General features: G+C 31.7%; 3 protein-coding genes and 1 long non-coding RNA gene across 5 annotated transcripts in view; 1 reads left to right on the top strand and 3 right to left on the bottom strand.

Moving 5' to 3' along the window:
• LOC134279141 (microfibril-associated glycoprotein 4-like) overlaps positions 1-5,029 on the top strand; it is a 13,209-nt gene extending 8,180 nt beyond the window's left edge. Inside the window, exons 4-6 of the mRNA XM_062761508.1 lie at positions 87-183; positions 522-689; positions 4,827-5,029. Of these exons, the coding sequence (XP_062617492.1) occupies positions 87-183; positions 522-689; positions 4,827-5,029 (468 nt within the window). The remainder of the gene's footprint in view (positions 1-86; positions 184-521; positions 690-4,826) is intronic.
• A 31,138-nt stretch (positions 5,030-36,167) lies between these two features.
• Positions 36,168-42,367, bottom strand: LOC134279162 (uncharacterized). 2 transcript variants are annotated; one of them, XR_009994586.1, is made up of 3 exons: positions 42,264-42,367; positions 36,453-36,712; positions 36,168-36,300 (listed from the first exon to the last, which is right to left on the bottom strand). It is a non-coding gene; the product is annotated as an uncharacterized LOC134279162 (long non-coding RNA). The 2 variants fall into 2 exon arrangements; XR_009994583.1 differs by lacking the exon at positions 42,264-42,367 and adding an exon at positions 36,916-37,035.
• An 8-nt stretch (positions 42,368-42,375) lies between these two features.
• LOC134279135 (microfibril-associated glycoprotein 4-like) lies at positions 42,376-44,231 on the bottom strand (the record flags this gene model as incomplete). Its single annotated transcript, XM_062761495.1, has 4 exons — positions 44,036-44,231; positions 43,145-43,281; positions 42,794-42,890; positions 42,376-42,431 (listed from the first exon to the last, which is right to left on the bottom strand). Coding segments are annotated over exons 1-4 (486 nt in total), but the record flags the coding sequence as incomplete, so codon positions are not given.
• A 15,089-nt stretch (positions 44,232-59,320) lies between these two features.
• LOC134279128 (ficolin-1-like) lies at positions 59,321-66,835 on the bottom strand. The gene is made up of 2 exons (XM_062761482.1): positions 66,757-66,835; positions 59,321-59,580 (listed from the first exon to the last, which is right to left on the bottom strand). Exons 1-2 carry the CDS (start codon positions 66,833-66,835, stop codon positions 59,321-59,323), a joined length of 339 nt encoding a protein of 112 aa, XP_062617466.1.
• Positions 66,836-72,089: the final 5,254 nt, after the last annotated feature.

Below are 72,089 nucleotides of genomic sequence, written 5' to 3'. Positions count from 1 at the left end.
AGTATTGTAGTTTATATCATATCATAAGGATCCTATGATGGTGCAAAGCAATAGATTGAATTGTTAGGGCATGTTTATTTTGAAAGGCCATTCAGAAACGGGTATACGGATCTGTAAGCTTTGACAGGAACTGGACGGAATATAAAAATGGTTTTGGTTCACCGGAACAGAATGTCTGGGTTGGTAAGTGTAAATCACTTTCAAATGGTAACTTTGTATGCCATCAATGTTTAAAAAAAGCAAATTCTTGAGGCAGGTAAACAATGATATCGTAATAAAGATTTTCATATACCGTGTTTAATTGGTATCTCAAAAAAGTAGAAAAAAAAGAAGAGAAAAAAATCATTTAGCCGCATATTTTTATGAGACATCATTTAGCCGCATATTTTTATGAGACAAAATAAGCATTATTGTCCACAAAGAAATTGATTTGATATTTCTTTACGGTAGGTTCATAATTTTGATAGAATTATTTGTATTGCAATGGATTTTGTAGGTGATTTTAAATATATTAATTACAGGAAATGACGTTATCCATATGTTAACAAAGGGAAAAGATTCATCCCTTTTTGTTTCCATCACTCTCCAGGATCAAACAACGTTTTATGAAATGTACGACGGATTCTCTATCTCGGACGAAACAGAGAAATATCAACTCTTTCTTGCGGGACCTGCTGGGGGGACCTTAGGTAAGTGTATTCACCTTAAGTTCTTAAAATAGGCTTTATATTACATATATTATAAAAAATTTACTTTTTTGCATTGAAAGATTATCAAGTTACCGGTATTTACAGAAAATAAAGATGTATTTTTTCTGATATTCTGTATACATGTACGTTATTTTGATTCCAAACTAATTAAAGAAGGTTTAAACGATAAGTTACAGTAACAAATATCAAAGTCCATGAAACAATACAACATAGGAGCAAAAAAGGAACAGAGCAAACATAGACCTCTTTAATATCAGAAGTTGGATCATGTGCCATAGAGCAGTGAGTATCCCCTGCTAGCCGGCCACACCCGTCGTGTGCTACTGAACATGATCAATACGGAAAAAATCTGTTGTTAACCAGTTTTATAAAAATAATGAACTAAAAACTAGTATGAAAAACGTCAGTCAGCATTCAATGATAAATTGTATTTGCTGACAAGGTCATTGTTTCGACTAACGAAATGATGTCTTTACATGAGACTGCTGATATTTTTAGTTGATCAGCTTGCTTGTTAAAAATTTACCTTGTTTCAGAAATTGTTCATACATAGAATACGCTCCTCCGTAAAGTTCGTGGACAACATTGATTATTACTGACAAACATTGATATAATATATGAAACTGTTATTTTCATTAAATTCATGTTTCATGTTATAAATCTGCAAGTTTTCAGCAGATACAAGGCACAAATATTTATATTTTTAACAGGTTAAAAAAAGACATACACATACCCGGAGCACTACAATAAAATTCTTGACGTTACCCGGCGTCAAGAGCATTATAGGAGTACATGTAAATTTTCTTAATATAGTCACCGTTTAACTGAATAAATTTATTATATGTCGCTTAACCAGTCATAAATATGTGCACAAAATGTTCCGGTGTCACACGTAAAATAATATTTAACAATGCCTGTCTCATATCCTGCAATCGTCCAACCTCTGCTAGCCTAAAAACGGAAATACGGTAAAGTCACTTTACGAAGTTCTTTTTACAGCACTGCAATCTCGGAATGATGATCTTCCTTCACGCATGTCATTTTGTAAACAGTTCCTTCCGTTCGAAAATATTATATACCACTTAAATACTAATGTACAGCTTCTTTTACTATATTTTCCCGATTGTTTACATAATGTATTTGTCTCTGTAGGTGTTTATCCGATGTCTTATCACTGCTCACTGCTCCACCTATTCCGAAAACGTCCCTTTTTTTAAAAATTCCGATCCGTCTTAATATGTTCTAACTTTGATTGCTCAGCCATTTTACAATTTTGAATATTCAAATTTTGCAGGGTTTAAGTGATAACTTCTGTCAACCTCATTATGTAAAAGTTATCCAGATTTCTGCAGAATTTTACTAAATACAAATTTTATAAAGTGATAAATAATTTTTTAATTAAAATTTTGCGGTGCTCCGGGTCTCCATTCCACGTCTAATTATAAAGTCATTATTGTAAATAAACATTTGAAATTGAATCAAATTTTACATTTCTCAGTTCACAATTAGTGAAGGATTAGAAATATGCTAATAATAAATATCAATGACGCAACTTTTATTTAATTCTTAGCTTGTCCACGAACTTTACAGACAACCCTCGTATATTGCTGCATAAGTAATGGAAGTTGACGATAGAAAAGTTAATGAGGTTAGGGAGTCAACAGATTATTTTTTTCATTAACCATCAGATATTTTTAGATATGATACATTGAGCTGTCAACTATCACTTGGCAAAGAAAATTTTCCTGAAATTTATTTTTGAAATTTGATTATTTTATTACTTCTTTATATGGAGCTTGGAGCTCTTCTTCTAAAGGAGATCAAAATAGTCTAAAAATGGCCACGACCACCCAGCCTCTTTGAAGTCATCACGTTTATCATATAGCTTGGTTGTTAGATTACAATAAACGTCTTTTTCAAGTAAAATATCAAAGTATAAAACCGATTTGTCAGACTTTTAAATATGTTTAATGTTTCAGAATATCATTTCCAGGTACAATTCACGAAATTCGCAAACATTGAATTTCTAATTGTCAAGTAGATAAATTTTTAAATTATAAATTTAAAATACAAAGACAATTATGTAATTTTTTTCAACAAAAATCTAGTAATTACATTTGCTCCACCACCCTTATTCAACTAGCTTTTTAATGTTAATTTTTGATAATTCACAATTCAACTATTACGAACAGGAAGTTTACGGGGAATACATATATGTTATTGATCTATAATATCGACATCTTCGCAAAAATGGTATGTTTGAAAAAAAATTATATGATCAGAAACACGTGTTTTACATCCACTATATTTTCAATGAAATGAGGAAAAATCTAATTTTCAAAAATTCATATTTCTAACTCCAACGGAATAGAAAGTTTACAGGTTGTCATTAATCTTAAATGTCAAAATGTTTACGAAAAGAATTTGGGGGGATTTGGCAATCTTATGCCTACGCAAAGGCAGGTAAAATATCAATTGAAAATTCTTACAAATTTGATTTTTTCTTAAATTTGGAAATTATTTATGACCATATACATACAGTTAAGATAAAACCTAAATCAGATGACTTAAAAGTTGATTGTAATTAACCCTTCAAAATGGTAACACGCTTAAGTAATCGTAACTGATAGAAATAGACTTTGTGTTTTTTATTTAGAGTGGGTCTTTATATCATATTTTGTAAACAAATAATGAAATGTAAACAGTCATGGGTAGACCAGCATTATTTGACTGTTCTGTATGGAACAACAGTTTAAAGGAAAGGTAAACCATACCATCTCCCAACCCCTGTAAACATATTTGATAGAACAATAAACACACAGTCTGAAAAGCTATGCTAAAAAAAAAATCTTTAATGACAACTACAAGGTTTAAAACTATAGATGTTGTCATTTGGATTGTGCTGTACAAAATTTAAATGTCTAGGTAGATCGTACGACTACAAAATTTCCGCTATGGTTATAGAGCGACAAAATTCGTCTTGGCATATGACTCACCTACCCCCACCCCCCACCCCGATTTTTTAATGATAAAAAATCATTTGATAAATATATTTCTAAAAAAAAAAAAAACAGTTACAGCAAAAATCCATATTTAAATAAAAAAAATCAACGCATTTCATAATTACATTTTCTTTGCCTTATTTAATGAAAATCTACGGAAGCCTAATTAGGACCTCACAAATGTTTCTGAATTCGTTATAACAGATTTATTGAATTCTTAATAACGAATTTAATTTTGTTATTACAGATTTATTGAATTCGTTAAAACGAACTTAATTTGTTACAACAGATTTGTTGAATTCATTATAACGAATTTAATCTGTTATAACAGATTTGTTGAATTCGTTATAACAAATTTAATCTGTTATTACAGATTTGTTAAATCTGTTATAACAAATTTAATCTGTTATTACAGATTTGTTGAATTCGTTTTAACCTAATTCTTGAATTGGTTATAACGAATTCAACAATTCTGTAATAACAAATAAGCTTCCGTTAAAATCTTATATTGAAAACATATATATGTAATTCATCAAACAATGTCTTGTAGTCTTTCAAGGAAGTAAAAATTAATAAAGCTGCAGGACCAAATGGGAACTGGTTTTCACGCATTCTTTACAATACAGGCATTTGTCTAGCATAAGATAAATGGAAGGCATAAACATATATATGTACATGCTAACTTATCTCGTTATAATTCTGAATGACTTACTTCGTATTGCATTTTATATATTTTTAAAGGCACGGTCTCTAACAGATGATAATTTTCATTTTTCTCATGTTTTGAAAATATTTTGTAATGTTTTGTTTTCTTGTATTTGTTTTAGTTACCTCTCTTTACAGGAAGAACATGTTAAACTGTGTATGTGAGATGTACTTCAGTATTAAGATTAATGTGATGTAGATTAATGATTATTATCTCTGTTAATTTATTGTCTTTAATTCTGCAGGTGCAAGTGACGCCAATATTTTAGGACTGAACTGAATTAATATTATCATTCTTTCCAGCACCTTTTAAAAGTCGTCTATCTTAGAAGTACCCCAGTATTTTTAGTGACATTTAAATTGATGATATATAACTCCATTATCTCATATATTTTGTTTAATTTTACAGGAGACAGTATGTTAGATACTGGTTATCCTGACTACAGTCTGTCTGGGATGTACTTCTCCACCCCGGACAGAGACCACGACAGGTGGACTGGTAACTGTGCTGCTGTTAATGGAGGAGGTTGGTGGTTTAACGCCTGTAACCACGCCTTCCTTAACGGCGCTGGTCCCCGGGAGACTGGTCCGTACCATGGCGTCCTACAGTAGAGTATGGATCGTCGGTAAGGGGGACCACAATGATGATAAGACGGCGCTAGGTATAACCTCATTAAATCTTAATAACACTGTTTTTGGATTTTATATTTCCGTGAAAGTTCTTATGTTTGTTTGTTTGTTTGTTTTTTTGTTTTTTTTTTTTCTTTTGTTTTTTGTTTTGCAAAATATGCTTTTTCTGTGAAGCATTAATTTAATTCTTTTTTTTTTTTTTATTCAACAGATGGCAGATCATCAATCAGATAAATCAAAGAAAGAATTTATGATAAAGGACACAATTTTGAATCTATTTTAATTAATGTTTGAAACAAAGTGACATAATTCATGAACACATTTGATTTTGGCAAAGATGGGGAATTTATTTTTTTAAACAATAATTTTTTTTTTTCTACAAGATGAATTTAGTTAAAAATGTACATCATATGTGTTGTAATAAATTTGAAAGGAGAAATGTTTCGTGTTTATTTACAAACACTGAGAAATAAAGATGTCTGGACCAAGAATAAGAATGACGATTGCTTTATTGTTAAACCTATTACAGTGGATCTCTTTAATCCGACACATGGGTAATACGTTTTACTGTGATTTCCATTATTCCGCAAAAAACGTAAAGGCTATGTATAAAGGTTTCTATGTAATGATCTAATTAAAACGCATAAGAGCTGGTTTTATTGCAAAAATAGTTTAAACTTGCTTCCTTATACAAACTTTGTCACTACTACATGCTAGCCAGTGCACATAATGACGTCTATTATTACGCCATAGTCCTGTACTACTCAGGTTTAGAATGAACAACGACAAAACAGCTTCTGTGCAAGGGCATACCCAAATTTGATCTTCAGAAAAAAGTATAAATAGATGCATAACAATACAAGGATCTATGATATTGCTGCACAAATGTCGACAGTGCAATTGTTTTGTTACTATTTCAATATTTTTAAGTTGAAAGAAGTTAAAAAATTAGTGTCCGTTGTAAGTTGCCTGAACTTTTTATTTATTAAAAATAAAATAGGAAATGCCCTTGCGCGAACGTTGTTTTGTAGTTGTGTTTATAACCTTAAATGAAAAAGATGAATTACGTCATAATAAGACATCATAATATGCAGTTGCTTTATCATGCTGTGTGTACCAAGTATGTATTGGCGTCGGAAGCAAATTGAAAGGGGGCCTAAGTATAAAAAAAAATCTTCCTTCAAAAGAACCTGACAAGCCAAAACAAAGAAGGAAATTTCATGGAGGGGAAAGGGGGGGAGGGGGAGTTGATCGTAGTTACGAACTTCAGTACCATTTTTTTCCAAACACCACCATTTTTCCCATTTTTAATCTTTACTGCGACGTGTCTGTCGAAAGCGGGGGGGGGGGGGGGGGGTAAACCTACGGAGCAATGTTCAATGTCTATACTAGGTTTATAATTGACAGAAAAAGTGGAGGGGCTAAGCCCATTCTACCCTCCGTTTCCGACGCCTATGATATGTATGTACGAAAATAAGTCTGAACCTTCGTTGTGTAAAATTTACGCATTTTATGCATTTTTATAGCTCATCTGCATATAAACGCCTATACCTGGCCTCAACTCACTTGCATCAGTTTCATTTTTATGATATTAACTCGTTGCAAATCTATACCTTGTTCATTTCGACACATACATTCGTACTTTGTCTTCCCATGCATATCAGATAAAACAGCTATCATTGTACTTAAGATATTAATTTAAAAAAGTAGGTAAATTTGATCGTCACATATTGCAGTACAAATCATCTAAGATTATGCTTCGCTAAAAAAAACCCCAATATTTTTAATGCATTAGCAAGTATTATCCAGTTAGCTTATTTCACTTTACAAAAACTGCTTTAAGGGGCGACCTATATCCGAAAAGTCTTGTATGAAATTTTAAAAACTTTGACATTTTTTTCTTGGCCAATTGCTCTTAAATTTTAGGAATTATAAACAATGCCTTTATATTCTTATTTTTACACAGGAGCACGTGCAAAAACAGTGTAAAATGCTTAAAATCGATTACTTGCAGACATTATTCTTCCCCAAATATGCGCTAAAAGAACCAAAAATATCAAATCACATTTAAAACCAACAGGTATTTAATTTATTTGGCTTGTATCTTTAAAATAAAAGCAAATTTATTGTAATTCATATCGCATGAAAAACTATAAAGGGGCACGATATAAGTATCAGCTCATATTTCTTGTCAACTTTTTTTTTACAATTTAAATAAAATTGGGACTGAAAGCAGTTGGTACACTGACCTAACCCCCTTGACGTCCCCCTCCCCCCCCCCCCCCCCCAAAAAAATAAGATATTCGAATTTGGACACGGGACTTTTAAATTATGCGTGTCGACATGCATAATAGGTAATATCTTAAAAAGTCTTTGTGTGAAAATGTTGTAATTCATAATTTTCCACTGAAATGAATTATCATTTCATTTTAATAAAGAAAAATATATACCTTTATGATAGAATAAACAAAAAAGATTTTTTTTTCTTTTATTTTCGGGCTCGTGTGTCATAAATATTGACCTTTCTGCACTAAAAATTGATGAATAAGCACTGACAAACATCTGAATATAAATTATTTTGCGGAAAACGAGTATGTTGTTTTGATTAGTAACAATTTAAACATATTAATTCTTTTCTTCTTGATCCCAAACATTCTGCCCCCACCCCCATTTCCACGTCAACAAACAACACCTATAAAAACCTAGGAATTACTTTATACAATTTAGTTGACATGTACTATAAATCAATAAGCAAATAGAGGTAAAAATTTCATCGAGAAAATACAATTAATAGTTAACAGAAAATTAAACATATTTCCCTGATTAAATTAAGCCACTTTCTTGGCTGAATTTTCTTTTTTCTCTTACATATCAGCATATATTATCAAGGTATTTCTTTACAACTGAAATTCCTATAAATTATCAACCAAAGGCAGATAAATCTAATATTTACAAAATCCATAAATCAAATAAAATCTTATTAATGATGAATAACATTTTTTTTTGTAAATTGTGTACATTATTGATTATTAACAATGTCAAGCCTATATCACAGTTGCAAAAATCAGCAGGTAAATACAAACGTTGCTATTGTGACGTCACATAACGCTGCTTTGATGTTGAACGAAATAACTCTCCCTTTAACGGATGTTATTGTTCCTTTTTTTTAATTTCATGGAGAAAATAAGCTTTAGTTAATATTTGACGTCAGACATATTGAATATTTCTTTCGTCAAGTAATGGATACATGTAGCCATAACTGGCCAGAAAGAGTTCCGTAAATTCAAGTTTCTTTTTTTCCATTAATATAAACCCCTGACATCTTAACCGTGTTTTTATATGGTTCCGACCTGGGGGCAATAAAACTAAAACAAGCTCACTTTTGATCAAAATCTCACTTTTACAAAAGGAAATAATAGTGCAAAAGTGAGACTGAGATCAAAAGTGTGCTTGTCTTAGTTTTATGGCCCATACGCCAGATATGAATTTTAAACGCTCTTTTCGAAGTTAAATAAATAAATATTAAAGTCATGGAGCCTGAAGATTTCTTGAATATCAATAGATAATCAGGGTCATGCGTCTTTATCGTATGAATGCACAGTCAGCACAAGTTTGTCAGATGTGCTTTAGAACAACTGCAATTGTATATTAAACTAAATACTGTCATATTGAAAGGAGAAGAGCGTCTGCTCTAGAGTCGCGAAGTAAGGAGTCAAACCTTACGTCGCGGGTCTGAATCCCACTGTGGGACGCGGAGACCGGTCCTTCGGATGAGACCGTATAAACTGAGGTCCCGTGTCGCAGTTGGTGCTGGCACGAAAAAGATCCCCCCCCCTGCTCAATGGCCCTGAGTGCCGAGTATAGGACAATATTTGCAGTTCTCCAACGGCAAGTAGTGGCGTCTCCATATGAGTGAAAAATTCTCGAGAGGGACGTAAACCAATATACAATATTCAATACTTCGATTAACCTGTTAAATATATAAATCCATCACGTCATATCCACTTGCTAGTGTTCTCATGAAAACTGTTATATTGTATTCTTCAACCTGGCCTCCATCTAAAATATGTCTTTGGGTGTGTATGATTGTCGTTTTTAGAATTTAGCGAATTGAATGTTGCGTGTCATCATATTTTCTTTATACATTTTCAAGATAACATCGCTCTAATATCCTAAATATATATTCAAATTTAAGGAGGGAGCGGGGGTAGAGAGAGAGAGAGAGAGAGAGAGAGAGAGAGAGAGAGAGAGATGTAAACAATGACACCGATCGATAACATCGCCTTCTACAAATAATGATTATGTGTCCTAAAGCCAGTTCGGTTGCATTCCAAATTCCGGGAGGGGACACTTATGTTTTGTTGCTTAAATTGTGATTCATGGCAACTGGGAATTGTTTGTTGTACAAATGTTCCAACTAATGTAACCAAGTATACACGTAGCTCTTTCCATTGCATTTCATATATCTTGGATTCACCTCATTACAGCCTGGAAGAGGAGGAGTCAGAATGAGAGCCAAGATAGGTCATGAAGTCTAGCTATTCTTATGGTATACCTCCTATATATCAAAATTAATTAAATTTTACTTGTGGCAAAAAACGCAATGATTCCATGTTCGCAGGCCTGACAGGTGTTACTTTTTATTTCAATGTTATGTTTTAACGTTAAAGTTAAATATCACATATTCTAAAGATAAATCTCTTTTCTTTACTGCATATAATCATTTAAAAGGAACTTAACGAAAAGAGTTTTGTTTTCCAATGTTGAGTGCTAAAAACACCATTATTTATATCTGCACTGTTATTCTGATTTGTATTTTTTTTTTCAAACACCATAACACATATCGGGGTTTAAAGGTTAGACATATTTTTAAAAATAAAATTCGCAAGACGAAAAGGGTTTAAAAAAAGAAAATATAGATAGGAATCAATTAAGTATTTTTAAGGATGTGTTTTCATTCCTGCAACGGTTTGTGGAAACATTATTTTAAACCGCGCTAGCCCGTTAATCAATATGTTTGCAAAAACCGTTGTTATTATGAGAGTACATTTTTCAAAAAAAGAAGAATGAATAAATGTTTTAGTTATGACACACAATTTAATATGTGTGTTAAGACTGGTCATTCTCTATTGTGTGGTGTATGGACTATGATATATATTTCGAAAAAAAATTAGATTGTAGTTTGATACCTCCAGTCCAATCTTGAAACAGAAAATGTTTTTTTGGGGGGAGCTGATGTTAAAAAAAATCTGTTTCTGAAACACGAGTGTCCCAGTATGGCAGCTTGTGACAACGTTTTTATTTTCAAGTAAAACATCAACGTCAAGATATCATAATTGTAAAAATATGATATTGTCGAAAATATAACATAAAAGCAGCAAAAATGCAAGAAAAATAGCCAAAGATATAGATTTTCAAATGTAGGTCAAATTGGTGAATCTCTAAGGGCTAAAATCAAAGGTGCACAAAGGATCCGGAAATTCACAAAAATACATATACGTGAAATATAAAAGTCATAGAGTTAACCATCCAATAGATATGGTCAAATTCTTTTCAAAAGAAGGTCAAAGTTTAGGATAAAAGTAAAAGACAAAACATGTTGGTAGTTAAGGAAAATTTTTACCACAAGAAAAAGCGATTATATAGTAAATTTCTAGCACTAACCATTCAGGACTTACGGCTGAGATAAAGGTTTTTATTAAAAGTAGGTAAAATCATCAATTTAAATTTCATATTTTAATGATGTATTCCATGTTTAAGAACCTTTTCCTTGGGTACGAGTATTTTTGACATTTTGACTTTGATATCGGAGTTTGATTCACTTTTGTTTTTTTTTTTAAATTACTAAATTTTAGTCGTAGCCATAGCTATGCATCAGTTAAGTGATTCCATACTTCTAATCCTTTTTTTTTCTTTTAATACCTCTTTTTGGTTATTTACAGTTTTGATCTGTTGACCTTTAACTCTATACAAACAAACATTATGGTCAAGTTGTAGATTGGGTAAAATGCTTCAAATGTCGGTCAAAATTTAAGATGTATGTCAAATGTAGAAAGAATTTTAAACCCAACGAAAGGTCTATTCGCATAGAATATAATGAAACAGAACACTTTATTACATTTTCAACAGTGAAATACTGTAATTTATCCATTGAATAAAAGTGATATCTTTAAAATATGAAAGCAAAAACTGAATCCAGTCAAAAGCCAAGGTATTCATTTTTCATTGACCAACAGACAAACAAAAAAACTGACAAAATGATCGGACGAATTGTCAGAGCAAAACAATATATGCCCCTGAATCCACGATGTGTATGAAGTGCATAACAGTTAATAAAAGCACTCTGTGCTCAAGATTATTGTCTATATATCTGGGATATCTACTGTTCCCTATCAACAGGGTTAATAGTTAATAGTTAATAGACAGTGTTCTGTAATATTTCATCTGTTATATATTGTAATGAGGCCACCTGATAGGTTGTTAGCCTTTTACTTGTCAATTTCACTACTTGAAATTGCACATTCGTCATTGCTCCAACAATGTTCATCATAATTCTTGCAATTCTATAAAGAAGCTTGTATGTAGCTCGGTACCTGTTTTGATTCTCCTCTCGTCTGTAGAAACTCTCGAAGATCTGTATAAAATGACTTGACTAACTTAAGGTCTTAGAGTGGGACTTCTTACAATCTCCTTACTATACAAATCATGCAACTGGTTAAACAATGATACTTGTAAAGAACCGATGACTTTAGGCCGAAACGTTGTTTTGAGGAATAAAAAAAGTTTGGACATTCTTCTTTTAGGACCCAGTATAAACCCATTAATTCATATCAATCCCAGAAATATGATAATAATTAACTTAGTACCTGGGCATGATGATAGCATCAAGCCTAGCTCAGCGGGTCAGACGCAGCTGGTTACCTCCATTGAAGGAGGTATTAGCAGGATAAAAAAAAAGGTGAAGATGATAAAGAAAGTATCAAACCATTTAAAAGGACAGAAAATTAAATGTTGAACAAAAATATAATGAAACAGAACACTTTATTACATTTTCAACAGTGAAATACTGTAATTTATCCATTGAATAAAAGTGATATCCTGTCACAGTGTGACAGGATATCAAAATGATATCCTGTCACAGTATGAAAGAATATCAACCGGAACTACTTTTCTTCATTTCTATGAAGGAGTTATATCCCTTGATTACTTTCCCCCCAGTTTTATCCTCAAATTTATTATAACACCCTTTAGTTTATATAATAAACAAATTTAAATAATGGAACTACTTTATTTTTTTTTAATTTGAACATTGAATTATGTCCCTTGATCTCTCTCTCCCTTGATCTCTCTCTCTCTCTCTCTCTCTCTCTCTCTCTCTCTCTCTCTGTCAAATTATCTCCCTTGCCTGAGCTTTTTTGTCGTCTGTTTCAATATTATTATATTAAAATGGCAAAAACTAATCCTAATGACAAAAATCTTACCATATTGGATATAAAAGGCATGGAAGAGAATGAAAATGACACAGACAATGACTTGAATGCATTCATTGAAGATTTGGATGAGGAAACATTAGCAGGAATCAGTTATAACCTAATTGGAGATTTTTCTGTTGAGCTCACTCCAGGAGGTGACCAAGTTTCACAAAACAAGCGCTTTGCTGAGGTCTGTTATGACGATATTGATAAATTTCTGACAAGTAATGAGAACAAAAACACTTCCAAAAAAACAAAATGTGATATTAACACATTCAAAGAATTCTTACAGGCAAAGGGAGAGTTCAGGGTCCCTGAAATAATACCCCCCTTTGAGTTAAATTTGCACATAGCGTCATTCCTTCTTTCAGTCAAGAAAAAGGATGGCACAGAATATGAGCCAACCTCTTTGCGGGCCTACATGTCCAGTATCAATAGATACTTGCAGCAAAAGGAGTATGGGTACTCAATCATCAATGACCTGCAGTTCAGCAAGGCACGTGATGTTTTGAAAACAAAACAAAAACAACTGAAGTCACTCGGAAAGGGGAATAAACCCATGGCTGCTGACGAACTCACAGAAAATGAATTTAAAATATTCTATGAAAAGAAGATATTAGGTCCCTACACACCTACCTCCCTTACAAATTCAATGTTTACAATTTGCACCAATCATTTTGGAATGAGGCCCGGCAGAGAAGTTCATGATTTGACTTGGGGAGATATTGAACTGAAATATGATGAGGGGGAAAATTTAGAATATATTGTTTTCAACCAGGAGAGACAAACAAAAACAAGAACAGGCGCTAATCCCAGAGATGTAAGGAAATTGAAACCACGGGCTTATGCCACACCAGCTGAACCCGAGAAAGACCCAGTTTCTCTTTACAAAAAATTCAGTGACATGCGGCCTGAAGAAACCAAACAGGAGAACTCATCGTTTTTTTTAGCAGTAAATGCACGTGCTGATTTAGGTAAAATTTTGGAATTAACTATATAAAATTTATATTAACTTTGTTGTAAATATAATTAACATTTTAACTGAAGAAAAATAAAATCATAATTGTAAAGTAATTCATATTAAAGGAGATCCAACAAGTTACTGGTATAAGAAAAATGCCATGGGTATCAATAAACTGTATGGACTGGTCAAGGAAATGAAGTCCTCTGCTGGGATCGACAGTGACAAAAGATTTACTAATCATAGGTATTTTTAAAAAATGCAGGTCAAATTTAAATTAGTCCGCTTTATGTATTTTTGAATTTTTAAAAGATCTAAAAAAAAAAAGAAGAAAATTAATTTAACATGTTAAAAATAAGAGAAATAAATTAGACATGTTTTATTTTGCTTGTATGAGGAAACATCTTGTACAAAGACTATCTGATGCCGGAGTTCCAGCCAACCAGATCACACAAATATCTGGACACAAAAATGTCAACAGCATTAACAACTACAGCAAAATAAACAACAACCAAAACAGAAATATTTCCTCTATTTTGACATCTGCTGATAAACCGACAAACTTGCCTATAAAGGAACATAATTCCGCGTCTCAGACAATTATCCAGACCCTATCGAGCACCCAGAATCAAACTATATCGTCGTGCCAGTCCCGCATTGATTCGGATGTAAGATCCATGCTGTATGGAAACAGTTTTTCGGGACAAGTTATATTCAACATATCGTACGGGAACAGCGAGCACATGGCTAACACATCGTGCGTCCCAGCCCACCATGACGCAAATGACAACCCTCCAGCTAGAAAGATCCTACTTATGCTGATCCTGATGCTGGTTTATGTAACAAAATTAGTTCCCTGCACTGTACTTAGTATCCACAGTTTATTAATGCAAGTGCACATTATGACGTCATATTATGACGTCATTGTTCTCTCCCATTCAAGGTAATGAATCACATCAACAAAATCACGTCGGTGCAAGCGCATATCCTATCTAACTTAAAATAAACAATGTGTAATATTAAGGAGAATGTTCTTAAAATAAATAAAATTGCTGCACAAATCCTACGCACTTTCTCAATTGAAAAAAAATTAGAAAACTTAAACCGGACTGTGAATTTTTACCCTGTTTAAACCTAAAACTGCTCGAATAGTAACTAAACAATTGCAGTGCCGACAATCGTGCAGCAATATATTACATCCTTTGAATATTCTGCGTCTTTTTATACCTTGTTTCTGTTAAAGAAAGTAAGGTATGCCCTCGCGCCGAAGCGATTTTGTTGATGTTTCTTATAAACTTGTGTAGTAGATGTCGATGACGTCATAATATGACGTCATAATGTGTACTGGATATCGCATGTTGTGGGTACCAAGAATGTATTAGAAAACAAGTCTTAACATTTTCTGCGCGGTAGGTAGAGCAAATATGGAATTTGATTGGATATTTTGCATATAAATCTCCATATGTAGCCTTAACTCACTTGCGAATACGCTGACTCATCAAATTAAGGGCTAAGAAGGGCCAAAAGTCTTTAATTGATAACTCTTTAGCAGTCAGTATTTTGTTATATCTTACTGAAGTAAAAAAATGTTAATCTTAAAAATCTTCAACTATATATTATGATTTGTATGTCATATATTTCATAAATGGAGGTCACTAGGGGCCAGAATAATAAATCTTTGACACTTTATTTCTCGAAAGTCGAGAATATTTTGATAAGTAATATTAAATGAAAGATGTTTAAAGAAATATTCTAAACAACTTGCGAACTTTGATTTATTGCTAAACGTCCCCATTAAAGAGTTGAAGGGTTTGTCCTTAAATATTTCTTTTGCAAAAATCTTGAAAACGAAAGTAGAGTCTCTGAATAGTTGTATAACAAAAAATGTTTTAAATTTTGAGAACTTTGGGCTAAAATCGAGAAAAAAGGGGATGGGCACTCAAATTATGGGCTGATAGGGGCTTAAGATTTTGTAATAGATTACTGAAGCAAAAATGCTTACCTTAACAATCTACAACTATATATTATGATTTGTATGCCATATGTTATATAAATGGGGGTCACAAGGGGTCATAATGCTCAATCTTTGACACTTTATATCTCGAAAGTGGGAAATAATTTGACAAATAATATTTCACAAAAGATGATCTGAACAATATGCAATCTTTCATTTTTCACTAAACGTCCCCGTTAAGTTGAATGTCTGCCCCCTCATTATTTCTTTGCAAATATCTAGAGAACGAAATTGAATCTCTGAATAGTTGTTGAACAAAAAGTGTTTATAATCCTACGAGCTTTAAGGCAAAATCAAGAAAAAGAACTGGACAATCAAATTAGGAGCAGAGAGGGCCCAAAAGTCTTTGATCGATAACTTTTTAACAGTCAATATTTTGTTATGCATTACAAGAGCAAAAATGTTTATCTCAACAATCTACAACTACATATGATAATAATGTGATATGTTCCATAATTTAGGGGCCACAAGGGAACAGATCGTTAAATTTCTGACGCTTCATTTCTCAAACGTCGGAGATATTTTGATTAGTAATATTGAACAAAACATGTTCAAAATAATGTTCTGAACAAAATGCAACCTTTTTTATATTTTGCTTAACGTTCCCATTAAGAAGCTAAAGGGTTTGCCCTGAAATATTTCATTTGTGAATATCTCAAAAACAAAAAGAATCTCTGAATAATTGTTGAACAAAAAAAGGTGTTCCAAATGCTGAGAACTTAAAAGCAAAATAAAGAAAAATGGACTGGGCACTCCAATTAGGGACCGAGAAGGGCTAAAATACTTTAATCGATAACTTTTTAACAGTCAATATTCTGTTATACATTACTGAAGCACAAATGTAAACTCTAACAATCTATAATTATATATTAAAATTTTTATGTCATATGTTACATAAATAAAATATTGCTATTTTAGTCTTCTCGGAAAAATGCGTTTTTGATCCTTCAAACCAGACTGATTGCCTAGATATCTGAATAGCCTCGAGCTCAGACAAACAATTTGGTCTTGGGCCCGATAAAACTCATTTTGCTCTAGAATCCACAAATTCATGTTGTAGTTATTGTATAGTTAACATATTTCTTGGAGAACATCCTTTTGAAAACAGCTCATTTATAAATTATTTTTCCTTTAAAAAAAATAATGCAATTAAAAAAAAATAATATATAAAGTTTAAGAATAAACGCTACTGATTTTTTTCTAAAGATTGAGCACATTTCTTTCCTGGTCGATAAAAATCTTGAACTGTCGGAAATAAGAATGTACCAGGAAGCAGTCACTGAAATAGTTTTGCCAGAAAGGAAAATGGACGTTCTGAATTTGTTATGTTCCTCTGTGTCGTCTATCAGGCTGTCACACATGATGATCCATACATGAGTGGGTGTGGAAAATAATTTGTCTAGGTCTTAATTTTGTTTTTGGTAGTAATTGGAAGAATCTATAACTTATGATGTTATTTTACAGTCGTAGACTTTGCTGCTCGAATTATTTCCTCGAAAACAACATATGTACAGGTAACATTTACTAACGAAATAAGAAATGTTGTAAGAAAAACTTTTTTTTTCTCAATTGCTTACTGTATTCCTGTTGATCATTGCCTTATGTACATGTACATAACAAAATACATATCTAAATAATTTTCAAAAACATTTTCAAATAATTGTCGATTTCTTAGGTTTTGTCATAGGGTAGAAATATTTTCCCTTTCGCGCTATCATTATTACTATTTTCTATACAGGGTTAGTCATGTAAGTTCTACAATTCGGTAAAGTTTAAAATATCTTTATAATTGATGAACATTTGTTAACATTGAAAATCAATAAGTACATCTTTATAAAGCAATTGAACAAATGCCAATCGATAAGCAATGTCAATACAATAATTTAAAACTGACTGTTATGTATTAAATATGTAATATATGCAATAAATATTATATATTTTATAACTATTTATAGAATGTCCTCCTGGAACTTTCGGTTGGAACTGTAGTTTGGTATGTCCTGACGGCCGTTATGGAAGTAATTGTAGGAAGGTATGTCCAACAGAATGTGCAAACAACTGCAGTAAATCAACAGGGAAATGTCAAGGTATTTGAAATGAAACACTGTTTGTTAAACCCTTGTAAATATCCTCCTATATATTTATTACTAATAAAAAGTCCAACGAAAGAAATGTTTATTACATCGGTCTAACATTTTAATCGTTGACCGGTCTTACATAAGAATTGTTAAATCGCAACGTCACTGTTAAGTCACAAGTAATTAATCATCGTTCAATGTCCGTGTCGCGCAAATAGCCGAAGAGTTGTTGCTAACAACAAGGTAAGGAATAAGTATGTTTTATGAAAAATATTTTTTGTTATACACTACATGTGTATATTTAAAATTAATTTTGTTCTTTCTCACCTTGATGTTTTATTTAATGATTAAGTCATAATTTTCCATATACAGTAATTGATAATATAGCGTTTATGGATTAAATTGATCAATCTTTAGTGAGCAGTGAAGGGTATAACAAAAAAAAGTTATAGACTGGGATTTGGGCAATATATAATTTGTTGGACCTGGAGGTAAAAATGTTGCCATTGGCCTGCGGCCTCGGGCAACATTTTCACTTTCAGGTCCAACACAGGCCAAGGGCAACATTTTCACCTTCAGGTCCAACAAATCATATGTTGCCCTCATACCCAGTCAATAACTGTATAATATGACACACAGATTGACAGAAAATATTGACTGTAGTATTTGAAAACATATTATATAAAATACACTATATGATGGTTTAAAATTTTCAGATATTATACTTATGCAATGTATACATTTTAATTAATGCAGAGAGCATAAGTACGGGAATTTGAAGATAGTAAAAGTTAGTCAACTCACACTCACGCTGACACCAGATCTATACAATTTTTTGCAATTATTGGTCGGAAGATTAAAGTATCTTTAAATTTGTAGTTTAAAACACTTTTTTTAATGAGCAGTTTAAAGAAATAGAATTTGTTTACACGTATTCTGTTTTGACTCCCATTGTCAATATAATTTTAGACCCGGTTATATCTAGCATGTTAAGGAAAACTGTATTATATCATGAATTGATATTTTAAAATTTCATGCTTGATCATTGTGCAATGTGAAGAAATGATTTGTCTCTCTTCATTCATGTACTCAGTGAGGTATACAAGATAATTGGTTGTGCAAACTAAATAATGGGTCATCATTAGATAACATTGACAATTAAGCGTTGGACATTAAGAACGGTGCATAATTTTAAGGTTTATTTGATTTATAAATTTAATATCTTTATCGAACTGACGACGAAAATATCTTTGTTGCGCTAATTTTTAAACTGGGGCAAAACTGTGGCGCTTTTTTTTCTCTTTTTTACAGTGGCGAAACAGAACTTAACTGTGTGGAAAACCCTGCATACAAAATTTCCCTTAAATATCGTTAACATAATCCAATATGTCATCTTGTCATTATGACGTATCTGAATGTAGAATTACAGCCACCTTGACACTCTGTACAGAATGAGACAAGCTTGTTTGACATGCAGTTATTCTGTTCTTAAGACGCTGAACAAGCCATTATTGAAGATTGCAAATAAAATGAAAAATATGATAAGCGTGATCTAATTAAAATCGACCGCGAGTCATATTTTCTGATAGATAAATCTTATTTTCAAAAATCAGTACTTTATAGCTAGTTTAAGGTCTTGAAAGACATACGATCCGACGATCAAGGATTATACTTTTTGCACATCCACATATAATGTCACTAAAGAGTTTGACAAACGTGTCTTTACTAACATCAAAAATTAATCTTTCTCCCGAATCCTTTTATAGGCTGATGTATGTAATGCAGCCCTTTACCTAGCTGTATTATACTTATTAGTCTGATGTATGTAAGGGAGCCCTTTACCTAGCTGTATTGTACTTATAAGGCTGATGTATGTAAGGGAGCCCTTTACCTAGCTGTATTGTACTTATAAGGCTGATGTATGTAAGGGAGCCCTTTACCTAGCTGTATTGTATTTATAAGGCTGATGTATGTAAGGGAGCCCTTTACCTAGCTGTATTGTACTTATAAGGCTGATGTATGTAAGGGAGCCCTTTACCTAGCTGTATTGTACTTATAAGGCTGATGTATGTAAGGGAGCCCTTTACCTAGCTGTATTGTACTTATAAGGCTGATGTATGTAATGCAGCCCTTTACCTATCTGTATTATCTTATTAGTCTGATGTAGGTAAGGGAGCCCCTTACCTTGCTGTATTGTACTTATAAGGCTGATGTATGTAAGGGAGCCCTTTAAATAGCTGTATTGCACTTATTAGTCTGATGTAGGTAAGGGAGCCCCTTACCTAGCTGTATTGTACTTATAAGGCTGATGTATGTAAGGGAGCCCTTTACCTAGCTGTAATGTACTTATAAGGCTGATGTATGTGAGGGAGCCCTTTACTTAGCTGTATTGTATTTATAAGGCTGATTTATGTAAGGGAGCCCTTTACCTAGCTGTATTGTACTTATAAGGCTGATGTATGTGAGGGAGCCCTTTACCTAGCTGTATTGTATTTATAAGGCTGATGTATGTAAGGGAGCCCTTTACCTAGCTGTATTGTACTTATAAGGCTGATGTATGTAAGGGAGCCCTTTACCTAGCTGTATTGTACTTATAAGGCTGATGTATGTAAGGGAGCCCTTTACCTAGCTGTATTGTACTTATAAGGCTGATGTATGTAATGCAGCCCTTTACCTAGCTGTATTATACTTATTAGTCTGATGTAGGTAAGGGAGCCCCTTACCTAGCTGTATTGTACTTTTAAGGCTGATGTATGTAAGGGAGCCCTTTACCTAGCTGTATTGTACTTATAAGGCTGATGTATGTAAGGGAGCCCTTTACCTAGCTGTATTGTACTTATAAGGCTGATGTATGTAAGGGAGCCCTTTACCTAGCTGTATTGTACTTATAAGGCTGATGTATGTAAGGGAGCCCTTTACCTAGCTGTATTGTACTTATAAGGCTGATGTATGTAAGGGAGCCCTTTACCTAGCTGTATTGTACTTATAAGGCTGATGCATGTAAGGGAGCCCTTTACCTAGCTGTATTGTACTTATAAGGCTGATGTATGTAAGGGAGCCCTTTACCTAGCTGTATTGTACTCATAATGCTGATGTATGTGAGGGAGCCGTTTACCTAGCTGTATTGTATTTATAAGGCTGATGTATGTAAGGGAGCCCTTTACCTAGCTGTATTGTACTCATTAGCCAAAAACATATCGACTGATGGTTTATACTACTTTAAATCTTTGCTTATAACACTTTAAAAGAGAATAAAAATTTAGCGTACAGACATTTAGATAATGTAGAAATTTATCCAAATAAAAAGTTGTTTACAAGATGTAAATTGGAAGAATGAATCACGTAGAGATAGCAAACAGTATTCAATCTCCAAGTCCATGAAACAATACAACACAAGAGCAAGGCAAACACGTACCTCTAAAACATCAGAGGTGGGATCAGGTGCCATGGAGGAGTGAGCATCCCCTGCCGACCGATCACTGCCGCCGTGTGCTCCTTGTCATGATTTAGAAATATAGGGAAAACCCGTTATTATTTCAGTGTATAAATAATGCACTAACAATAAGTATGTAAAACCTAAGTCGGCTTTTGACACAATGATTAATTGTATTTTCTGACATGGTCATTGTATCGACCATAAAGCATAAAAAATGATTTTAAGCGAGACAGCTGGAATTTATGAAATTCACAATCTTCAATTTCTGAGAATTTGGGCCGATTTTATTTAGTTGCATTCGTTTCAGGGACTTCATTTTTCGATTGCTTTCTTTTAATAAATATTTTGAGCAGAAAGCAAGAAACAGGTGGTTTACAATGGAAATTTAAGACCACCTATTGACAAAACGTGCAATCCATTTTTAAACATTTAATGCTAATTACAGAAAATCTTATTCAAAATGTTGAAAACATTGTGATATTGTATTGCATTCACTTTTTAGATCAATGGGATTTATAAGTAGGTATTTGGAGGGATGCTGTTCATCAACTGTTCTGAGTCTGAGAGACATGATGCGATATCTCTGCATTTACTTGATTGTGAGTATTAACTTTAACTTTTCTTTCAATTCTTATCTATTTCTCTACGCATATCCTTTGAATGTATAGAGGTTTTAATCAGAAAAAAAAGCTCTTTCCATAAGTTATAATTGTCTTAGTCCTAATTAAAGATAGAAGCCTTAAAATGCTTTTACTGGTTTTCTCAAGAATTGCTACTTTTGTGTTTCACAGTTAACACTTGAATTAGCACATTTATAAAGCCATAACAGTGCTGCTTTGCAAAAGTATGCCTTTCAACCCAACTGTTGGTATCTTTTTGTCATCAACTTGTTTGTCAATAGTTTGGCTTTTTAGAAATTATTTAGATGTGAAGGAATGGAGAGACCCGACATACATGTATGCATTTGCAAGTATCAGAAATCCAATTTATCAAAATTCATATCGTTTTAAAGATAAACAAATCTGTTTTCATTTTCTCGGGAAAATTCAAAAGCTCCCTTGTTTGCTTTTAAGCATATTGAATTGTTCTGATATGATCCGTAACGGAAAGCAGTGACAATTACGAGGGGTGATCAAATAGTTAGCAAATTAATTAAATAATTTCTAGAAAAAGAAATGAGATATGATATCAGTGTTGAAAGTTTTTCAAAGGAGTCCTCTCCGATTTTAATGCGCATCTTTAACCATTCTGTCCCTGCGCGAACCACGTGATATCGGCGGTCAGGTGACATGCCTCTTAGCGTTCTGTCACAAAAGGTTATTTTTTTCTGAATCTTATATTTCTTTTTTTTCAACAAAAAATAGTCCATTTGTCAGGAATGGCCTAATCTCAGCAATGGTTTGGATTGATAATGATATCCTTTTGCGGAATGAGCATGGTGACTATCAATACCCAAGTCCCCTGTCTTTTGAGCGTTGCTTATTTCATGTGGATAAAGTATGCCTGCCTCCACCTTAACATATCGTATATGTTTAAAGTCTAAAGTAAATGATGTTTCAGTGATTTGATAATTATATCATCATAAAGATATTCATCTATTTTTCTAACTGTAAGTTGGTGATCTTTCATATCAAATTACTTAACGAGGTTCACGTCTCTTTCCCAGTTTGCTTTCACTGGACAGCAGTACAGAAATCATTTTTAATCATCTCTCTTCCTTCACTTAAACAATCAATCCAATCAGTGACAAAATTTCTGACAATTCTTTTGTCTTCATAAACCGGGTACAAATTATTATAAACTTCTGCAAAGGAATTCTCAAGATATACGTTAAACTTTACAGCTGTTCGTTTCTAAAATACGACTGAGTCAACCTTATTTGTCACACGTGATCTACCTTATTACGTCATTTTCACATTGTGACGTCACAAACACGGGGTAAACCGTTCCGTTAATATGTTATTAATAGAACATCTGTATGACTCTTTATGTGCCAAATCTCATTCTGATCTGAATTTTGGTTTTGTAAATATGGAGATAGTTCCCGAACTTTTTGATCACTCCTCGTATAATCATTGAAGTATACCGTAAATTTAGAAATTTTTACGTCGATTTTATTTTGCAAATTCGGGTCAAAATGGTATTGAATAATTATTACGTTTCAAAATTTTGCGAATTACCACTGCTTTGTTTACTTCTCCTTATTGGTTATTTATTTTTAAAGGTACTTGGACACAGATTTGAAGTTAATTTTTTTTTTTGTATAATATCACGAATTATATATCTTAATAGCATTTCGCACAAAAATTAATTAAAAATCTTAATTCATTAAAAAGATATTAAAACTTTTAATTTTTTGGCGGGTTTGATTGACACATCCTTGCACTTTCACAAATTTTAACTTTATTCTTAATCCTTAGGAAAAGTGGCAATCTTGTGTATTATTGAGAAATATTAAAACTTAAATCCTGAAAAATAATTTTATTCAGAGTAGAAATGTTAGAAAGCAAAACTCTTACACAAGTATTGTCATTCCGTTGTGTACAGAGTTAAGCAAATCGAGCACACTCGTGTTATGTACACAGTTTTTGTAAACATGGCACGAGTTCTGTTATTGTTTTTTTAGAATTCACCGGGTGCGTTTAAACGCCAAAGTCTGCTCACCACAACTGCATGGACTTACAATATATTGTGTGTTTGCTTTGCTTTCGAACATGTCTTCTCTGAATTTTCTGGATTATAGTATTAATATTTTTCATTAATACACAACAAGATTGCCATTTTTCCAAAGGACTAAGAATAAAGTTAAAATTTGTGAAAGTGCAAGGACGTGTCTATCAAACCCGCCAAAAAAAAAATAAAAATTTTAATAACTTAGAAATGAAATAAGATTTTTATTTAATATATGTGTGGAATGCTATTAGAATATAAAAATCGTAATATTATTTTTAAAAAAAAAATTAACTTCAAATCTGTGTCCAAGTACCTTTAAGAAAAATATTTTTGCGAATGCAATGAACTCGCAAATTTACTAAAAATTTATCTACAGCAAAAATTTCCAGATTTACGGTATCTGTTGAGAGCGATTTTGTTGTCTTAAAGTAGGTTGGTTTGGTTCTTGTTGCTTTCGATTAGAACGCTTAGATTTAATTCCACAAGATGAAAATCCATCATGCAGTCGACTGAATGGTGGCTGAATGGCCACTGAATGGTCACTGAAAGGTCACTGAAAAGACCCTTTCCCGTGACCTTTCCGTGGTCATTCAGTTACCATTCAGTCGACTGAATGGCACATACATTTCAGTGACCTTTCCGTGATCATTCAGTTGAATCTTTTTATTGAATAATCGGCTTATTTTTTCCCTAAAATTTTATTTCACTCTTTCCTAGTATAATAGCATTAAAAGTATGTAGTTCCGAATAAAAAAAAAATAGGAAAAAAATTAATACAAGAAAAAAAATTGCTCCCATGCCAAGAATCGAACCCTGGTCGCCTGCTTTGGTGTCCGCGGCCTTATCAATTACGCTACAACTTCTTGTTGAGTAGAAAGGAATTAAAATCAATTAATTTATAGAAATCGATGGAACAATCATTTCACCTGTTGTATCGAGGAGCTGCGATGTGTATATATCTTGTATATCTTTTGTATATTCTATGTTAGGTGCGCGGATTTTGGGCACAGACGAATTAATTGCACATCTCCTATCGGGATAATGACAATTATCAGAGACGGGCACCTGTTCCTGTGTCAAAGATTTAAGATCGTTGTAAATTCTCTATCTAGAAACTTAGTAGAATGATTTTATTAAAGCAATATCATTTAGAAAGCTAAAATCTCCTATTTATTTTTTTCTACAAGAGGCATGTATAAACGATTTATTTATTCATTTAATTAAAAATGAATTTAAAATAATGTGTATCAAAAAATAAATATCCTGCAGTTTTGACAATGACATGATTAAGAAATGAAATTGATCAGTAATACTTGCGATCTTCCAAATATAAATTCTGTCTCATCAATCAAAACTATACATTTCCATGAGAAAATACACCTATAGGCACTATAGAATGTTATGCCTTTATTTAAATTTTGAATCGGTTAATTATCGGATCATCATTTTTTATCACTTGACGAATTTTTGTTTTCCAAATGTAACTATAAAATTAAAAATCATTTTAAATAAGTCTCACATATTTTATTTTGGGGACAGACTAATTAATTACACATCTCCTATCGGGATGATGACAATTATCAGAGACGGGCACCTGTTCCTGTGTCAAAGATTTAAGATCGTTGTAAATTCTCTATCTAGAAACTAAGTAGAATGATTTTATTAAAGCAATATCATTTAGAAAGCTAAAATCTCCTATTTATTTTTCTCTACAAGAGGCATGTATAAGTGATTTATTTATTCTTGTAATTAAAAAAAATAATTACTTAGACATATACTAAGGTACCCGAATTTGATCACGATAAGTAAAAAAAAAGATTGAATAATAAATCTTTATTCAAAATATTGCTTCCTTGTTAAGGAAAAATATCTTATTATAAAATAATACGCTAGTGAAACAATAGCTAAATTGAGACTTAAATATCACTCAAAAATGGCGGAAAGGTCACTGAAAGACGACAGAAAGGTCACTGAAAGTCGACGGAATGGTCACTGAAAGACGACAGAAAGGTCACTGAAAGTCGACGGAAAGGTCACTGAAAGTTGATGGAAAGGTCACTGAAAGTTGATGGAAAGGCCACTGAAAGTTGACGGAAATGTGTCCACTGAATGGTGACTGAAAGGTATATGAAATGTGACTGAAAGGCAACTGAAAGGTCACTGAAATGTATGTGCCATTCAGTGGCTGAATGGCCACTGAAAAGTTACTGAAAGCCACCTTTCAGTTTTAACTGAAAGGTCTTGTTTCTTCCTGTGTTCCTTTTTACAGTTATTCGTAAAGCTTAGAGGACTAACGTATGTTTGAACACCCTTGCCAAAGGCCTGGTACTGTTATTCATCAATAATTTCTCATACGGCATACGTGTTTGTGCCCCATTGCTTAACGGTGTCAATTTTAAATTCATTATTACTCGGTATAATGTGTTATTCAATATAATTAAAAATTTTTTTTAAAAGAAGACGTAAGCAACACAAACCACAGAAATAATAATTTTATTTTGTAATCATTTAAATTATGTTTTATCACGTCATTCGATTGGGTAAATGATTTAATACATTTTATATAAAATCACATGCCTAGGTCAAAATGAGTTACGTAAAAAACGTATTGTTCCACTGAACTTAACTTATAAAAAATGCTAAATTTGAAGCCTTTTTCCAGGAGATAAATTGTCTCATTATCTACATTGAAATTAAATTCTAAGGAATAAAGCTCATTTCAAGCTACAGCCAACTGCCAAAAGTTTATAGACAAAATGGGGGATCTAGTTTTGCAAATTCACAACACGGTGTATTTTTCCTTTAGTAAATTCTAAATGCAGATAATGGAAATCCCCTTTGCATGTCATACGTAAGCATGGTGTCTTTTGTCGTCATATATGACGTCATATGTGGGTATTTGTTATATGGTTGCCTTGTCCGATCGCTTAAATGCAAATATGGGAAAGTCTAAAAATTTAACACCTGCTATGAAACAAATTATCGTGGACAGCTACAGAGAGACTGAAAAATATTCTGAAACTGCAAGATTACTGAATATAGACCGGAAAAATATGTATGCTGTCGTAAAACGGTGTGAAATGAGAGGAAGTGCAGAAAAATGGTAAAAGATCGGGGCGTCCCAGAAAAATGAACGTCCGAGACGAACGCAAGCTTATGAAGCTAATCGTACCACTCCATTAAAAGATATAACAGGACAGTTCAACCAAGGTAGGATGTTTTCTGTTTCTGAAAGATCAGTTCAACGCTATTTATCTAAAAATAAGTACCACCGACGTGTGTGCAGGAAGAAACTTCGGATTAGGGATCAAAACCGAAAAAACTGTGTGGCATGGGCAAGAGGCAAACGACTGTTGACTGTTGACAATAATTGGTCAAAAGTCATCTTCTCTGACGAATGCAAAGTTGTTTTGGGCCAAAACAACCGAGTATCTATTTGGAGAAAGACAGGGGAAGAGTGGTTACCAGCGTGTATCAGCCCTGGCACGCCACCGAAACCTGTCATGAGTTTAATGTTGTGGGGATGCATCACTTGGGATAGAGTTTGTACACTGACTGTGGTTAATGGCAACATTAATGCAAACAAATATATTGACATCCTTAAAGAACAACCGTGGCCGGTTGTAGCAAAATCTTTTCCTAATAACGATTACATTTTTCAAGATGACAACGCACCGGTTCACCGTGACCGAATTGCACAAGCATATAAACAAAGAAACTCATTTCCAGGTATGCTTTGGCCAGCACAGTCACCTGATGCAAACAATATCGAGAATATTTGGTTTCTCTTAAAAAATAAACTGAAACGCAGGTTTTCCAACATAAATAACGTCACTGACTTGGAGAGAAATATACAGGACATCTGATTTTTATATACCTGTATCCTACATACGGAGCCTCTACAGATCCTTACCTTCTCGGATGTTAAAAATAATCAGATCAAAAGGTTATATTACCAAATACTGAGGAAAGATTTATTTTCTGTATCATTTTATAGCCCCTGAAAATCCGTATTACGTTGCCTTTTTGACGTTGACATCCGCCATTTTGTCTACAAACTTTTGGCACGTTGCTGTACGTTAGATCTACGTGTATATGATTATATATTTAGATCTTTATGTGTATGTTTATATTTTTAGATCTATATGTGTATGTTTATATATCTAGATCTATATGTGTATGTTTATATCTTTAGATCTCTATGTGTATGTTTATATCTTTACATCTATATGTGTATGTTTATATCTTTAGATCTATATGCTATTGTATCTGTCATTCTCCACGGCATGTTTTAATGGTAATAGAAAGTCTGGTTATAGAGAATCTACAATCGAACGCAGGGGTCCGCCGGGTACTGATTATGAGTGAGTATCTGTCCCCTCTATTGCTCTCTATCTTTCTTTCTGTAGTTTATAAACATGAGTGGAATTTAGCTTTTCAAAGTTTAAATTTGACATTTTATTTCAACACAATTTGCTGTCCCGTCAGTAAAGATATGCAAACTAATCAAATGAGATAAATTCCACTACAATTAGCATATTAAAATTTTACATTTACACATGAAGTATATTTGTTTCTATAATAACAGAAAAATGTCATGTATTTAGAGATTTCATCTCTATATTTGGAAACAGAAAAAAAATAATGAGGCAAAAAAAAAGCAGATCCAAGTTTCAAATTTGAATAACTTTTGTTTATAATAGCTCAACAAGACAGTCTTATATTTGGTGAGTTCAGGTACACGCTTATATAAAAAAATATATTTCTAACAAAATATAAGATGTTTGTTGAAGTAAATTGTCTCTTGTATATATTTTGAAATAACATCTGATGCAGATAACTTAATGTTAATTATGCAGTGTTCTACTTACATTTAATCCTGTGTTGATATTCATCAAATCCTTCCCTCTTCTTCTGGATGAACACTAGGTTGTGTATACGAAGCTTTTTCCAGGCGCCAAGATCTTGATTCAATTTAAGCTGAAGTCAAAATATTTATGTTCTACTTAAATGTTTTTCAAGTCAATCAGATCAAAATTAAAATAGGTTTCAATATCGATTTACAAACAAGATGTTATTTGCAAATTTTGAGATAAATTCGGCAATTAATAAACATTTTACAGGTTATTGACATTTTGACTAAGTCTAAGTCTGTCAATATACAATTATTGACTTTTGGTGAGGTATACTCGTATCTATACAACCTGGTCAGGTATTGGTTGACCGAGGCCGGAGGCCGAGGTTAACCAATACCTGACAAGGTCTGTATAGTCAAGAGTATACCGATTTCAAAAGTCAAAAACCGATCTATTAAATGATCAGGAATTTTGCAACACGTACTTTTGACACTTTCAATCTTGTCTCCATTAAATAAAAACACCCATAATATACATGTAATTGTCACGACATATCTAATTATCATTTAGTAGTTAAAAATTTAAAACAATATTATCAAATAAACAATAAATACTCAACCATTTACTTTCAAAAGCGTTTAATCCCCTTGGTACTGGCGTCTGACATGTTTACATTCACCCGACACATGCTTTGAAACACGCAATCTGATTGGTTGAAAAATCTGTAACCAAATCTATGATTGGTCAAGAGGGAAAACCCGAGTAAACCTCCCAGAACGTCATATGAGGTGAACTCACTCTGAGGTACATCTCAGGAAAAGGCGTCTAGACCAATCAGAGAGCACTAAAATTCCTGATCATTTAATAAAGTCTGTTATATGATCCTTGGGCCTGGCGTCTTCGTAACAATTCATTTTAACATGGAAACAAAATTATCTAAAATGTGTTTGTTTTTCAATTCTAAAGTCATTTATGGAAGATATTGAAAGGACGTGAACTACCAGCCGCAGTGAAACGCATGGATTCTTTGGAGTAAGAATATATCATATCATGTTATGTTTTCAGTTAGTTGAATACTATCTAAGCGACATAATGGCATAACCAACTTAAACTTTTTATTTCATTTTATTTTAATCTTCATCACTTATTGTCAATCAGAATGCACTTTATAACTGATATGAATTTACAGGAAGTTGAAAAAGTACCTACCGCGGCGGATTAAAAGAGACAGGTGGGGATGGTCACTGGTCGACTAATTATGACGTGTAGATAGATTCACGGAACAGACACCAAGGCACTCGGAAACCAAGCTTTGATGTATTTGTATGTCTGTTACTATAAAGTTTAATTTCTCTAGCTAAACAGTGGAGTTTTTTTTCAACTAATATGTTGTGACACATACTTTCAAACATTCATGACATTTATTAAAAATTGCATTACTTCACTCTAATAGAAACATACCATAGAAAACTATTATGATGAAATGCAGTAATCACATGGTTGTAAACAATGTTTCTCATTATAGTTTCTCAAAGTATTTTTACTTTTTTCTAAAATGTGTACATGTATATAATATACCAGAGGTGATAAAAAATTTCGCGAACTAATTGAATAATTTACTAATAAGAAATGATATAGGGTTTCCGCGTTGAAAATCTTTAAAAGTTGTTCTCTCCGATTTTAACGTGAATTTACAACCATTCTGCCCTTGTGCAGATCACTTGATATAGGCGGTAACGTGACATGCTCCGTGTTCTGTAACAGAAGCTTTTTTTACTCATATTTCTTACTATGAAAGTTATTTTTTGCAACAAAAACTATTCATTTGTCAGAAATGGCCTGACTAGCAATAGTATGGGTGGATAATGATATCCTTTTTGCGGAATGAGCATGGTGACCATTAAAACCCGTCCTCTGTCTTTTTAGCGTCGTTTAATATATATGGATATAAAGTATTTGTGCCTTCACTTTATCATATTTGATATGTTTAAAGTCTAAAGTAATCAATATTTCATGGATTTAATAATTTTATTATTGTTAAGATATTCATTTATTTATCAAACTGAAAGTTGGCAATCTTTCCTATCAAATTGCTTAACAAAGGACAATCTCTCCATGTTTGCTTTCACTGGACAACATAACAAATATCATTTTTAAAATGTCCCTTCCTTCATTAAAACAATCAATCCAAAAACTGTAAAAATAGAATAATTGGCGCACTAGCACCTAAAGGCTAAAATTTATTGTGCGCTAATGGATTTCTATATATCATTTTTTTGGTATGTGTTCAATTCTTTACATAAGTATATGTACCGACTTATATGCATACCCACTTCCGTTTGCGCTAAAATACGTATGTCGTTTAACAATGAAATGACAAAAGGTCTGGCAAGTTTTTGTTTTAAAAAACCGTGTTCAAATTATTATGGTTACATTTGCAAATATTTTCCTTTATATTACACTGGAGAAAGCAATGGGTATCTATAACTGTATAAATACTGGTTCGGGGTCAAGAGGTCATAAATGTGCTGTGGATAAAGGTTCGACGTAATTTCTCAGTGATGTCATAAAGGATCGACGCGCGTTCAGTGGATTATATACATTAACTGCATGTAAGCAATCCACTAAAAATAATGTAATCCACTGAAAATAATTCACTAGAAATAGAAAAAATAGAAATTCACTTTTACATGGATACCCACTTCCGCCCCAGCCCGGGGTTGAACTCTCGACCTACGGATTCTGTCTCCTAGCAGTGCAGGAACCGGGCTGGGGCGGAAGTCGGTATCCATGTAAAAGTGAATTTCTTTGCGCTTCCTATATTTATATTTCTTCACTTAGGGCAGTTATGTTAGTTGAAGAGTTGTTGTGTAAATTGTGCTTGCCAGCGCCGCGAGAAGTCCATCGGCCTCGAAAGCAAGATTTTTGACTTGCCTGGGTATCCATGTAAAAGTGAATTTCTTTGTGCTTTCTTTATATATCATTATATTATTATTGTTACACTATGAAGAGCCGTTGTAACGTTGAATTTTGACCCGAGGTGAAAAATGACCCGGGGGTCATTTTTCAACGTTGAATAGTGAGACCAAAGGTGTTGAATTTAGACCCTAGTCCGTTGAATATATATATATAGTTAATTCTCGATAAACCGTCACCTTTTGTAATTTAGAAATCATGGTGGTATATTCAAGAAATGTTAAGATCTATTAAGCATATTTTCTTGCGACAAGGCTATTTATTTATGTGCTCGATGTTAAACATACAAACCCTGTACTTAAAAATATGTAAGAACTGATTCAATACATTCTCTGTTTAATTAATGAATAATTGCACTTTACAGGTTTAATGGGTATTAACTCTCTAGCTTAAATATGTAAATAATATTCTGTTAAATCGTAAAAGGCATTTTCACTGTAAAAAAAATTGATCTTCCTCTTACAGCACGAAGTTCAATGCAATCAAATGAACCAGTGACTTGTTTATAACCTGCTAGGTGGGATTTAATTATAACAAGCAAAAAACTTAACGCATTGATCAGTTTTGATGTTTTTTTTTTATTACACTCAGTTTAAAATTGCACGATTTCATTTTCGGGTATTATGAGAAATAGTTTTTGTGTAATTCCACAGTAAACCTTTCCCGTAAGATTAAGCCCCGCCCTCTTTATGCAGCCTTTACAATGCTGAGAAAAAAGACATTTGGTAGACTATTAACTGGATCCACAATATATTTTTGTATGGATTTTTATACAGTTTATGAATCCAATGTAGATATGCGCAGGTATATTAAAGTTACAACCAAATATTCTACTTGCCTATATGATATGACGTCATAGTAAGCTATATGACGTGAAGTTTAGAGATGACAATTTCTTAAAATCGATATCTAAAATTGATTCGGGGTCGTAAAAAAATGAATCAAAATACGCAGAGGCATAATAAAAAACGGAATTTTGTCGTTTCTGGGTCTTTTATGTTTCACAGGGGTTAAATTCCAAACCCGTGACGTCATAACTGTTGATCATGCAGTAGCAGAGTGAAAGTGAAACGTAACAAGATTTCATGTAAAAAAAACACAAGAAATCGGAGTTTAAAAGCATTTGTAATGAATATCATGTTTGATTCATGTGGGAATAAACCTTATGCTAATATATTTCTACAAATTATTCGTAAAATAAAATCAGACAGGGTGTTTTCTTGCCGATCAGCCTTTCCTCTGTCGTTCGTAACAAAAAAGATGCAAAAGTTCAAAACTACGCCGCATACTTTGAAACTTAATTTTTGTTTCTATCTAAAGTTCTTATTCTATTGATTTTGGAAAGTGCTGCTAGAATCGTATGGTTTACGGGGATCAATGTGATTTTTCCGATCTTACGAACCAAATGTAAAAATTTTGGGAAGGTTTCGTCCGAAAGTGCTGAATAATTATTTCTGTGATAGGACAGTAGGATTCTAGCAGCACTTTTCATGGTACAGAGATGTTTTAACATAACTATTATTACAAATTGAAATTAATTATCCCTGGGGTAGTGTTGAACTTTTCACTTTTTCATTAAGGCATTTTTTCTAATTATAGACGTCACGTGGTGACGTCGTGGTGAAGTGCTTCCTGTAGTATAAGACCCATTGAAGTCTATAGAATGCATAATGATAGCAAAAGTTTTATCCATGACTTTTCCGATTTATTAGTGTTACATATTATTTAAAAAAGTGTTAATTCGCCGAATTCTGATCCGTGTGCTGCCTTAACAAACCTGCGTGGTAATTCAAATTCATTTTTGTTGTTCGGAGGAAAGCATTTATTTACCCAAAGTTGTAACAAATTTAGTAATTAGTGATCATTTATATCGGATTAATTCAAAAAATAAAAAAATCATGTAATTAAAATCATGGCAGGTTTAAGCTAGGTAAATAAAAAAATAATGTAAGTGTGGATTGAATAATTATCTTTAAATTCAAACAGATCGCAGTCTAAAGAAGTGGATATGTAAGAGGTGAACATTCATTTCTCTACAGATGTAAAAAAAAAAAAATCCCCATTAGCAATTAGTTTTCATACATATTAGATTCAAAAAGGTTACATCATGGAATCGTAATTGCATAGACAAGAACAAGTAATTAGTGAACAAAAAAGCAAACAAAGAGAAAAGATTATGAGTTTGAGTGCTCATTATACTGTTAGGAAGATTGTTTTTGATTGTGCAGAATTTAAGAGCATTTATAATTAAGTCAATAACATCGTATTGCCAAAGAGACACAAACTAAAGTAGATAAAGATGTCATTTTGCGTATTTGATGTTAAGAGATCCAGAAATCTTAATCTACCAATAAATCAATTAATACATAGTGTAGAATAGTTAGTGTTCAACAACACAAATATAAAACGCCAAAAAATGCAAGCAATTGAATACATATGTCTTAATTCAAATTACCATTCAGGAAGCATTCATCTTACTCTTTTACCCCAAAACATATAACTCTACTAAATAAGTATTATATAAGGAGAATTATGCAACCTTAAATCAATGTAAATCTACACTTATCAGCACATGTATTAAGGACACTGATGCATATAAATTCTCTCTCTCTCTCTCTCTCTCTCTCGATCGATCGATCGATCGATCGACGAATTGAACATGCTTTATCTGTTAGGACAATATCAAGATGTTTATGCTTTAAGGAATGAAAACAAAATTATCTGAAATCGTTTTGCCTCAATTAATGATTAAGTGTCTCAAATGACCCCTTAAATTGAATGTCTTTGTTTTACTTTATATATAGTTTTCATTTGCACAACTATACATGTGACCTTAATTGGTATTTTGCAATTTGATCAAATTGTTATTAGTTTAGAAATATGACATAATAGAGTTCCCGTTTTCCCGTTATTATAGCATAATGTGTATAAAACTTCTTATTTCCCAGCGGTTTTCCTTTCAGAAAATATTGAGCGCAGACTAAAGCAAACTTAATATTTTTACCAGAGATGTATTCGTACAAAGCCTATGAGTGCATATAAATGTAAAAATGTATTGGAAATATTTTCAATGAAATCGCTTCTACAAAATAAAAATCAATTATTCATATATGAATATTATTCTAAATAGTTGCCTTTAAGGGGAACAAAAATGACTTTTAACATATACAGTTATTGTCTTATCAAGGAGTTTTTGAGAAGCATATGTTGGATTAGTATTCACACAGTATGACTCAGACTCGCAGAGAAAGTAAGGGTCTGTGTGCATATTTCTGAGCTACGGCACAATTGTGTTGACCATTATGCAGAGTTTAGATCAAAACTTTAATCTTTATCATATTGTTTCAGATGTAACCATAGCAATAAATGTTATCTTATTTTACGTAAAATAGTATGAATAATATTAATCATTGAACATATTAAGCAAATTAAGGCGCGTAAATTATTGTGTTACCTTTTTGCACTACAAATAACATATTTTGGGTATTAAAAATCTAAATAGGCAATAAATCATTTTCTTGATCAAACTTTTTTACGACTTAAGTGCTGATCAGTCACAGATATCGAGTAGTTTAAAATAATGTAATAAAAAAATTATTTTGAAATATTGGTCAAAATATGTGATTTTAATTTGGACGGTGTAAATTATATCTTAAAGCAATATGGGCTGCAACTTTGATTCATGAAGTTTCGCATGAATCTGAAATTAAAACAAAATTTCGATTAAAATATAGTTACGGAAGTTAACGTTACGGAAGTTAATTTCCGAGCAATAAGAGTTAAATTCTCGGCGGCGATAGCTGAAGAAAAAACTTTTTTTTTTCGTATATTAAAAAGAAGGATGAAGCATCTCGCTCCGACAATAATAAAAAGAAATGTATACCTTTAATCCAAAAACTTTCCTGAAATACCCTTACGGAAGTTAAATTTTGAAGAGAGACAACAATTTCTCTGTAATTCTTTTTTATTGTTTCTAAAACATGATCATCTTGAATAGTTGACTCTCTACTAGAATCAAATATTTAAGGTTCCATGGTCACTTTCAGAAAAGTTTCAGTTCTTTTTGAAATCTGCATTCTGTTCGTGAAATAAAAAATATGATTACGGAAGTGAATCAATTTCTAGCGACACGCAATGATTTCCTATGAAAGAAGATTTATGCATTGCGAGAAGTGGTTTGATTTCATTTTATACAGGATAAAAACATTTTTTAACATTCATTGCAATTTGTTTGGGACTCTTTTACGGCTGAGAATTCCATCTTGTAATTGTAAATAAATGAAGCGACATGAAGATTTGTGGTTGAATTCGTTTTTGAACATTACATTATTTTCTTATCGAAACTTTAATTGCATATATATATATAGGTAAATATTTACAATCCATGTGTGTAGGTTGAGACCTGCGGTTAAAATCGATCATCAAATTTATAGTCAAGATATTAGAACGGTATATTTGTAAACGACGTAGAGGAATCTTAATTGGTCGTATTTTTGTAGAATGAATGATTTTCATTTATCAGTTTTTGTAAAGAAGAACGAAATATTTCTAATTTCAAATTTATTGCAACACTTATAATGTACATCTTTTACTGAATACATTCATTAGCAAACAATTTTAAAAAATATTGCTTTAAAGAAGAGTTCAGCCCTCTCTTCGCCGAAAGCATATCTGTTTACATGTTTTGTCACTTGAAGTCAAATATTATTTAAAAAGGAACTTCCTGATGAAAAATCAATTTTAAATTGTCTCTTGTATCTTAAACGATTGTGGTTGATTGGTGGTTCCTGTAAAAAAAAGAAAAGAAACAAATTAAAACTTAACACAAATACATGTTTGAGCATATTTTTTCTTTTCAAAATCTCTTATAGCAATTAGAAATTTTCACAGAAATAACCAAAATAAATGTTACTATGATTTATGATTAAATGAGGTTTACCTAGTGACGTCTGCTCATCATCGTTGTACCTCTTATAGATGACCCATCTCTTACTGTAGGGTACCATGGTTGGTTGGATGAGGACCAGGGACCGTTGAGTAAGCCGAAGTAACATCTATTATACCACCACCCAGCTCCCCAGTCAACAGCACAGTTACCAGTCCTCCACCCGTCGTTATCCCTCTCAGGGGTGGAGAATGACATCCCTGACAGATCTTTGTCAGGTTTACCATAACTCCCAGTATCTAACATACTGTCTCCTATAGAAGTAAGGAAAATATATCACAAAGATAAGTAATTAAATAACATCACAACATAATATCATTCTCAATACTAAAGTACTTCTATTTTCTTTGAACATCAAGCTTTGATAAAAATGTCGAAATTACATATCAATGGCGCACCGTATGCTTTTTATTCAGTTGTGGTTTAAAATTGGAATTTTTGAAAATCTTTAAGTTACCTAAGTTAAATAACAACGGCGGATCAATGTGTGTTACTAAATATCACTACTGGCTTTTAAAACCCCTGTCCGTATGAAAATCCCCTGTCTTTCTCTGTATCCTACAGCATATTCACAGTAATCTACGGTATATCCACAGTATGCTACGGTGTGCCAGCTCTGTATATACAGTAGATCTCTGTATGCCATTGTGTGTATTCCCAGCATGCCACAGTTACATACAGTAGGCCCTGATACGCTTACAGTATGCCACTGTATGGCTACTGTTTCCTACAGACAACTACGGTAAACCTCAGTATATGCCCCAGTACGCCCTTGTATATGTACATTGAAGCAAAAAGAAGAAGTTTACACACTCCCAGAGCACTGTACGGTTACCTTAGATGTGTGATGATCGAGTTACTTACCTAAGAAATTTTTCAACAATATTTTAAACACATAGTAATTTTTTTTTAATTTGTTAGGAGACTTATTGAGTTCTTTTATAACTCTGAAATAACGCTGAAAAATTAATAAATCATTGCTTTAAAAAATATTCATCTATCTATTTTTATTCATAAATTATTTAATTATTTTATTATTATTTATTTTTTTTTTTTTTGGAAACACCTGTTTAATCCATAAAATACTTGGATTGAATTTATACCTTTCGTGAAAAAAAAAACACAGCCGAGGTAATGCTGCATTTTGAAAATTCTTTTTTTTTTTAATTTATTGATGTTCTTTAAAAAAATTAATCTGATTAATTGCATGTAGTAAATCATTGCATAATTAAGGTCTTCCGTCTTCACGGAAGACCTTCTAGTGATTCTACTGTTTCTTATTATTATTATTATTTTTTTTTTCCCCCAAAATTTTGTGCAGGCGATTTCTCAAAAACTATTTAGTGGTTTTCAGTGAAACTTTCAGGAATTATGTGTCATTATATGAAGTTGTGGCATGACAAGAAAAATTTGGAATACTCACCTTCGGTTCCAAGATATTGACAGTTTTCTGATTTTAAAATGGATTTTTGTTCCCCCTTTTTTTCAAAAATGGCTGAAGATATTAACTGGAGACTTATTAGAGATGATAGAAGAAGACTTCTAGATATGCGGAATCACCTTTTCGTGCGTCGTTATTACTTCCGGTTGCTTTCGAAAGTGAAATTAAAATGTTCATATTTTCTAACTTTTTGTTTTTCAATATTTTTCATTTATTTTTGGAATGTTAATAGAAACCTTTCTTTTAATGCTTACTGTATAATTTGTTTGAATATTGATAAATCCAAACTCTAGATATTAGCATTTAAAAATCTGAAGCGGGTCCAAAATGGCGGCTGTCTCTGTCAACTCCGACATTGCGCAAGTCAGAGTCAACCGAGCGTTTAGTTATACGGAAGTAACCTAAGGATAAATGAAATGTAAAGGAAAACTTGGATTGTCACGTCGTAGTTACGATGCAATTCTCTGTCAAACTAAGTTTTAATCCATAGTTGTCTCAAACGTCTTCTGTAATTAGCTTTGGCTGGTTCTCAGAGAAGAAAGAGAAAAGACTAAATGTGATAATGTAATACGATGCCTAATATATTTTGCTTTTTGCGGAAAATCAGATTTTAAATCATAGTTATAAGTAAATGTTTTTAAGAAACAATATAGATGTATATAGTAAGTATCAAACGCGTAACCACTGTTTTGCTCATGCACACTTCTGTCATATTAAACAGATAGAAAAGACAATTGTAAGAAAACATTTTTAAAAAAAAGATCGTTCAATGGAGTTTATATTAACATTATTGTATCAAGATCTGATTTATGTTATTGAACATAAATATAATAGGGCAGATGTACTGTTGCAGAAGTATGTACAAGTACATTTAGATCTTTGGTCCCAATAGTGTAGTAGTAAGCTTTTTGGATTTTCACGCTGGCGACTCGGGTTCAATCCACTTCGTTTCCATAAAAAGTTTTATCACTTTTTTCAGCTCGTTTTTGTGTTGTTTTTTTTTTCATAATCGAACGGAAGACCTCTCGTTGCTCACAACGAGTTTCTTTTCTAGTTTTTTTTTTCTTATTTTTAAATTGAATACACAACAAAATTATTAATTGTATACCCTAAAGTTGGATTTATTTGGCTTATTTTGTGTAACAATTTTACGCTAAAATGTCTCTCAAAGTCTTTTTGAAGCATACATAAACTACTTTTAATTATTTTACTTCCGTGTTGGATATCAAAATAATCGTCTCATTATGCACAATCTAAACCCGTCAATAGCTTTTTTGATACTTTTATTTTGTTTTGTTTGACAAAAATCGGTTCTCATGCAAAGAGAAATGTTATTTCAAACAGCTGCAGAGTGGACACGGTCGCTCTCTGCCACAAAATAAACAAGGCACAGTGGTCAGTGAAAAAGACAATAGGTGTCATTACTGTGTACCCCGTGTCACTGGTAAACAATCAATGGCTTTGAAGTTTTTTTCATAATCGTGTTAGGATTTTGAAAACCGATTTTTTTAAAATCAAAACAAAGTAAAAATATGAAACTGCAATTGACAAATTAAAATTGTGCATAATGTGAGATTATTTTGATATCCATCATGAACGTAAAATAATTGAAATTTGTTTTAATATGCTTAAAAATTCTTTGTAGCATATTTTTGGGATATATGATTTTATACAAAATAAAGCTAAAAAAAATCAAGGTGGGGGGGGGGGTATATATACCAGTAATTGATTACTTTGTTGTCTTGTCAATTACAAAAATAAATAAATTATTTTTTTTATTTATGTTGTTTATTTATGTCTTTGTTGATAAATTTATAAACAGAATAAATAAACTAGATGTTAAACTCGTTGCGAGCAACGAGAGGTCTTCCGTCCGATTCCGGAAAGAAAAAGTAAAATCGAGCTGACAAAAGTAAAAAAAAAAAAAAAAAAAGATTTGCACACAAGGGGATTGATAATGAAATTCCAACGCACTAAATATAACGCTATCGGGACCTCTACTCTAAATCTACTTGTATATATTCACGAAACAGTGCTTCTCTCTTAAAATTATCACAGGCAGGTCACTATTCAAAATTTAGCACCAAACGCCACGAGTTAATATTCGCCCCTTTTCTTTGGAATGTTCTATTAAATACGTGTGATAGCTTCAATGAAATTAAGAAAAGAACGTTTTTATAGCCTAAGATTCGAGGTTTAGAAAGTATATTTAACATATTTTTTACAAATTACATATTGTATATATGCATGTAACACTAAAGCGGTGAAACGGTTATGAATTTTTTTCAATTTCCTGTTTATACCAAAGTGAACTATCCCGATTAGTTAATCGAAAAAGGTTGAAACGTTTCGCCGAAAAACATGGCTCGCCCTACGACGGTCAAGGAATCAGATATCATTTATGCTAAATAACTTGAATCAGATCTTTGAGACAAGAATGCTCAAATAAACTCCATGAAGCGATCTTTAAAAAAAATCCTTTTTTTTATTTTTGTATTATTTATTAGTTTAATATGACACAAGTGTGCAGAAAAACCAAGTGGGTAAGATATATACTGACAATATTAATTGATATTCTTTTTTGAGAAAGTATTACTTCTAAGTATGATTTAAGATCTGTTTTTCCGTAATGCACAAAAGATATTAGGTATCGAATTTCATTTGCACATTTAGTCTTTTCTTTCTCTACTTTGAAAACCAGCCTAAACCAATTATAGAAGACGTTAGTTTGACACAGAACTGCAACGTAAGTATGACGTGACATTCCAAGTATTCCTTTACATTTCATTTATTCTTATGTTACTTTTGTTCAAGCAAACGCTCGGCTGACTCCATAAACCACTATTGCGAAATGTCGGCGTTGGCTGAGACAGTCGCCATTTTGGACCCGCTTCAGATTTTTGAATGCTAATATCTAGAGTATAGATTTATCAACATTCAAACAAATTAGATAATAAGCATTATGGGAAGATTTCTATTAATATACCAAAAATAAATGAAAAATACTGAAAAACAAAAAAAAAATTTTAAAATTTGAATCTCGTAACGACCGGAAGTACTGACGACGCACGAAAAGGTGATTCTGCAAACCAGAAAGTCGTGATCTATTATCCAAATAAGTCTCCAGTTCATATCCCTAGCCATATTCGATAAAAGTGCGCGACATTATCGCATTTTAAAATCAGGAAATTGTCTATAACTTGGCACCAGAAGCGAATTTTCCAAATTTTTCTTCGGATGTAACAACTTCATATAATGACACATATTTTGTGAAAGTTTCATGAGAAACCGCTGAATAGTTTTCGAGAAATCGCGTGCACAAAATTTTTGTCAAAAAAAAGAATAATAATAAGAAACAGTAAAATCACTATAAGGTCTTCCGTGAAGACGGAAGACCTTGATAAGATGAATGATTAGTTTATTTATTAATTTTGTATTTTTAAAGTCATTTATTTTACTTAATTTCCACTTACCACTTCACCTTGTTTATTTTGTGCCGTGTCTACTATGCAGCTCTGCATTTGTCAAGAAATAGATCGATTTGTTTTTACAAGATTAATTTCATGCCGTTAATTAATTTTATTAATTTTTTCAACGAAAATCAATCAATTTTAAATACTACAATTTTCCAAAATGCAGCATTACCCCTATTAATTTTTCAGAGCTATTTCAGAATTATGACAGAACTCAATAAGTCTCTTAACAAATAAAAAATATAACTTTGTGTTTGTAATTTGTTAAAAAATTTCTCAGGTAAATAAGTAAATGTACTTAATTGATAATCCAACATCTTAGGTAACAGCACAATGCTCTGGGAGTATGTAAACTTCTTCTTTTTGCTTCAATGTACATATACAGGGGCGTACTGGGGCATGTACTGGGGTTTACCGTAGTTGTCTGTAGGAAACAGTAGCCATACAGTGGCATACTGTATGTAACTGTGGATGCTGTGGATACATACAGTGGAATACAGAAATATACTGTATATACAGAGCTGGCATACCGTAGCATACTGTATATATACCGTAGATTACTGTGAATATGCTGTAGGATACAAAGAATGACAGGGGATTTTCATGCGGACAGGGGTTTTAAAAGCCAGTAGTGTATGCTATCTAAGAATAGTTTGTTCTATAAATTTTAAATATATAATTTAAAAATTCCAACCTCTTACCAATGAGAATTTCAGTTACAATTGAATTTGTAAAAAGTCAACATGTGGAATTAAGGACGTTTACGGAATATTATAACAAAACATTTGCAGTTTTTTTTTTCAAGTTAATAATCATTCATTGCAGAGATGAATTTGATGGAATACTTGATTTGAATCTTTTCTTTTAAGTTCTTAGTTGAAATACACTGACCTAAGGTTCCCGTGGCAGGTCCTGCAAGAAAGAGTTGATATTTTCCTGTTTCGTCGGAGACAGAGAATCCATCGTACATTTCATAGAGTGTTGTACTATTCTGTAGAGTAATGGACACATACAGGGATGAGTTATTTTCTTTTGTTAATTGATGTATAACGTCATTTCCTGCATAAAGAAATATTTTGAAATCAGCTGTAAAATCTTTTGCAATACAAAAATTCTATTAATACGAAATATTCATTCATGAATTTTTTTTCTAAGGTGTAGATATTCATTCTAATTGTAGCTTCATTAAGACCATGCCAAAAAGCGATTTTTACCTCTTGATTTCATTATTTTCCTATTTAAGATAACAATTAAACACAATAAGTGAATATTTACAAAACATATTATCCTGTCCTAAAATCGAAAGTATCTTCGATACGGTTTCATATATTTTTATCTGCCCCCCCCCCCCCAAAAAAAAAACCATATTGCTGAATTTTGAAGCGTCTAAAAGTTCCTATTTAAAATATACTTACACTTACCAATCCAGAAATCCTGTTCTGGGGCACCAAAACCATTTTTATATGCCGTCCAATCTTTGTCAAAACTGAGGGATCCATTGACACGTTTTTGGATTGCCTTTAAAAGTAAGCAATTATAGCCTCACAAAGCTGTCATGTTTTATCAAGACACAAATTACAGTGCAAAAAGGTCACATTAAATTTACTGTAGCGCCAAAATAAGCATAGTGAACGCATTTTGTGATTTGTTTTTTAATTAAGGTATGTGAGTAGAAACTACAAATATTCTTGACAAACAACCTTTACGACTTTAAATATCAGGAGCCAAGCTCGTTAAATAACTCACTATACAGTATTAAATTAATTACATACCGTCCACCCACCGCCCATTGTCGTCATGTCACAGTAAACACGGACAGGACTGGTCATGGTGCCATAGGGATATATTTCATACACCCCTGAGTTAATGTGTCCATCTGATTGTAGATCCTTACAGTCTTTTGGAATAACTAAGGCAAGAAAAATATAAAATTTACAGAAATAACTACAAACACAATGCTAAAATCATACTATGTATATACAGGTAGTGAGAGGATACATTATACCTGGAATAAGGATTTAGATTATCTGTTATTTGTTCAGGTAAAGATGTTAACTATAATTTAGAATTTGTTCAACTATTACTGTACAAAAAAAGTTAAATTTTTAAACTAAAATTTCTTTAAAAATTACCAGGCGGCATAGAATGACCAGAAGTCCTTGTAGCAGTGTTCCTATCTTTGCTACAGTACAGATATATGTACTACTTCAAAAACACCCGTTTTTTTCAGTCAGTGTCAATTACAAACAATAATTTTCAAATGGTTGAAAAAAGATGCACTGTTATTAATTTAAATTGAATTTTATTTCTGTATTGTGTCATGGTTTAAGCTCCGAACTTTTTTATTAGTATTTTCTTTAATAGAAGAAGTAGACATTTATCAAAGATAATATCAACGGAAATGGAAAAAAGACAAAAGTAGAAAATTTCAAATTCATTAGTTATTCAGAAAAATGTAGTTAGAAGACAGGACTATAATTTACAATAATAAACGATGGAAAAAAAACCATTAGATTATTTCACATGTAACATCTCAAAAAAGTATTATTTCAATAAAAAATAGTACTCTACATAGTAATGAATAATCAAGAAGTTCCTCAAAAATGCTGTTTGAAAATAAAATAATGATTTTGAGACTCTTGGGAAAGAAAAAATATACGTACAGTTATGTGAGTAGTATCTCCAGCCACCCTCATTAGACAATCCCGACGTGAAAATCTTCTTGTGGGTACGACATTTCTTCATCTGAGGATTAAACCCATAGAAACTACACTCTCTTTGACAGCGGGCTGCACATTCTCTAACTGATGTAGAGTTGTGTTCTCCTACAAGTTCGTCATTTGATTTCTTATCATCCATTTCAGGTTTTGCAATATATTTTCGCGAAATAATGGTAGATTGAGACACCGCAAAGATTACAAACATTAAATAGATAGCCCAAAGATCTCCCATATTGTAATTTGTATTTAAAGCTACCTTCTGCGTACCTTTAAGAGTTTGCAATATGGCATACCAAACACTTAATTATAAAAGGCAAAGCATATATCAGTTATTTAAAAGTGATTGGCTAACTGTTACGTTATCCGTTTGTTTCAGTCATTTAAATATTGATTTGTTGAATCTTATATAAATTACCAAACACATTTACGTTGTAACTATAATTTCAAATATTAAAATGAATGTTCGCATTGCAGAAAGACATATTTCATAACTATAGCAGATCTTATATTAAGTCACTGTTTTGCGTTTAAGAAATCTTTTTGTTATTAATGAAATTTTCAAATAATATGTTCTTCATTGGATTGCTGTTTCTTTTTCTTGATAACATTAGTAGTAAGTTATTTTAAGATCAAAGGAACTTTTATCTTACAAGGACATTTTGAATTTCTTCTAATGCTTAAAATTTTGTATTTGATTTTTAGCCTTTAACAATAATTAACAAAGCATCATTGTTAAAGCTGAAAAAGGGTGCAGGGTCTAATTTATACAGAAATGTACACTGTGATATCACACTAATATAGATTTTCCTCGTAATACCAGAAAAAGACACAATTTGTTACTTTAAGGACAGATGATACAAACAAAAACAAATGCCAAAACTGGTATATATTTGTTGGCCTAACTTCATTCAAATGATGAAAATAATAAATTTCTAAATATAAGAAATTCCCTAACAAAAAAATACTATAGTTAACTATAGTTAACTATAGTTTACTATAGTTAACTATAGTAAATCAAAGTCTCAAAGATTTCGTCAAAGTTTTTCAAAGTGTCAAAGTTTTCGTCAAAGTTTTTCAAAGTGTCAAAGTTTTCGCCAAAGTTTTTCAAAGTGTCAAAGTTTTCACCAAAGTTTTTCAAAGTGTCAAACTTTTCGCCAAAGTTTTTCAAAGTGTCAAAGTTTTCGTCAAAGTTTTTCAAAGTGTCAAAGTTTTCGTCAAAGTTTTTCAAAGTGTCAAAGTTTTTCGCCAAAGTTTTTCAAAGTGTCAAAGTTTTCGTCAAAGTTTTTCAAAGTGTCAAACTTTTCGTCAAAGTTTTTCAAAGTGTCAAAGTTTTCGTCAAAGTTTTTCAAAGTGTCAAAGTTTTTCGCCAAAGTTTTTCAAAGTGTCAAAGTTTTCGCCAAAGTTTTTCAAAGTGTCAAAGTTTTCGCCAAAGTTTTTCAAAGTGTCAAAGTTTTCACCAAAGTTTTTCAAAGTGTCAAAGTTTTTGTCAAAGTTTTTCAAAGTGTCAAAGTTTTCGCCAAAGTTTTTCAAAGTGTCAACGTTTTCGCAAAAGTTTTTCAAAGTGTCAAAGTTTTCGTCAAAGTTCTTCAAAGTATCAGAATTTTTGATAAAGTTTTTCAAACTATCAAACTTTTGGATAAAGTTTTTCAAAGTATCCCAAGTTTTCGATAAAGTTTTTAAAATTTTCAAAGTTTTCGATAAAGTTTTTTAAAGTGTCAAAGTTGGCGATTAAGTTTTTCTATGTGTTAAAGTATCCAAGTTTTCGATAAAGTTTTTTAAATTTTCAAAGTTTTCGATAAAGTTTTTTAAATTTTCAAAGTTTTCGATAAAGTTTTTAAAGTGTCAAAGTTTTTTATAAAGTTTTTCGAAGTGTTAAAGTATATCCAAGTTTTCGACAAAGTTTTTCAAAGTGTTAATTTTTTGATAAAGTTTTTCAAAGTATCCAAGTTTTCGATTAAGTTTTACAAAAGATCAGAGACTTCGATAATGTTTTTCAAAGTGTCAAAGTTTTCAATAAAGTTTCTCGAAGAATAAAAGTTTTATAAAGTTTTTTAAAGTGTCAAAGTTTTCAATAAACTTTTTCAAAGTTTTTAAGCATCCAAGTTTTAGATAAAGTTTTTCGAAGTATCCAAGTTTTCGATTAAGTTTTTCGAAGTATCCAAGTTTTTGATAAAGTTTTTCAAAGTATCAAAGTTTTCGCCAAAGTTTTTCAAAGTGTCAAAGTTTTCGCCAAAGTTTTTCAAAGTGTCAAAGTTTTCACCAAAGTTTTTCAAAGTATCAAAGTTTTCGTCAAAGTTTTTCAAAGTGTCAAAGTTTTCGCCAAAGTTTTTCAAAGTGTCAAAGTTTTCGCCAAAGTTTTTCAAAGTGTCAAAGTTTTCGCCAAAGTTTTTCAAAGTGTCAAAGTTTTCGCCAAAGTTTTTCAAAGTGTCAAACTTTTCGCCAAAGTTTTTCAAAGTGTCAAACTTTTCGCCAAAGTTTTTCAAAGTGTCAAAGTTTTCGTCAAAGTTTTTCAAAGTGTCAAAGTTTTTCGCCAAAGTTTTTCAAAGTGTCAAAGTTTTCGTCAAAGTTTTTCAAAGTGTCAAACTTTTCGCCAAAGTTTTTCAAAGTGTCAAAGTTTTCGTCAAAGTTTTTCAAAGTGTCAAAGTTTTTGTCAAAGTTTTTCAAAGTGTCAAAGTTTTTCGCCAAAGTTTTTCAAAGTGTCAAAGTTTTCGTCAAAGTTTTTCAAAGTGTCAAAGTTTTCGTCAAAGTTTTTCAAAGTGTCAAAGTTTTCGTCAAAGTTTTTCAAAGTGTCAAAGTTTTTCGCCAAAGTTTTTCAAAGTGTCAAAGTTTTCGCCAAAGTTTTTCAAAGTGTCAAAGTTTTCGCCAAAGTTTTTCAAAGTGTCGAAGTTTTCACCAAAGTTTTTCAAAGTGTCAAAGTTTTTGTCAAAGTTTTTCAAAGTGTCAAAGTTTTCGCCAAAGTTTTTCAAAGTGTCAACGTTTTCGCAAAAGTTTTTCAAAGTGTCAAAGTTTTCGCCAAAGTTCTTCAAAGTATCAGAATTTTTGATAAAGTTTTTCAAACTATCAAACTTTTGGATAAAGTTTTTCAAAGTATCCCAAGTTTTCGATAAAGTTTTTAAAATTTTCAAAGTTTTCGATAAAGTTTTTTAAAGTGTCAAAGTTGGCGATTAAGTTTTTCTATGTGTTAAAGTATCCAAGTTTTCGATAAAGTTTTTTAAATTTTCAAAGTTTTCGATAAAGTTTTTTCAAAGTTTTCGATAAAGTTTTTAAAGTGTCAAAGTTTTTGATAAAGTTTTTCGAAGTGTTAAAGTATATCCAAGTTTTCGACAAAGTTTTTCAAAGTGTTAATTTTTTGATAAAGTTTTTCAAAGTATCCAAGTTTTCGATTAAGTTTTACAAAAGATCAGAGACTTCGATAATGTTTTTCAAAGTGTCAAAGTTTTCAATAAAGTTTCTCGAAGAATAAAAGTTTTATAAAGTTTTTTAAAGTGTCAAAGTTTTCAATAAACTTTTTCAAAGTTTTTAAGCATCCAAGTTTTCGATAAAGTTTTTCGAAGTATCCAAGTTTTCGATTAAGTTTTTCGAAGTATCCAAGTTTTTGATAAAGTTTTTCAAAGTATCAAAGTTTTAGATAAAGTTTTTTGAAGTGTCAAAGTTTTTCAAAGTATCAAAGTTTTCGCCAAAGGTTATCAAAGTGTCAAAGTTTTCACCAAAGTTTTTCAAAGTATCAAAGTTTTCGTCAAAGTTTTTCAAAGTGTCAAAGTTTTCGCCAAAGTTTTTCAAAGTGTCAAAGTTTTCGCCAAAGTTTTTCAAAGTGTCAAAGTTTTCGCCAAAGTTTTTCAAAGTGTCAAGCTTTTCGCCAAAGTTTTTCAAAGTGTCAAACTTTTCGCCAAAGTTTTTCAAAGTGTCAAAGTTTTCGCCAAAGTTTTTCAAAGTGTCAAAGTTATCACTATAGTGAATCAAAGTTTTCAAAGTGTCAAAGTTATCACTATAGTTAACTATAGTAAACTATAGTTAACTATAGTTAACTATAGTATTTTTTGTTAGGGTTGTAACCTTCAATGATGTTTTGTCTCTTCCAAACATCATTTATAATCAATAAAACAATTCGTATAAAATTTTTTTTTTTTAAAATAGTGGTATAACCTAATCATTTAACGCATTAAAACATGACTCTATTTTTTTTTTTTTTTTAAAGATAAGGCTATTATTACCAATGTAAAATCTTTGTTTAGTTCGATCATTCAATAATTATCAAGAGGATGTATTTAATGAATTTTACCGTGATTCTGTGTACAGGTTTGACCTCGAGATGTCCTATTAAATCACCTTTCTGCAAGAGTATTCAGGTAATAAATTTTTACCATTGTTACAGATAAAAAAAGGATATTTTCCTTAACTTGAAATGTATTGCTATTATCGTTAAATCGAAAGCGAGACTTTAAAAGTACATAAAATACTTGGTAATGGTCAAACATATTTCTTCATTAGCCTATTTACCTGGAATTTAACCAAAAAAAAATCAACATTTTATTTAAAGCAGCAACACTTTCCAGAAAGTACAAAGTATGCAAAAACAATCAATAGCTTATATCTTTGATTTCCACTAGGATATGCCCTTTGGCTTTATAAAATTGTTATTGACCGACATATAGTATATATATACTATGTGTTTATCACGTAATTGTCCATTGATGGGACCAAACTTAATTCAGTACAGAGTGGGTTATACTATGTTATTTCAGAGACATATAATAGAGGGACCGCTGACTCAAATTATCTTCATGTTTTCGGAGCGCCCTCACCGGAAGGCATAGAAAGACTTCCGGTCGTATTAGCTGCTGTGTCTTCTTAGCAGACTTTAGGGTAAATATTGCTAATATATTGTATATTTTATTACTTATAGCCTGTACGTCAATAATAATTTTAAAAAGGTGGATATCTATGATGTATTTTTGCAGCTATAACGAGAAATTAAAAAAATAACACATAGAACTTGAGACCATGCATCAAGATGTTTACAGCATGTCGTTGTGGGTACAATATTATTAAATCTGAATAAAAAATTTCTCTTGTTGAAAAGTTGGTCATTTTATCTTCATAAACATTGTAGACTCAGGCCCATAAGAACCGGTGAGCAAGGGGGAAAAATTAGCAAGTATACAGGCACGTAGTTAAGTTTCATTTTAAAAGAGGGGGGCGGGGGTATGTTTATGACAAGTTATCTGAAAAAACTTGGAGACTAGCGCATAAAAAAGAGAAGGAAATTGTCAGAACAATTTGTAGAAAAAACTATTTTGTATAGGAGGGACCGGTGGAATTTTTAGTGGACATTTTCAACTGTAAATATTGGTATGTTTTGGAAAAGCCCCCTCCCCCCTCAATATACTACTTGTACATGCTATTTGATCTTGAACATTAGAAACTACCGTCGCTTTAATGTTTCCCCTAAATAAATATTAATTAAAAGTATGATGTTTCTCTCTCTCTCTCTCTCTCTCTCTTTTTTTTTTTTTTTTTTTTTTTTTTTTGCTCAACTAAGATTACAAATTGTAACATCCCCAAGACTGAAAATCCTTCCCACAAATGGAGCATGAGAGTTTCTCAACATTTTAAAGACTTGATCATAGTATTGAGATGTATTATTTACTTTTTTGTTTATCCAAGAACATATAATAAGCATGTTAAATTTTTAAATCGTGAAAAGTTGAACAATTATTAACCCAGGTTTTACAGGTACATTTCATGGAGCTATTAAATTATTTTATTCATTGATTTTGCCTTTTTCATATTTTCATATACTATAGTACCTCTCTTGATTGATTCTACAAAATTCTGAAATTGTCTTCCCAAAAGACCTTGACCTGCTTTATAAGGGTGTTTTAAGTGAGATCTTAGGATGAATAAGACAATGAATAGTTGTTCAGGAAGCTGCAAAGCTTAAAATTGTGCTGCCGCATCAAATAAGGCCAAGCTCAAAACGGCACTGAAACAAATATTGATCTGTTGTGTGGTTTTTCAGCAACACTACAACTGTTTGCTTGCTTTTTCGCTAATAACTTCTTTTTGTCTTTGCCATGAGAATTCCGTAATATAACCATTTAGAATCCAATATGTATGAAAACTAAATGCTCATGAGGACGTTTATCATATTGTAGAGAAATGGATGTTCACATCTGATGTATATATATTCCTTTGTACTGCATTCTTAAGAGGGGACGTCATTCGAGGTAATTTGACGTTAAAAAGAATTATTCAAACTCCACACAGTTAGCATAACATTAAACTTTTATATTTGCATTTTACCTCAGATTCGATTATCGTTATATGGCTTTTTTTCAAATCCAATATTAATGATTACTAATGGCTTACAATTACATTCGAAATAAAAGCTTACATCCAATCAACAAATCCAATATTGATGATTACTAATTACTTACAATTGCATTCGAAATAAAAACTTACATCCAAACAACAAGGAAAATGAATTTGAAACGAAGCATTGTTAACGCGTTCCTAAAAATCAATGGAAGACATGTTTAAAAAAATACGTTTTTAATACTGATTTATTTTTAAATAGCTATTATAGTACCAGATGACATTAAGATGTATAGAAATTATATTGGATATCAAACTCTATATTGAATTAAGTTTGATAAATTACATATATAAATAATATATTGATAAATACATATATTGTGTACTGCTTGAAGGTCATACACAAATTTCGATATTGCAAGTGCATACCCTAGTTAAATTAAAAGAAAATCAAGTTATGAATCATTTTCATACACCTTAAAAGTACTGCTGCTTTAAATAGAATTCGCATTTTATTACGATACATTTCATGTTGTGTAGCTGCAGTTGAAATATGTGTGACCTGTACAAAGCATTTTATGTTTTTATTAAATAATGCTCCCGATTTCTGGAGAGAAGCATCACTTTTCACGTTAAAGAACATATCCTAAATATTTATATTCAAAAAATGGTTAAGATTTATTAAGCATATTTTCTTGCGACAAAGCGATTTATTTAGGTGCTCGATGTTAAACATACAAACCCTTTACTTAAAAATATGTAAAAATTGATTCAGTACATTCTCTGTTTAATTAATGAATAATTGCACTTTAAACGTTTAATTGGTATCAACTGTCTATCTTAAATATGTAAATAATATTCTATTAAATCATAAAAGGCATTTTCACTGTAAAAAAAAATATATCTTCCTCTTACAACACGAAGTTCAATGCAATCACATGAACCAGTGACTTGTTTATAAGCTGCTAGGTGGGAGTTAATTATAACAAGCAAAAAAACTTAACGCATTGATCAGTTTTGATTTTTTTTATTACACTCAGTTTAAAATTGATTTCATTTTCTGGTATTATGAGAAATAGTTTTTTGTGTGATTCCACAGTAAACCTTTCCCGTAAAAATCAGGCCCCGCCCTCTTTATGCAGCCTTTACAATGCTGAGAAAAACAATGATGTTTGGTAGACCATTAACTGGACCCGCTATGTATCTTTGTATGGATTTTTATGAAGTTTTTTTAATCTAATGTAGATATGCTTATTCAAATTCATTTTGTTGTTAGGAAGAAAGCATTTATTTACCCAAAATTGTAACAAATATAGTAATTATTGATCATTTATATCGGAATAATTCAAAAAATAAAAAATCATGTGATTAAAATCATGGTAGGTTTAAGCTAGGTAAATAAAAAATGTAAGTGTGGATTGAATAATTATCTTTAAAGTCAAACAGATCGCAGTCTAAAGAAGTGGATACATAAGAGGTGAACATCCATTTCTCTTCAGATGTAAAAAAAAAATCTCCATCTGCATTTAGTTTTCATACATATTAGATTCAAAAAGGTCACATCAATGAATCGTAATTGCATAGACAAGAACAAGTAATTAGTGAACAAAAAAGCAAACAAAGAGAATAGATAAAGAGTTTGAGTGCTCATTTTACTGTTAGGAAGATTGTTTTTGATTGTGCAGAATTTAACAGCATTTATAATTAAGTCAATAACATCGTATTGCCAAAGAGACACAAACTAAAGTAGATAAAGATGTCTTTTTGCGTATTTGAAGTTAAGAGATCCAAAAATCTTAATCTACCAATAAATGAATTACTACATGGAGTAGAATAGTTAGTGTTCAACAACACAAATATAAAACGCCAAAAAATGAAAGCAATTAAGAACATATCTCTTAATTCAAATACCATTCAGGAAGCATTTACCTTACTCTTTTACGCCAAACATATAACTCTACTAAATAAGTATTATATGAGGAGAATTATGCAACCATAAATCAATGTAAATCTACACTTATCAGCACATATATTAAAGATACTGGTGTGTATAAAGAGGAAGAGCCATCTTATGCATAAAATGGCCCTGTACTTTTATCAATTAGTTAACTATCACCCTCTTTCCCATTTCATATATTAAAATAAAGTAGACAATTGGTGCTTTTATTTTTTATAATAAAATTTCGTTTTGAGAATCTAGATATTGGAAAACAGGTTTGAGAAATTGTAATGTTCAAGAAAGCATCATTCTCTATAAGGCCGTTTTGCGGCCTACAATGACTTCAAATTTTCAAACAGTATTTTTTCCCTTAAAACTTGCATGAATCATTAGGCTTATGTTCCAGTTCAATGATAAATATTAGCTGGTTAATAATACAATAGTATTTTTTATGATATAGGCTCACAAAGTAAGGTACTATCGGACCGTATTAGCATTAGAGTAATGGGAAAACTCAAGAGGGTGGCTGTGTAAGATAACTCCTACGCATGTCATAACCACCTTTAACCAACACCAAAATTTGCATGTAAATTTCTTATAAACATAAAAAGTGACTACCAAATTATGAGTTTGGTTAAAGGTGGTTATGACATGTAATTAAAATCTTTTCGCTTCATTTTTACGATATTTGCAGAAAAAGCTAAATACTCACAATGAATGATATCAGCTTATGTATATTTTTTCTTTTGATGAACTTTTGGTTAGAGTACAATTTTCTGTTGATTTACTAAGATTTATATCAGCCATGCATATTTACCAAAAAAATGTCAACTTTTTACGTTAAAAATCTAAAATCAAAGGACTGAGAAGACTGGATGTCATGAAATTATAAGTGGAGACGTTTCGTTGAAATGTCTACTAAAAATTAAGAAGTAAAAACTTTTCATAGGCTGTTAGGTGTGAATATGAGTTATCTTTATAATTATGAATATTTATAATGATAGTTTAGTTAATCTATACATGTATATCTACTTCTTTAAATTCCTTTATGAGTACTGCATATATTTTTTGTGTTTCCGTATGAGTACCGTATATGTTCTAGAAATGATAAAAGCCATCTTTGTTGAAGCGGTAAAATGCAACTTCTTTTCTATGGATACACACAACTTTTATAGAGACACTTCCGTTTGAGTAACAAATGATCCATATATTTTGTTAACTGGGTCTTAATTGAGAGGACTCAATCTTTTCATCACACTTCTTTGATAGCATCGATATATGTTACGAGAACAGTAGTCCTGTCTTAGGAAATAAACTGATAAGGAGGAGAGGGATTCCTAAATGTAATATGTGATTGATAATTGAATGTTGCTTTACCCCATTTTAGGATTTTTCAACCAGATAAAGGGATCATCCATTTAAGGTCAAGTGTCACAATTTTTATTTATGCATAGTTGCATTATTGGCCAACGCCTAAAGCGGTACGGGACTTTTTTTTAAACAGATAATATCCAAAAGACCCATGACATTTATTTTAAATGCTAAAGACTTAGGTTGGAACAGTCACTACCCGTGTTAAACATGTTTTTGATGCTGCAATGGGAAAGAGACTGAATTTAACCTACAGGTTTCAAAGGTGCAAAGGGCCATCAAACCCTTAAGGTCCATTTTGTACCTGGGATGTTTTAGAACTCTTAAATCTGTATATATACGATAACTTCTGATATGCATAGTGGAAGTAACTCTTAAAATTCTACTCCTTTTTTATTTTGTGCCGTAAGAAACCGGGGGGGGGGGGGGGTTCTCAACTTTTATAGATGTAAGTACATAGAGTTTAGATGGCATTTTTAATTTAATATATGGAACACGAGTAATTAAATAAAAGCAAAGCCATTTTACGACGTTATTTCATTTTATTTAGAGATGTATATTTTAATGCAACCGCTCTGAGTTATATGTATAGACTATTTACATGTATATGGATAGCCAACATGTACCTGCAATCATATTTTTATGCTGTTACCTCATTCCTTATTTTGTGCAATTGTTGAATTTCTTTCAATAATTAATATTTCAGTTTTATTTAATCACAATTTAAATCCATTCAGTGCTTTAAACATTTGATACAGAACTTTTATAGTTCAATAGAAACTTAGAAACCTCATTTCTCACAGGGGCATTTTATGCGTGAAATAGGTACCTACCACATCTATAGAAATTATATACAATTACAATTTAATTATATATGATATAATACTTTGAATTAAATTCTAATCAAATTTTTTCAGCATCATACGGTGTGAATTTTGTAAAGATTTACGTTCAAAATATGCAAAATGTGGATGTATCGGAATTCTTGTCATAAAAATATTTTGAACCTTAAATCTAAAAAATCCTCGAATTTATTACTTAGGTCTGATATGTTTCCGACATAGATAAACAATTTCTGATCAATTACGTTCAGAAACATGCATAGAAACTTTATCTGAATAGACCTACCCTCAATTTTTCTTTAACTGACGGTCGTTTTTTATATCTTAATCACGTGACTTAGTTGATCGGTGCTGAAAAACAAACATCAAAATCAAGAAGTAGAATGATTACAATTATATAAAATCATATTTTACAGTGATTTTATCGTAGGCCGGAAAATGGCCTTATAGAGAATCAACCTTTGCAGAAAAAATGCGTTTTTGACTACCTTCAACAAAGAATTAAAATATTAGCACAGCCCACGATCCAAAAAATAAAACATGTTTTTTTATCTCCAGAAACAGAGCTTTCATTATGTATTTGCATCTTTTGGATCAGAGGTTGTGCTCTACATGGAATATTTAAAAAATACTTCAACCATAGGTCATGTTCAAAGGAATTTACAGGATATGAGGAAAATGACGCATTTTATAATGCATTGACTAGATGGGAAATTACGTCACGATTAATAGATACGTGGTCACCAACACTCCAAGTGATAAATACTGCATTTGCAACCAAGACTTACTGGTTTTAATTTTTTAGAAATTCTCAGGGCCAAATAAGGCCCAAAGTGGCTCTTGCTCTTACCTCTCTCTCTCTCTCTCTCTCTCTCTCTCTCTCTCTCTCTCTCTCTCTCTCTCTCTCTCTCTCTCTCTCTCTCTCTCTCTCTCTCTCTCTTCTTCTCTCTTGACGAATTGAACATGCTTTATCTGTTAGGACAATAGCAAGATGTTCTAAGGAATGAAAATAAAATTATCTGAAATCGTTTTGCCTCAATTAATGATTATGTGTCTCAAATGACCCCTTAAATTGAATATCTTTGTTTTACTTTATATATAGTTCTCATTTGCACAACTATACATGTGACCTTAGCTGGCATTTTTCAATTTGATCAAATTGTTATTAATTTAGAAATATGACATAATTAAGTTCCCGTTTTCCCGTTATTATAGCATATTTTGTATAAACAGAGAATATTACATACCCTTTTCCATATCACATCCTGTATCAGCCCGAGACACCAATATCAGCCAGAGGGCTGAAGGGTGTGTATTAATATGTTTATTACATACTTAGTAATAAAATACAGCATACATTAAGTTGAGAAGAAAATAAGTAAATAATTATGCATGGACTTCTTACATACATGTACATGGTCTATTGTCTCATACGATCTGGGTTTGTTTCTACTTCTATTTCAATGCACTCGATCCGTAATTTGAAAATAATCTATTACATGTATTTGTTGTTGTCATGGAATCTTCATATTTCCGCCACTATCATGCAATAAATAAATAATATTAATATTCAGGAAACGCGATTAGTTTACGTTTTACTGTATATCACACACCCCAAAACATAAGTAAGACCTGTAAGTTACACAAACCTGTTATTATTACTTTTCAATGATATTTAAAATGTTAAGCCCTATCAAAATAGCAAATCCCTCTCCGGGGCTATCTTCAAGGGCGCTTCAAACACCTTTTTTAGCACTTGTTGTACAAGACCTTGTAAAAGTGTTAATAAGTGATATTTAAAGTTCGAATCATAATTAATTTGACTAAATAAAGATGAAATTTTATTATTTATTTTAAAACTATCATCCTTTAAAACAATTTATTTCCTGGTTATGCTAAGTTAAAATTAAAAATTCGGGAAGGGTGTATAGGAGACGGTTTATTAAAAATAAGTTTGTTTTACTAAAAAATATTATTATTTAAAGCTCTTCTTGATTCAATTAATCAGCATTTACTTTTTTAAGAATTTTGTATACAAAGGTTGACAGAGGTGTGTGGGAGCGTAGGAATGACAACTCTTGAAAAACTGATATCAATATATTAATGATAAAAAATAATTTTGTACTAATTGCAATAAGAAATACAATTTATGTCAATCATGAAAGCTTTATTTTTTTCACAGAATTAAAATGAAAAAAAAAATTCATCGTAGAAAAAATTGCTTTGTAAATTTATATCATAATTATATTTTTTATCCCTTGATGCTGGTTTCGTGATCTGGAGATCGAATTTCGGTTGGAACTGACCCATCTTCCCAAGTCAAGAGTTTCTGATCCGCTCCGCTCCACATAAACCCTTGACCGAATAGGCTAAGTTTGATGGGGTTAGAAATGCGTCCTCTGATTGGCCTCATGCAAGTTTGCATGAACCAATCAAAATCATTGTTTTATTTAAACTGAAACTAAATCGTAAACAGAAAAAAACACGCCAGTTTTAGTCCCAAGCATAACGTCTATATCATTAAGTAGCCCAGTTACAGGGTTGTCTTAGTTTTTTTTAGCTGTGTTATATTGAATTTATTACCGAATACCAATATTATCTCGAATTCTCTGTTGAATTCGTTTACTCCGATTGGCTAATAGCAGAGGTCAGTAGAGTTCAAAATGTGTAATCTCACTAGATGGCGTGACAGTTAACCCCGTCAAACTTAGCCAATTCCGTCAAGGGTTTATGTGGAGCGGAGCGGATCAGAAACTCTTCACTTGGGAAGATTGGACTGACCTTTATCTATAAAAATGGGTAGCAAATGTTCCTTTGCCATGCACTCGGCACTTTTAAGTGCAAGTTGCTGGTTCTTTGGATGACACCTTTAAAACCAAGGTTCAGCGTCACGAAGGCGTTGGCACAATACAGATACCTCCCTGCTCAATAGCCCTGGTGCCGGGTAAGGGTAAGAATTTGAAGCCTTATTGTGGCATCTCTACATTAATTAAAAAATTCTCGAATGGGACGTAAAACAATATGCAATCAATCATCCTTTGAAAATATCGCACAAGGCAAAAGATAGGGAGTATTTCTTTAGAAAAATAGCAATCTTGGATATAATGTACTGCAGAGCATGCACATCAAGTGATCCTAATTATATCACATGAATATGTTTAATAATGTAACACCTGTCTCTTAAGACATGTATTCCAAGACAAACTTTGTTTTTAAAAGATGATTTCGAATTGCATATTTTAAAGAACATGAATATTAGGAGAAATGAGAATGAAAATAAATGTCTGAATTCAAAGGGAACGGATTGTACATTTGTCTGATAAGACAGTTTCCACTATAAAATGATCTACAATAGATCAGTCCATATCCCTATTTTCCGTACAAGCATCTTCATGATTGTTGATTGATTGTATATTGTTTAACGTCCCTCTCGAAAATTTCAAATGGAGACTCCATGGTATTCATGTGGCAGCGTTTTAAGTAAGAACAAAAACATCTTAACATTTTACCAATTTATTACAACACAAAAACTTTAGGTTCAGCTCTTGATTAGAACATTCGGTAAAGAAAAATAACATTGCTTTACAAACAGTTCTACCACACACCCTCAAATATAATTGTTTTACGCGTGTTCTCTTCATGAAGTAAACATTATTTCACTGAAAACAAGAAATGTTTGTGAAACACTATGCGCCCGACGGCAACACAGTTCCAAAATTTATTTTTAGTATATTGGTCACAATGTCATTGGTCTTAAAGTCATTTGAAAGAACTTTATTAGTGGAGTATGCATACCAAATATAAAGTTTTTATCTCCTATGGTTCAAAAGTTATGGTGAAAGTTCGGAAAAGCTATTTTTAGCATGTAGTTTACAGTCAAGGTCAACAAGGTCATTGACCTTGGTGTCATTTGAAAGAACTTTACTAGTGAAGTATGCATACGGAAACTGAAGTTTGTATCCCCTGTGGTTCAAACGTTATGGCGAAAGTTCGAAAAAGTTATTTTAGCATAAAGGTCACAGTCAAGATCACTAGGTCATTGTCCTTGGTGTCAATTGAAAAAACTTTATTAGTGGAGTATACATACTAAATATAAAGTCTCTATTTACTATGGTTTGAATGTTATGGCAAAAGTTCGAAAAAGCTATTTTTAGCATGTAGTTTACAGTCGAGGTCACAAGTTCATTGTCCTTGGTGTCATTTGAAAGAACTTTATAAGTGAAGTATGCATACAAAAATGAAGTCTGTATCTCCTATGGTTCAAAGGTTATGCAGAAAGTTCGAAAAAGCTGTTTTAGCATATAGTAAACATTTAAGGTCACAAGGTCATTGATCTTTGTGTCTTTTGAAAGAACTTTATTAGTGAATTATGCATACCAAACATGAAATCTCTGTCTATCAAGGTTCAAAAGTTATGCTGAAGGTGAATGTTGACAACAGACAGACAAACAAATAAACAGACAAACAGACAGAACAAAAGTAATATACGCCTCGGATCTATCGATCCTGGCGCATAAAAACATGTAAATGAAACCTCATGATTAAGATTGACTAAAAATTGTCTCTTTTTTTCTGATCGATGATTTCGATTTTAAGGCATCCATCTGTTGAAAATAAAAGAAACAAGAATCAAAAATATTTAAATATTTTCAGAGACATCAAAGTGAACTTTTTATTGCTCATCAAAATTCTCATTAAACCATTAAATATATATAATGAAATACCAAAAAGTCAGCATTTGGTAGTATTTAAGTTGTTTACCTAGTGACGTCTTATCATCATCATTGTCTCCCTTATCGATGCCCCAATCTCTAATGTATAACACCATTTACAGTAGGAGATTGTTGGATACAACTGACCGTTGAGGAAGGCCCAGTTACAGTTGTTAAACCACCAGCCTCCTCTATGGTTACTGAGAGCAGCACAGTTTTTACTGGACCCGTCGTTATCTCTCTCTGGGGTACTAAAGTACATCCCGGACAGATCGGCCCCAGCATAGCCGGTATTGAGCATACTGTCACCTGTAGAAGTAGAGAAATATTAACAGACATAATGGATTTAAAACACACTTGATTTATTGTCAATAACACGGATATGCATCTAAGACAGAACACAACTTCTCAGGTTGTCTTCTGCAGAATTAGAATACCACCGCATCGCATGTGAGTTAATGCTACATATGGAAATTTCTATACAAAATATCTAATTAAATTCCATTACTACTCTACCTGCCGCACAGAAAATGTTAATACTTGTTTTCTAATACAATCTTGGTACCCACGACATGCAATAGTCAGTACACATGACATCATATTATGACGTCATCCACCTCTACTACACAACTTTATAAGAAACATCAACAAAATCACTTCGCCGTAGTTTGATTTACAGAAACAAGCTATAAGACGACGCAGGATATTCCAAGGATTTAAGATATTGCTGCACAAATGTCGGCAGTGCAATTGGTTACTTACCATTCGTGCAGTTTTAAGTTTTAACACGGTAAAAATTCAGTGTCCAGGGTAAGGTTCCCAGAATTTTTATCAATTGAGAAAGTGCATAGGATTTGTGCAGCAATTTTATCAATTTTAAGAATATTCACTTTAATATTATACATTGTTTATTTTAAATTAGATAGGATAAGCCCTTGCGCCGACGTGATTTTGTTTATATGATTTATTACATTGAATGGGAGAGAACAATGACGTCATAATATGACGTCATAATGTTCACTTGCATTCATAAACTGTGGGTAATGAGTATGTATCAGAAAATCAATTTGAACCTTCCCTGTACATAAAATATACAAATTATGAATTTTCATTAGCTTATTTGCATAAAAATATCCATATTTAGCCTTAACTCACTTGCGATTTTAACTTGTCTGGTAATATGCCTTGTTATCAAAGATACACCCTGTACAGTTAAATATAAATTTATTATTAGTATCGATCACTTATATCAGAAATCCAGAAATTTGTTATTTGTCAAAATATGTCAACATTTTAGTTACATCTGTTTTCTGGATTTATCTTCCCTTTTCCATGAACCAGCGAGGCAAAAAGGTTGGTGATGAAAGTGTCTGATGCTTATTGTCTTTATTTTTCCTTAATTTCTCTCTATTTATGCTAAATACATTTAAGTTTGGAGAAAAAAGGTATGCTTTTAATTTTCAGGGATTTTACATTAAAAGTCCAATTTCATATTTGCAGGAATGTTTGAAATGTTGGCGGGAGCACTCATTGTTGAATTGTCCTTCTTATCTTCAACGGAACGTATGATATTTCAGCCAGCGACAGCTTCACCCATCGGGATAAGGATTCCTTCAACGGGCTAGACAATGGGGACCACGAGCACCCTCCACCTTCACAAGATATAAGCAATTCCAAGGGCATCGGAATTTGGAACCTAGGTCATTCTCCAATTAGGGTTGATGGGATATCCATTTATTTGCATAAATACCCAGTAAGACAAGCAGCTAAGGAGGTACTGGATGGGTTATCAAATGGATCTAGTTTTGGGCCAAGAATAGGTATTTTTTAAAATAATCTAGTGTCAGCTCATCAACACAATGTTCAATTAGAAGAGAAAAATAACAAAGGAAATCAAAGAGGGCAAAGTTTTGGGTCCATTTTCTAACCCCCTCCCCTCCATGCCTAATCTACACATCTCGCCGGTAGGTTTAGTGCCAAAGTCATGTGGAAGTTTGAGGATGATAACACATCTGTCTTACGTTCCTTCCCTTGGCATCAATGCATTTATAGATCCAGATTTGTTTAGTTTAATACGCCTCTTTTTATTCTCTGGTTGATATTATTCGGAGTTAGGTCAGGGTGCTGAACTAGGCAAGGTCGATATCAAAAATGAGTTCAGATTGCGCTCCGTTAATACCAGACATAATTTTGTATTCATAATGTGCAGAATTTGTGCAAAATCTTATGCGTGAAAAGAAGAAAACACTTGTTGTGGTCTTTAACTCGACATTTTGATATATCGACGACGTATTGTCAATTAACAGTGGTAAATTATGCAATACATGTAAATCAATCAACATATATAAAAAGGCGCGATATAGCCTAAAATGCAAGATTGAATGTTGATATTTTTTAATATTCGGACGAAAATAACTCGGATTCAGTATTGTTATTCCTTGATTTCCAAAAGGTTGTCGACTCTGTAGAATGGAATATTATATTGAAAGTTCTTAAAAAATATAATTTTGGAGAAAATTTCTTGAAATGGATCACCATTTTATATGAATAGCCTATATTTAGAATAAAGATAATGGTAAATATCTCAAACATGTGATATGCATAGAGGTATAAGACAAGGGTGACCTATTTCTGCTATTTTATTCCTATTTGTAGTAGAAATATTAGCCATTGATATTAGATTAAATCCTAACATAAAGGGTTTTCAAAAACCTGGACTGACTGATATTACATGTATAAAGATAATACAACATACAGATGACTGCACACTTCCTTCAAAAGATAAGAAGACCCTTAAACATTCTTTAGAGGTTATAGAAAAGTTCATTTAGGTATCTTGTGTGAAACTAAATATGTCCAAAACAGAGTGTCTCTTAACAGGTCAATGGAAAAATTTGTATCGCCAAATAGAAAATGTTTACCTCAATTATTCCTGTATAAAAGCTCTAGGGATCTTCATAGGACATGATAAGGAAATAAGGTACAATAAAAATTGGACAAAAATTGTAGACGACTTTATGAGTCTATGAAAAAAATGAAAATTAACAATTTTTTACAAAGTCTTTGTAATTAATAGTCTAGAAATATAAAAAAATTATATATATTGGATCAATTTTAAATTTTCTAAATGAAAATACAGTAGAAAAAATACAAAGTCTAATTTTCAATTTTGTATGGAATTAAAAGACCTAATAAACAGAAACACTCAGATTGGAGGAATAGGTATTGTTGATGTACCTTTAAAACTAAAATCAATAAAAGTATCGTGGATTAAAAACATATTAAGTAAAACAAATTCCTTATTCCTATTTGTTGATAATTTGTCTAGAGAAAGAAATATATATGTAAAACAAACATTATTGAAACAAAAGTTTATCGAATTATGTAAAACTTTCATTTGTTTTACGAAGAAATGCTCGCATTTTTAATGAATGTAAAAGAAGCAAAAGAGAACAAAATTTGAATGCTTTATTAAAGGAACCACTGTGGTGTGATGATAAAATTAAAAATAAAAAAGCCACTATGTTTTGTAAATTGGCTGAAAATTGGATTTAAATATATTGGTGATATTGTGGACAAAAATGGTATGCAACCGATAGAATGGTTTTATGATAAACTTGTATGTAAGAGAAATTGTATTTGTGAATATATGATAATGAAAAATGTAGTTTTGAAAGCTTTAGTAGATGATGATTTTACAGATATACGTTATGAAAACATCATATTCGAAAATAATTCATATGATCTACTATACCATCATCAAGTGACAGTGTTTGATATTACTTCAAAATTGATTTATAATATTCTATGTCATGATAAATTCAAACATCCACTACATCTATATCATTATGAGAAATTGTTTGAAATTCCAAAAACAGCATGGAAATCTATATATGAACAAAAAATATTAGCAATTGCAGATAGAGGCATATCAGACTTCAATTATAGATTATTAAATAACTTATTGTGTAATAGAGAAATGTTAAAGAAATGGAAAACTGCTGAAAATGAAATGTGTGTTTTTTGTAGAAATGTAAAAGAAAACAATAAACATCTTATTCTAAAATGTCAAAATGTTTCTGATATATGGGGTGCGTTTCAGCAAGTTTTGAAATTTGATATATCATGGAAAAATATTATTATGGATTTTATAATGAAAAAAATGAAAAGATATTATTTTTGAATAGCATAATATCCCTGACTGCATGTAAAATTTACAAATACAAAATGTACTGTAGACTAGAAAACAAATAAGAAAACCTCAAGAAATACGTTATCATATCAAGAGTATATTTAATCTTTTTTTCTGAAGTATATAAGAAAATTCACCATAAGATTATCGTAATGTTTTAAAATGTATTAAAGATGAATTATAATTCATAAAGCCATTGCAGAATAAGCATGTTGTTCTACAAAGCTTATCTGGGAGACAATAGATAGACTGTATTTGAGCTGGAGGTGTTTTCTCCCAGATATATAAGGGTACCTATACACTTGTACATAAGATATTCAGCTAGATGTTTTTAATTACTTTTCTTCATTTTGATATTTTGTGATAAATTATTCCATATGATTTTTTTTTCATGACCCCCAGTGGTAGGGCGGGGCCACAAAGGCTGATTAAAGTATAACATAGGAATATATAAAACCATTTTAAAAAAAAATCTTCTTCCCCAGAACCACTCGGCCAGGAAAGATGAAACTCTTGTGGAAGCATTCTCAGGTAGTGTAGATTCAAGTTTGTACAAATAATGACTCCCGGGGGTAGGGCGGGGCTACAATGGTTGATCAAATTTTTTCAGAAGAATATATAGGAAAAATCTTCAAAAATCTTCTTCTCAAGATCAGCAAAGCCATGATTAGTGATATAGATATAGGAACATCCTAAGTTGTAGGTTATTCAAGTTTGTTTATATCATGACTCCTGTGGTTAGGGTGGGGCCATAATGGACAATCAAAGTTTTACATAGACATATTTAGGAAAAAATCTAAAAAATCTTTTCAAGAACAGCAAAGCCATGGCATAATTGGTGATATTCATATGGAAGCATCCTGAGGTAGTGTAGTTTTTAGATTGTTCAAATAAGAACTCAAGGGGTGGGGTGGGGACTCAGTGTAGGATCAAATTTTCATAGGAATATATACTTTTAAATATTTTCTGGAGAACATTATTTCCATGATTAGTATTTGGAACTAATGGAAGAATCCTCGGGTGGTTTATATTCAGGAATTGTTTATATAATGACCATTGGGATTAGGGTGTGGTCCCAATGAAGAATCAAATTTTTGCATAAAAATATATAGGAAGAATAAAGAGGGAAAATCTTCACCGGAACGGAAAAGTTTTATTTAGTCAATTTGACATGTAAGCATCTGCAAGTAGTGAAAAATTGAATTCATTCAAATAATGTTGAACTGGAAAAGGACGGGGGGGGAATGAGGGGTCACAATGGCAGATCAAATAATATGTTAGAGAAATCTTTAAAAATCTTGTTTTTAAGTATGACAGAATTATAATTGTATGTTTCATTGAAATGGTGACATTCTCGAGTAATAGAAAATTCCAACCCCCCTCCCCCTCCTCCAACAAGTGAACTTTTCAATGCTGAGCTGACTTGTGTATTTTCACATGTGCTCAGGTGATCGAAGTCACCCATGGGCCTCGTGTTAGGAAAAGAAATAGATACAGTTCAGATGTGCATAAGAATTCCTACTGAAAAGATTACAGAACTGAAAGGTTTATTAGAAACACTTCTTGACAGAAAAAGGGTTAGGGTTCGCAGTTTAGAATCCTTAGTTGGGAAACTTTAGGCATCTCAAATCCAGAGCATGAGATCCGCATTCTTGACGAACGAAAACAATAAATGACAAAGTGGCTAAGTTTTTTTTTTCATAATTTCAATGGCATAGCTTATTTTCCACAAAAGGAATAGACAAACTATAGAGTTCTTCATTATAAACTGATAGTGCAGGGTCAAGTCAAATGGGTTGTGGTTCTTTTTTGGGGGGAAATGGATGTATTACCAATGGCCGGGTCGTTGGAAAAATCAGTAGATAATGAGAGACATTACTTTTTTAAGAATCGGTGCCAATAGTTCTGACACTGTTGGTTTAGGGTGAATTAGATTATATCACTGACAAAATTGATTCATTTTACATTAATCTTATTGTAAATTATACGGAGGAAAGTCCCAGAGCGGTATTAATGTGCTTTCTTGTGTAAAGAGAGATAATATTAGAAGAATCCAATACAAACATACCCTGTGCGATTCACATACCATCATTTAAATGAAGCAATATACCCCAGGCGTGTTACACATTTCAAGATTAATAATAATAAAAAAATTATTGTGGTAAAAATCACGGGGAATTTTTGTAATGAGAAAATGAAATACATGCATTTATATTTGTTAAAGTAAGTGCCTTTCAAATGCATAAAATGCTAAAAGAAGCATATCATCCAAAATGATAACCATTAACCAACTAACAAATGATATACCTGCAATATTTTAAAATATTATATTTTCATTGAATAGTAAATAGGTATTGTAAATGTAATTCAAGATGAGGTGTTTTGAAATTGTTTTTTTTTATAATTTGAATGTTTCCGATCAGGCAATGATTTAATTATCAATTTTCCGTGAAATTTACGATCAATGCTATAATACTTAACAGCAATGACAGATAAGAGGTACAACTAGTTACTGGAAAGGTTAAATATTAATATTTTTATCATAGTTTTCTTTGTTTAAAAATATGTCATTTAAAATTTCATGTACTGAGAATTGACAGATTCTATTTTCCAGGAGTTAAATCTTAAATACGATTAAATAGCATAAAATTAAAAACGTTTACAGACTGATTTTATGTCTTTTTAACTTAAGGTATTCAATCCCTAATAGCAACAAATTCAATGATATTAAGTACATAACAGATATGCAGATGATGAATACTTTTTTTTATTTAGGCATTATTCACATTTATTACTATTAGCTTGTAAGATTAGGATGTGTCCTTTTTTATGACCTTAAATTTTATTAAGAGTTATCTACCTCCATTTTTTTAATTAATAAAAAAATCAATTTTAAAAATCTTATCCGGTAAAAAATTTATCAATTCAATAATCATTCTATTTTCAATATTCCAATGCATCTTTCCGCCAACAGTATTAAATTTTATTGATCTTCCTATTATTTATTTTTTTATTGAAAAAATACAATTTTTCCTACAGACTACAATGTAATCTGAGTTAATTAGCTACTGCTTAATTAATGACAATTTGGAAAGTTTCTCGCGAACAATCCTTTTCTACTATAAAATGCTTTAATTTAATGTCAGAGTATTATGTATCTGAAGGACATTTAAGGGTAGAAAATTTGGTCGCATTAAGGATGGAAATCCTTAAAAAATTTTCAATGTAAAGAACTACAGTATATGATGGTTTATATGATTTGAACCACATTTTAAGAACATGGATAAATTTACCTAAGGTTCCCGTGGCAGGTCCTGCAAGAAAGAGTTGATATTTATCTGTTTCATCGGAGACAGAGAATCCATCGTACATTTCATACAGAGTTGTCCCATTCCCAAGAGTAATGGACACATAAAGGGAAGCGGTCTCTTCTTTTGTAAATTGATGGATTATGTCATTTCCTGTATCAATATTTTAGAATATAAATATACCGTAATAAAACATCAAATCATTTTTCTAATCTGTAGACATTGATGCTAAATTTGGACACATTAAGACTACACCACTAAATGATTCCCTTTTTCTTATTATTTAAGATATTAATTAAACACGCTCAAAAAATATCGTAAAACACGTTTTACATACTCTACAGATCAGAGTTTTGATAACTTTCCTTTTTTATTTCCACAACAAAGAAATTTTGCCAAACTCTGAATTGGATGATAGTCCTTTTCCTTTTTTAATGTAATTTACACTTACCAACCCAGACATCCTGTTCCGGTGAACCAAATCCTTTTTTATATTCCGTCCAGTTCCTGTCAAAGTCCAGGGATCCAGTAATTCGTTTTTGGATTGCCTTTAAAGTTAACACGTATAGTATTGTTTTAAACGGTTGTGTGAGCAATATGTTATGATATAAACAAAAAATATTCATATTTCTTCATCTTATATTCTGTTGAACAACAAAAACATTAAGTGTGAATATGAATTCTACAATATGTCTTTATATTAAAATTAACAACCTACCGTCCATCCCCCGCCCATTGTCGTCATGTCACAGAAAACAGTGACAGGCCTTGTACTGGTTCCATAGGGATAGATTTCATACACCCCTGTATTAAAGTATCCATCTGTCTGTATATCCTTACAGTCTCTGAGTATATCTAAAGCAGAAAAAAAAACTTACAATCTACAGAAATAGTTTATATACAATCCAAAGAAATAACTAATAAGAATAATACTGATATCATACTATGTACAGTATATGCAATGTACAGTAATAACCAATAAAAATAATAATGGAATCAGACTATGTATATACAAGATACAGAAATAACTAACAGAAATAATACTTGTATCATTCTTTGTATATACAAGAAGATACATCATATGATATAAAATAAATACATCATATTTCTAATTACTGTTATCTGTTAATTAAAGCTAAGTTAGTTAACTATCAGAATTAAGTCAGATGATACATAATACCTGAAAGAAGAAGTAAGTTTATCTGTTAATTAAAGCTAAGATGAGAACTGCAATGTGGATTTTGTGAAGCATATTCTTATTACCAAAATTGAAGTTATTAGAAATAATAAGACAAAACTATTACTTAGAATTAATTAATACTATTGAGCGATGAAAATTCATAATATTTATCTGATTTATGGAAAATGTAATAAAGAAAAATGACATATAAACATACAGTCAGGTGTGTAGTATCTCCAGCCACCCTCATTAAACATTCCCGACTTGAAAATCTTCTTGTGGGTACGACATTTCTTCATCTGGGGATTAAACCCATAGAAACTACACTCTGTTTGACAGCGCGCTGCACACTCTCTAACTGATGTAGATTTGTGTTCTCCTACAAGTTCGTCATCTGATTTATAATCATCCATTTCAGGTTTTGCAATATATTTCCTCAACCTTATGGTAGACTGACACACCGCAAAAAAGCCAAAAACTAAAACAATTGCACAAAGAGCGCCCATATCGTAATTTGTACTCAAGGCTACTGGCTGCGTTGTTGGGTACCTGTAGAAATTTGTAATGTAGCATACAAAACGCGAAATAAAAATATCAAAATATACATCAATTACTGAAAATGATTGGCTAATGGTTACGTATTCAGTATGTTTCATTTATTAAAATATTGATTTGTTGAATCTGTTGGAAATTACCATAAATGTTAATTTTGCTATTCCAAATATTAAAATGCTTGGGAATGTTAAGACTACAACCAAATATTTCACTTGCCTATGAAATATGACATCAATAGTAAGCTATTAGATGTGAACTAAAGATTTAAATATTTCTTAAAATTTATATTTAAAGATTGATTAAAGGCCGTAGATATGAATCAAAACATGTGAGAGATTAATATAGACAGAATCTTTTCTTTTTGGGGAGGTATAAATAACTATATATTTGTCACAGATTTAAATACCAAACCCATGACCTCATAACTGTTGATCTGTGTTTAGCAGATTGAAAGAAATCGGAGTTTAAAAGCATATATTTACATTCAGTGTAATTTTCCTTATGAAATCCATTAGAAATCCACGACGTTCAAATTTCTATAACACACGCGAAACCTTGTCACCGCGCGTTAGAATACACAGTAGGAACTATATGCATTTTCAATACTCTAAGAACACTAAAATGTAAAATGTTTTATTTCAATTTAATGAAAAACTTTTACCCTGAAAAATTTAGGTAAAAATTAACGTAAAGTGCGTTAAGAATTAATTTGTCACTTTTTTCCTCGCAATGTTTGTTTGAGTCATTTAACTTTGCAACGTCATCTAACGTCATTTGACGTCACAAACAGCTCTTACATCTATTAACCACGGCAGTTATGAAGGGCGCTAAATTCACATTTGAGATTAACGAAATAAGCAATAATGAAGATCTGAAGGAAAATTAGGGAATGTAAATATAAGCATTGAATTCATATTTTGGGATGTCTTCGGTCCTATAACACACCTGGCCGTGCCGACCAGTTATCATACCAATTACGGTATTCAATTTGTCGGCACGGCCAGGTGTGTTATAGGACCGAAGACATCCCAAAATATGAATTCAATGCTTAATTAAAGTCACAGAAAACATTCCACAGATATCTGTTTTGTTAATCTTAATAATATGTGAAAAATACATACATTGTGTTTTCAAAACTTGTTTCAAATTGTCTTTAAAATTTGCAATGCTAAAATTTCTGATTTTGTCAAATTAATTTTTTTTTCAACAGGAGTATATATGCAACACCTACCTTTGCAATATTGCACAAACACCTGGTACGGTATCTCCATTTTTGTGAGTTAACTCGTAAAAGTAGCAGTACCTCAATGACATAACCTTTGAAAATATATATATTATTTATCTTCTGATCTTAACTTGAATATCAAGTGTGATTCTTGAGGAAGAAGGATATGGAGATAACGAACAGTATTCAATATCAAAGTCCATAAAACAATACAAAATAGTAGCAGAGAAAATACGGACATCCAAAAAATCAGAGGAGGGATCAGGTGCCATGGAGGAGTGAGCATCCGCTGCCGACTGGTAGCGCCCGCCGTGTGCTCCTTGTCATTTGCTTTAATTCATAAACCTATGAGCTTGAACACTGTTCATTATCTCCATTTACAAGTTTTCAATTTGATATTTCATAGGCGCAGGTTCTTGCTTTGAAACACGCTTAACAATATGTACAATGATGTGCGTCATTTGCTACAGATAATGTGCTTAAATTACCATTTGATTTCTTTACAGCCAAATAAGTCTTGATCAGACCGCTTCGATTTTGTTGATAAAGACATGCGTCTGAATGATGAAGACAATAGTGGAGAAGATCTACGAAAAGTTTTTAGTCGGATGAAAACATATATGTTTATAGAATTGTGCATAAAATATGGATTAAAATCAGACATATAGACAACCTATCAGAGAAAAATATTATACCTATAATGAACATAAAACACATATTGTGCAACACACGTTTTTATGCGATTAGTAAAATTCAATGTTCTAATAAAGGGATATATTTTTTCGATAAAAAATGTTAAGCAACTTTATATATTAAGGACATCCGATCCTCAGCCAGGAAGGATAACTCCAAAAATTAAGATTTAATTTGAAATACATCAAAAGGAAGCTAGAAAATTAATTTTTTTCATGCAATAATTTTCATTTTATTCATCTTTATAAGATTCAAGGTGGAAATCTTAGAAAAGGTCTTATAAAAGTTGACATTTGTACATTTGTACCCTATAAAAGGAAAAAAATATACAGTTTCAGAGAAACAAGATTTTCCTGAATCCAGCCTTAAATACCAAATCTTTTTAGCATGATATGAAATAAGAAGTGATTTTTTGGTGTCTTGCAATGATAGCAAAAGCCTTTTACACTATGTATTATAGAATAAATGACGGAAATAGAAGACAAGAAATACCAAATAAGTATTAAAATCATTACAATTTCTCTGAGTGCCTTGATACATATCGTTTTCTAATCTAAGTAATGTTTGTTGATCATTTTGAAATTAGAGAATGCATTGCTGATATTTCAATTTGCTTTTTCTGCAAAAATATTGGAGATTTGACAATTTTCCCTATATAATATGATTATAATCTTTAAGTTTTAACTTTACAGAAATACTGTGGGTGAATTTACATAACCGTGTGGATTCAGAGATAATTTTATGATTATTTTTGATTACTTAACTGCTACTTTTATAAACCTGAGGATCGGACTACATTAAATATGAAAACATACATCTTTTTAAAAATGCACTTTGTGTCGTTTTTATCGTGGATATCGTCAGTTATAAAGGGAACATCATTCTTCTGTATTATCTTTTTGATGAAAAGTTAACCTTAATTTCTGAATAACCTTTCCCACCTCCATACCTATCTATTAAATTTAAAGTAATATGTGTAGAGCCACACAGTCTTCCATGCTGCAATAAATATCGGTTTTATATATATTGAAAAAATGATCGTAATGCTTATTTTTAAAAAAAGCATGTCTCTATTCAAATTCTAAGTCTTTCAGCGTGTTCCTAATATTGCAGTGGATGCATTACAACGTTACAATGTTACGCAATGTCGTTTTGTGCATGTAACAAATAATGATGTTCCTCGCAATACGTTCAGTCAAAACAATACCAAACTTTCAAATCCCACCTTCAAAAAGTATAATATATACAAGTATCCAAAAAGAAAAAAAACAATAAAAAGCTTAACGACCAAACTACCTACAGGGTAAAACTCAATAAAGTTTAAGTAAAGGCAAATATCGACGACTCTTGGCTGCAAATCTTATTCCATTCGATAATATTGTCTTACGAAGTAACCGATACGCTTTACACAGATATAACTTTTAAACTTAAAAACAACCCGTTATTTCCCTACCATCTGATGATATTAGGGATAAAGACAGCTGCTTTGTACGTGTAATCATATCAGTAGTAATGATACATTACAAATAAATTTACACCCTAGTGTAAAAACAAAATTCAAAAAAAGTTGATAGCTGATGAAAAGAATAAGCATTTATTCACAGCTTTTCAGAATTCCTCTGAGTACACGTGACCAATTGCCCCGGGTTTTAGAGGTTATGTATA

Source organism: Saccostrea cucullata, unplaced genomic scaffold (assembly GCF_032062105.1).
Source record: "Saccostrea cucullata isolate Sc308-1 unplaced genomic scaffold, CSIRO_AGI_Scuc_v1 ctg1662, whole genome shotgun sequence".
Taxonomy (NCBI): Eukaryota; Metazoa; Mollusca; class Bivalvia; order Ostreida; family Ostreidae; genus Saccostrea; species Saccostrea cuccullata.
This window is presented reverse-complemented; position numbering and strand designations above follow the sequence as displayed.

Excerpts from the sequence above, each read along its gene's own strand:
- LOC134279128 (XM_062761482.1), bottom strand. The coding sequence starts at position 66,835 with ATGTACGATGGATTCTCTGTCTCCGATGAAACAGATAAATATCAACTC. Across the intron at positions 59,581-66,756 it reads ACCTGCCACGGGAACCTTAG|GTGACAGTATGCTCAATACC; the intron begins GTAAATTTATCC and ends CTACTTCTACAG.